Source organism: Vitis vinifera, chromosome 17, assembly GCF_030704535.1.
Source record: "Vitis vinifera cultivar Pinot Noir 40024 chromosome 17, ASM3070453v1".
In the NCBI taxonomy this organism is placed as follows: Eukaryota; Viridiplantae; Streptophyta; class Magnoliopsida; order Vitales; family Vitaceae; genus Vitis; species Vitis vinifera.
The window spans coordinates 18,902,878-18,974,966 of NC_081821.1; the positions used below are offsets into that span (position 1 = coordinate 18,902,878).

Sequence of the window (72,089 nt, forward strand, 5' to 3'; positions counted from 1 at the left end):
TCCCACTATCTCGTCAACTCTCTCTCCTAGTCATGCGACTCCACAAGACACTTAGATACCACCACCTCCCATGCTTGGTTAGACAGTTCCATAGCCTACACCATTTACTTTATAGAGTTAGACTGAGGTTGCCCCACCACCTGCCATGGTGGTTGTTCTGACCTTGGAGGATGCCCATGCACACATGGATAGGCTTGAGCAGAGGATGAGACAGTTGAGAGTATTAGATGGAGGAATGGTATAGGATGATTTTGATGGACTACTATGGCCAACCTACCGGCCAAGTTCAGGATGCTAGAGATCAAGGGATACATGGGGATTGGATGCCTCCGCATTCATTTGAGACTATATAGTACTGTGATGATGACCCACGGTTTGGATGAGGCATAGATGATTATGCTTTTCCCCATGTCCTTGAGTGGGGCGGCCCAACGTTGGTTTACTTCTTTAGATGTATCACGTCGTCATACATGGGATGATTTAGCCCATGAGTTTCTACGACAGTTTGCATTTAACACTATCATAGATGTCTCGCGGAGAGAGTTAGAGACCTTGAGGCAAAGGCCTGATGAGACAGTCACATCATTCATTTCCCGTTGGAGGGAGAAGATTTCCCAGATCATTGATAGGCCATCTGAGATGGATCAAATCAACATGATTATGAGGAACTTGTAGCCTCGATTTGCTAGGCATTTGTTGGGATTCCCACACATGGACTTTGGATCTTTAGTGTAGGCATTATATGGTATTGAGAAGGGTATTGCTAGAGGATTGTGGCCTGATTCTTTCCTTTCAGACTCAAAGGGGAAGAAAACAACTATTGGATAGAGATCAGGGGATGTTAGTGCCATCAATGCCACAGGACCGAGGCCCCCTAAATATTATCAAACAGTTGGGTAGACTTCCGGAGTTTATTACACATCATCATCCCATGTGCAATATAGGCCACCTTTTCCTTCTAGACCTATGTCTTCCACATATCTACACTCAGCTCCACAGCAAGTTTATGCTACTTAGGCCACACAGAGGCCACCTGCTCATTATCCCCAACCTAGGGCTCCACCTGCATAAAGGCAGATACAGTAGTTTTCCCAATTGGGAATGCCTTTAAGTTGAGCTTTCCAGAAGCTCGTAAATGGAGGATTGTTGATTGCATTAGCACTGAGACCACCACCTCAGCCTATGCCACCTCAGTTCAGGTTGGACCTTCACTGTGCTTACCATCAGGGTCCAGGACATGACATCGATCGTTGCTCTGCTCTGAGACATGCTATTCAGGACTTGATAAATCAGGGTCTGGTTAACTTGGGGCAACCAAGTGTGACCATGAATCCTTTACCTGCTCACACCACACATTGAGGGTCTCCACCTACTGGTGGTATTCATCACATGGATTTTGTTCAGGATGACGTCATACACATGCTAAGTTGGGATGATGGATTGCTTGAGATGATTGTTCTAGATGATGGCTATGAGATTTTAGGAGTTACATCAGGTTTTTCTATCCCTGCACCATTCAATTTGATCCTAGATAGAGCGCCATTACAGTTGATTTCTTCTACGCCATCAGATGTCGGGCATGGGGATACGTTTGCTCCATTTATTCTATGGCCTGAGGATGTTAATGTACAAGTTATGACTCATAGTGGGAGGATAGCTCAAGCTGCACCTCCAGTTACTAGACCATTTCGTGGTACGGACTCTCGTGAGGAGGTCAGGAGAGAGGGAGGATGATGAAATCTTGAGACAGCTGCAGAGAACCCAGGCTCGGATATCCATTTAGAGTTTATTGGCCCCTTCTAGTACCTATAGAGATGCACTTATTCGAGCCTTGAGTCAAATACGTGTTGAGACCTCTACTACTTCAAAGGGATTGATTCATATGATGACAGCCGATAAGGCCACCTGCTTTGTGTTTTCTACTAATGATCTACCACCAGAGGATTCTGACCATACTCGCCCTCTCTATATTTTAGTTGTTTGTTCAAGCCACAGAGTCACATCCGTCCTATTGGACAATGGCTTTACCCTGAATGCTTGTCCACCATTAGCCACTATTGTAGCCATCAGCTTTGCACCCTCAGATTTTGGTCCTTCCACAGAAAATGAGAGCTTATAACAACACTCAAAGGGAGGTCATGGGCACCTTGACTATAGATTTGCTGATTAACTCGACCATATTCTCTATATTATTCCAGGTTTTGAGGATTCCTGCATCCTTTAACCTGTTTTTGGGCCAACCTTGGATTCACTAGGCTGGAGCAATTCCATCTTCCCTTCATCAGAAAGTGAAGTTTATCCATGATGAGCAGGTTATTACAGTACAGTCTACTAGAGACATGATTTCATCCTCCGAGCTAGTATTACAGATTAGTCATAGAGATGATGATCTTTTCTCACGGGATTCACATTTGATGAGGTACAGACCCTTGAGATTTAGGATTTTTGTAGAGATTTTGTGGCCATGTCATTTGACCAGCATAGTAGTACCCTTGTTCTTAATATGATGAGAGGCATGGCATTTCTACCTGGTTTTGGTTTAGGATGATGCCAGCATAGATCTAGTGAGTTCGTGACTATTATTGATCATGATACTCCTTTTGGACTTAGATTTACCCCTACAGAGGATGATGTTTGTTATATGGCATGACTACATAGGGATAAGGTGAGGGCTCAATTGTTTGGTGTCCCATTTGATTATCTTATTTGCCCTTACACTTTCAGTTTGGCCAATTACTTTGTTAGGGGATTAGAGATTCAGCCTCATGTTGAGGAGATAGGTATTGAGGATAGTATAGTGGATGAGCTTTAGCATATGCTCCATTAGATGCAGATGGGTGATGAGACCCCTGGCGTGTCAGCTTCTATGACGATCACTCCACCATCTCTAGATCGAGCCAGCTTATTCTCCTTCTGTTTCCTAGATGAGACTAATGATTATGGAGTAGTCATTGAGCCTGCAGATATGATTGATGGAGTAGTTCCTCATGATGAGTATCGTGACGAGATGGACATGTTGAGTATTAGTCAGTTCCTTGATGCAGTTTAGCATGAGCCTTTCTAGCCATTAGAGCTTTTTGGAGTATCTGTCATTAAGATTACTGAGGAGGGTCAAACTATTCCTACTCCTAAGCTTCCTTCTTTTATTATTCCTAATATTGATATATATGAGGGCATTGTTGGCCCAATTGAGGAAGCGTCCGACTCTGTGGACCCACCTCTTTCATTTGACATTCTATCGAGATTTATCACCCGCTCTAACTATGTTTCTGATGATTCAGTTATGGATTTGAGCCTTTACGAGTATTCGTCTGTCTCTTATGATGATGTTTCGTTACTTGCACCTTATTCACCCACTTCACAGATATTTGATATAAATGATGAAATTGCACAACCCAATTCAGATAAAAACTCTTTTGATTACGACTCTGATCCCATAGATGAGAGAGTTTCACCTGCTACAGAGGATGTTGAGACTGTTGATCTTGGCACAGATGATTAGCCTAGAGTTTTGAAGATTGGTTTACCCCTATCCACATATGAGAGTGATAGACTTATTCATTTACTCAAGTCATATTTGGGTGTCTTTGCATGGTCATATGCGGACATGCTATACCTTGATCCCTCTATAGTTCAGCATCATCTGCCCATCTTGCTACATGCCAGACCAATTAAGTAGAAATTGAGGCAATTACACCCACATTGGAGTCTGCAGGTGAAAGAGGAGATTCAGAAACAGCTCAGTGTTGGATTTATATCAATGGTTGAGTATCTAGAGTGGTTGGCTAACGTTGTCCCTGTTCCCAAAAAGGACGGCAACGTTAGATTTTGTGTTGACTTCAAAGACCTTAATAAAGTCAGCCCTAAAGATGACTTTCCTCTCTCAAACATTGATCTGTTGGTCAATAGCACCGCAGGCCATTTGATGTTGTCTTTCATGGATGGGTTTTCAGGGTATAATCATATTTTAATGGCTCTAGAGGATATGGAGAAGACAACCTTTATTACTAAGTAGGGTACCTACTGTTATAGGGTTATGCCATTTGGGTTGAAGAACGTAGGAGCCACTTATCAAAGGGATGCTACTACTTTATTTCATGACATGATGCATAGGGATGTTAAAGTTTATGTAGATGATATGATTGTGAAATCCTGAGGCAGATTAGATCACCTAGCGGCTCTAGAGAGATTTTTTGAGAGGATTTGGAAATTTAGATTGAGGGTGAATCCCAAGAAGTGCACTTTTGAAGTGACTTCTAGGAAATTGTTAGGGCATATGGTCTGTGAGTCAAGCATAAAGGTTGACCCAAATAAGATCAAAGCCATACTTTAAATGCCTGTGCCAAGGACTGAGAATGAGATCAAGGGTTTTCTGGGCAAGTTACAATACATCAATCGATTCATAGCTAGATTGATAGACATATGTGAGCCCATTTTTCGTCTATTGAGGAAGAATCAGCCTATAGTTTGGAATGATGATTGTCAGTTTGCATTTGAAAGGATTAAGGAGTACTTGCTTTCTCCTCCTATTTTAGTGCCTCCCATGTCAGGACATCTACTTCTTTTATATCTATCAGTTTCAGACATGGCCTTGGAATGTATGCTAGCTCAGCTTGATGACTTAGAGAATGAGCGAGCTATTTACTATCTGAGTAAGAGGATGTTGGAGTATGAGAAGAGATATGTTATGATTGAGTGCCTTTGTTTAGCACTAGTTTAAGCTACCAGGAGATTGAGGCATTACATGACAAAGTATTCAGTGCACTTAATTTCCTGTCTTGATCCGTTGAGATACTTGTTTTATAGGCCTACTTTGGCTAGTAGACTGATGAGATGGCTAGTGTTTCTTACAGAATTTGATATTAAGTACGTCTCTCAGAAATCCATTAAAGGGAGCATTATTGCAGATCATTTAGTGTACTTACCAACAATCAAGAGTAGGCCAATTGATGATGATTTTCCAGATGAGGAGTTTGTCACTATGACTAGGTTATCAGGTTGGTGCATGTACTTCGATGGAACAGCTAATCATTTGGGATATGGGATAGGTGTTTTGTTGGTATCTCCCTAGGGTGATCACATTTTGAGATATATTCGTTTAACATTTTTTTATTACCATCCCACCACAAATAACATTGTTGAGTATGAAGGATGTATCCTCGGTTTAGAGGTTGCATTAGAGCTTGGCATCACACAGATGGATGTACTTGGTGATTCCATTCTAGTACTCAAACAGGTTCGGGGTGACTGGAAGACCAGAGATGCAAAGCTAAAGCCATACCACGCCTACCTAGAGTTATTGATTGAAAAAATTGAGGAGTTGAAATACATTCATCTCCTTAGAGCACAGAATCAGTTTGTTGATGCTTTAACTACCCTAGCTTCTATAGTTGACATTCCAACTAATGTGATAGTTCATCCCTTGCTGATTGATACTAGATTTGGGCCCGCTTATGGTCACTTGATTGATGAGACAAAGGTCCAGGATGACCTACCATGGTTTGATGACATTCATCAGTTTCTCATATCTAGCACATACCCTAAGGCTACGATAGCCAAGGATCGGAGAGAATTGAGGCAATTAGCCACTAGATTTGTGATATGTGGAGAGACTTTATGCAAACGATCGATCGATGGTATGCTTCTCTTATGTTTGGATCGAGCCTCTGCAGATCGAGTGATGAGAGAGGTTCATGCAAGAGTTTGTGGTCCGCATATGGGTGGGCATATGTTAGCCTGTAAGATCATGAGGACTGGCTATTTTTGGTTGACCATGCAGACAGATTATTGCCAGTTTGTTCAGAGATTCCCAAAGTGTCAGATGCATAGGGATCTTATTTATATACCTCCCTTAGAGTTGCATGTTTTGACATCGTCATGGCCATTCTCAATATGGGTTATTGATATCATTGGAAAGATCTCACCAAAATCTTCCAATGGCCATGAGTTCATCTTAGTAGCCATAGATTATTTCACTAAGTAGGTAGAGGTTGCATCATATGCGAAGTTGACATCTACTAGAGTTGCCAATTTCATGAAGTCACATATTATCTGCCGTTATGGAGTTCCTCATTAGTTGAATTCAGATAGGGGAGCACACTTTATAGCTGAAGTTGAAATTTTGTTGCAAAAATATGGCATTCAACATCATAGATCATCTGCATATAGGTCGCAGACTAATGGAGCGGTAAAGATTGTAAATAAGAACATTAAGAGGATTTTGAGAAAGATGGTTGAGACTTTTCGAGATTGGTTAGAGAAGCTTCCTTTTTCTTTATGAGCATACCGTACTTCTTTTCGCACTTCTACATGAGGTACATCTTACTCCCTCGTGTATGATATGGAGGTTGTTTTGCCTGTTAAGATAGAAATGGGTTCATTGAAAGTGGCCCTTGAGCAGTAAGTTTCTGAGCCAAAGTGGGCTCAAGCTAGATTTGACTAGCTTAACCTTTTAGACGAAAAAAGGTTGAGAGTTGTAGACCATATTCAGGCTTACTAGATGAAGATCGCTCATGCTTTCAAGAAACGAGTCAGGCCTAGGCCATTACAGAAAGAAGATTTGGTTTTGAGGATATGTAGAGTCCTAATAGGAGACCCTAGGGGGAAGTTTAGACCTAGGAGTAAACCTTATGTTATTCGAGAGTTGACTCCAAAAGGGGCTGCATAGTTGACTGACCTAGATGGAAATCAATTTTTAGAGCCAACCAATGTGGATCAACTAAAGAAGTATTACGTTTAAGATTATGGTCGAAGGATTGGTGGCCATCATTTCGATTAGCGTTATATCTTATCGCACCCATTTCACATACAATCCATTGCTAGTCCCTTGAGCCTCACGAGTACATTATAGTCTTTCTTTCTTGTAGCTCTACTTACCTTTCATCACCTGGGTAGGGGCCCTTGGTTGTGTATGCTACTTGGATAGTCTCGTGAGTTTCAACTCTTTGATCTATTTTCTTTTTCTTATTACCATCCTCTTACTATTCCACTTCTATTATGTTTTATTATTGTTCTTTTTCCATCTATTTTTGTGTTTTGTCTTCTCTTGCTTCGTCTCACTCTCGTTATTTCCTTTAATCGATGACTTTTCACATTTTTAGTGCCTCAAGGTAGTCATGTCACACCCTCCATTTCACCCGTTGACTTTGATCTGGATACCTTAGCTTGAGAGGTGACTTCAGGATTGGGGCTTTATATACGTGTTAGTGATTGGAGTCAGAAGACTTCTAGAGTTTGTGTATGATTCATATTTTCATCAATGATTGAGTAGAGTTTATTCATTTTTGTTCTTAGTGGAGTTTCAATTTCTTGATACTAGTGTTCTCATAAATAAATAAATTAAAAAAAAAAAAAGGTGCGACGATAAGTTTGTTTACGGTAGCGTATTCCACTAAGCATTCATTGATATTTGAGGGTTGTTCATTGAGTTATCTATCATTGAGCTCGTATGTGAGCCTTTTAAGAGCATCCCACTTCTTGTGATACTTATGTTTTCAGAGTAACAACAATTTGGTGAGAGTTTTATGAGATCCTTCACTTCATGGATCAGGGTTGATATACATTGGGTGTGAGGACTAAGTAACCCATCACCAGGGTCTCCGGATCACTGTCTTCATTACCATTCCATCTTTGGAGATATGATTTTCTTTTATTGTATTAATATGAGTTGGTCATCATTCTCTACACCTTCTCGCTTCTTTCATTTGTTTCCCATCATCTCTTTTCATGTTGGTCATTCCCTATTTATTCATTTCTTACATTGATACATGTCTTTGATTTATTAGCCTCTCCATATCCATCGCATACTACATTGACAACCTGACCATTTCTTTTTTCTCTTATATTTCGTCATTGACATTTCCATTGTTTGCTATCGAGTTCGTTGGCTCACAAGATTATTCTGCACATTACATCTTATACATGAGGGTATTGGGTTTGATCATTGGGTATTTGAGCTTGGTTTCCCTTCATTTCTTTCACCCTATTACCCTAAGCCTACATTATGGTCCGTGTCGTAAGACCACCCTAAGGCCATGAGATTAGATGTCATCTTTTACAATCTCCAATTGGGCAAGTTTTAGCAATTGGTTGAAATATGAGTGTTGTTGTGCTTTCCCTTATGGAAGATGCTTCAAGTGACATTTGGTTCTTCTTCTGCTTAGTTTGATGATGTTTGGCAGAACCTGAGTATGGAGATAGTATTCAGTCGGTGATATCAGTTCTGTCTTTTTGACACACCAGATGCCTATACTAGGGCATATTTCCCTCATCATGGGATTTTCCTAGTTGTCATTGGTTTGTACGACCCCCACATCCATGATTTGTGGAGATGCTTGATTGGTAATGATAGACCTTTTCATACGTTATGCATCAACTCTGTTACACCTTGGCCTAGTACTTTGGATCATCATTATATAGGAGTGTTATTTTTCCCTTGGAATGCTAAGATTTGTTTGACTGTTGGATGCACAAATGGATAATTGATGTTGTTCATTCCTCCTGAGATTTGCACATCAAGTGCCATACTGGGGCATATCCCTCTCTTGTTGAGGAGATCTGATTGGAGCAATAGTGCATAGGCAGATGGTCTGCATTGATTACTTACTTCATGTGAGAACCATCTGTTACATTGGGGCATATTCCTCACTTTGATGAGGTGGATAGTTTTATGCCTTGTATTTATGATTCCTTATTCTACACAGGGGATTGGTATCTCTATGATCAGTTATTACTTTCATAGCCAGTCTGCCTCCTGATTTGAGCACATTCTTCAGCTTTCTCATGATCTGTGATATTGTGTTTGGCTACATATGACTTTGCTTGAGACTGGGATGGATCACATCAGATTTCACTTAGAGAACATCGATGGACTCCCTAGTCAAGAGTTTATGAGATGATTTGTTTTTGCCATTGTTGTTTTTCAGTTGAACTATGATGTACATTTATTGAGCTTTATGTTTGAGATCAGTTGACAAGGAATTTATTTGAGATATAAAGATATTTATGTTTATACTTCTTGAGACCTTTATCATGATGTGTTGTTTCTTTCTCATTACGATATTTGCAGCTGCTTGTTTCATTCAACATTTTAGCAGCTTGATGCACCTTTGATACTGGGGCATATCCCTAGTGTAGAGATTATCAAATTTTTCTTCACCATTTCCATAGGAGTTTAGAGCCACCATTTCCATAGGCGTTTAGAGCCACCACTTACATAGGCGTTCAAAGCCATCATTTTCCTAAGCGTTCAAAGCCATTACTTGCATAGGCGTTCAGAGCCATCATTTTCCTAGGCGTTCAGAGCCACCACTTGCATAGGCGTTCAGAGCCATCATTCTCATAGGCATTCAGAGCCACCATTTTCCTAGGCGTTCAGAGCCATTACTTGCACAGACGTTCAGAGCCATCATTTTCCATAAGCGTTTAAAGCCACCACTTGCATAGGTGTTAAGAGCCATCATTCCCATAGGCGTTCAAAGCCACCATTTGCATAGGCGTTCAGAGCCACCATTTGCATAGGCGTTCAAAGCCATCATTTCCATAGGCGTTCAAAGCCACCACTTTCATAGTCGTTCAGAGCCACCATTTTCCTAGGTGTTCAGAGTCATTACTTGCATAGGCGTTCAGAGCCATCATTTTCCTAAGCGTTCAAAGCCATCACTCCCATAGGCATTCAGAGCCACCACTTTCATAGGCGTTTAGAGCCATCACCATTTTCATTGGTGTTCAGAGCCATCATTTTTCTAGGCGTTCAGAGCCATCATTTTCCCATAGGCGTTCAGAGCCATCATTTTTCTAGGTGTTCAGAGCCATCATTTTCTCATAGGTGTTTAGAGCCACCACTTGCATAGACTTTTAGAGCCATCCATATCGTAGGTGTTCAGAGTTATCACTCACATGGGCGTTCAAAGCCACTTTCTCTATTAGGCTTTCAGAGTCGTTCCTTTTCCCATTCTTAGCATTCGGAGTCACAGTTTCCTAGTGTTCAAAGATGATAGTCTCCATTCTTTGTCCTCATCTTTCCATTGTATTTGTCATGACAGTCAACCCATTGCTTTGGTTTCCTATAACCTCTTATTTAAGGTATTTCTTCTCTTGTGATTGGTCTATCTTGCGGCTTATCAAGTCATGTGCTAGGACAAAATTTCTAGTCTTTTCTTAATTCTTCGATATAGTTCACTTCATTCCACTCATTACTCATATTTCTACTCATATTCCTTACACTCGTGATCTCTACCGAAGAGGGGCATATTTGTAGACCCTCCATTTTATCCTCTTAGCAGATGTGACACTAGGTGTCTTCCCATACTTCTCTCTTGACTCATTGTCATCCCTTGGTGGTCCATTGACATTTATATAGTTTCATTTTCTAAGCCACCTTCAGGGACCCTTTATTGAGAGACTCATTCGACACTTATATAGTTTCATTTTCTTAGCCACTTTGGTCACCCTTCATCCTTAGGTTAGATCCTACTTTGGTTCACCTTGACCCACTTGAGCCTACTTAGTTTTGCTTGGCCCGCCTAAGTCACCTTTTAAGCATGTCTTGCATGGCTTCCATGACTTGTTTTTGTACAATTGCATCACTTTTATTTTTTATGTTTTATTACTTTTTATTTCTATTTTTTTATTTATTTTATTCATTTATTTATTTTTTATTATTATTATTTTGGAAATTTAATTTTTTGAAAATGTTTCAATATAACTTTTTTTTAATGAATAAATTATTATGTACAATGACCCTCCGACTGTAGCGACTTTGTAGAAAAGGGTTTTCATTTTTTAAGTATTTTATTTACTCTATATCATCTATCTCTTGGGGGTGTTTCTAAAATAAAAAATAAAAATAAAAATAAAAATAAAACAAGCTTGTGCTTGGAAATGGAGGACATAGGGAACTGTTTTGAAAAGAGAGATGAGAAGGCGTTTTAGAAAAAGAAAAATGGGGGAGGTGGAGAGAGGCCTTTTGGAATGAAAGGTTAGCGGATTATGAGAGAAGATTAAAAAAAAATGGAATGGAGTAGAGAGAGATAGGATAGATATAAGGGAAATGAGACATTTAGAAGGAAGAGTAACAGGGAAAAGAGAAAGTGAAGACGTTTGGAAGGGGGAAGAAAGGAGTTTTTCAACAAATTGGGAGCTGAGATATAGAGCGAAAGGGATGAAAACCAGAGTTGAAGAGGGTTCCAGAGGAAGAGATAGAGTTGCAGGAAGGGAGAGCTAGTTTTAGAAATGAGGAAACACATAGGGGAGTCGTCTTGAAGGGGATCAACACAGGTATGATTTCTATAAGTTGTCGATTCCTTTGTTTTCATATCATTTTATTATGTCTTCTGTGTATAATGGGATTTTATTTTGATGTTTGGATGTGAGCATTAGAGGCTTTTGCACATTTTTATAGAATCTGAGTTTGCTTGTACCCCTTTTATGCTTGATTTCTAACCGGTTTTTCTAGGCTCTATTTTGAGATTTTATATGAGATATTGGCATTCATGTCTTGATTTCTCTTTGAAACCCATTTGAGATCCATTTTGGACCATCCCTACATCTAAGCCCGTTGATTGGAATAGGTAATGTGGCTTTGGTTGCTTTATATTTGCTTTATTCGTTTATGCTCTCTTTTTTCTTTTTCTTTTTTTTCTTTTTTTTTTTTTGCTATTCCCCTATTTTTGGGTATCCTGCCTTGTTGCACACCAATTGGCATATCCCTATCGAAGGGAGCTAGGTACTACAAACACCAAACATTGGTTTGTGGATGTAAAGGATGCATATGTAGCTATAACCATCATCTCTCTCCCTTACCTACAACTCCGCCAAGTTGCTAACGTCCACCATGGGTGCATTACACCTCCTCGTCTTCGTTCTCTCCACACTCATTGTTTTCGTCAGAGCTCATAATATTACCAATATGTTCTCACCATTCCCAGAGTACAGCCTCTTCAAGAGCTACCTCAACTGAACTAACCTTGCTGACTAGATCAACAATCGCCAAGCACTCACCTACCTTGTCCTCAACAATGTTGTTATGTTGGTTCCGGTTAGGAAACACCCCCCTCTTCATCATCAAAAAGGCTCTCATGCTCCTCATGGTTTTGACCTACTACTACGAAAAAAAAAAAAAAAAATCTCTTTTTATTCATAAGCCTTAATGAATGTAACCCCTTCAACATGGTCACTCAAAAATCTCCATACAACTCATCCAAAAATCCCTTTACAGCCTCCGTCAAAATTCCAATTACTTACCTGCCCATGAACCCCACGTGCATGTAATCACCATACATAGGTGTGGCTAACCTTTTTTTCCAATTTTTTGTTAAGCCTCTACCATACCCACTACCAGCTGCTCATTCCACCACCATACCCATATTTCCACCTCTCAATACCCACTTCTCTCTCTACATCCTCCACTGTTCATTCTCCACGGAACCCAACTCCCATGCATCCCATGGCTCACCCATGGCCACCATATGGCCATTCTCCAGCTCACATGCAGTCCACGGCTCACCCATGGCCATCCCCCAGCTCCCATGCATCCCACAACTCACCCATGGCCACCATATGGCCATTCCCCAGCTCCCATGCAACCCACGGCTCACCCATGGCCACCATATGGCCATTTCCCAACTCCCATGCATCCCACAGCTCACCCATGGCCACCATATGGCCATTCCCCAGCTCCCATGCAGCCCGCGGCTCACCCATGGTCACCATTTAGCCATTCCCCAGCTCATATGCAGCCCGTAGCTCACCTATGGCCACCATTTGGCCACCCCCCAGCTCTCATGCATCCCACAACTCACCCATGGCCACCATATGGCCATTCCCCAGCTATCATGCATCCCACGACTTACCCATGGGCACCATATGGCCATTCCCGAACTCACATGCAGTCCATGGCTCACCCATGGCCACCATATGGCCATACCTCAGCGCACCATGCAATAGCCACATGCAATCTTCTTGTTTTTTTTTATTCTTTTCTTCTTTTAATGTTAAAAATGTATTTATTTTATTTTTATTCTTTTTTTATTTCCCCATTCTCAAATAACTCTTTAAAATTTCATTTTTTTTAAAAAAAAAATCTAATTTTCAAGATTTCAATCTTCAAATGATTTTCAAACAATTTTCCAAAATTTACAAAATTCCAAAATTTCAAATTTAATTTTTAAACTACCATCCTCAAATAATTTTCCAAAATTTCTAAAATTCCAAATTTTCAAATTTAATTTTAAAATACCATTTTCAAATAATTTTCTAAAATTCTAAATTAAATTTTTAAAAATACCATTCTCAAATAATCTTCCAAAATTCCAATTTTCAAATTTAATTTTTAAAATGCCATCTTCAAATAATTTTTCAAAATTCCCAATTTTCAATATTTTTTTTATATAAAAAATGAATGAATAAGTTTTCATAATTCCAAAATAATGGAATTTGTGAGATGAATTCATGCAAAATAAATTGGGCTTTGGTGGGAGCCTAACATTCATAATATTTCTTTCGAAAGTAACTCAAGTGAATTGTATGGTTGATATTGTTTGATTTTGATCGGTTTTGTGTGAGATATTTTACACTTATCATTGTGTACTAACTTTGTTTCATGATAATGCTTTATTACCTGCTGCCAAGGTACGCTCTCACTCTCACTTTATTTATTTATTCGTCATCATGATTTGTTTTTTATCTGTGATCATTTTACTATCCATTGATTTCCTTATCAATTGTCACACTTGCTTCACCTTATTTAGTAGAGACCCATTTTTAGGGACTTAGAGGGGTGCTACGGCCTTTTTACCGTACCTTCCCAATAAGTAACCTAACTCCCGGACCCGACTTTGGTTTTCCATAGACTGTCTTTTCCAAATAAGGAGTTACACTTAGGGTTTTCTTTTTTATTTTGTTTTCTCTTAAAAATAAAACAAAAATAAGTGACGACTCCAAGTCTTTTCTAAAAATCATATTTTCACTAAATAAATTAAAAGCGAGTTACGCCATCAGGTGGGAACGCATCGAGTTAAAATGTGGGCTCCACAGGCAGTACCCTATGTTTCAACAATGGGTATTCTTATGTATGTAATGCTAAGTACTAGACCGGACATTTGCTTTGCTATAGAGATGGTGAGTAGATATCAGGCTAATTCGAGCATGGAGCATTAGATGAAGGTCAAGCATATACTCAAGTATCTTTAGAAAAAAAGAGATTATATGTTGGTATATCAAAGTGATGATTTGTTACACCTTGAGTACACAGATTTGGACTTTCAAACATCCAATAGAGACTCTTGCAAGTTTACATCCAGTTTTTTGTTTACTCTAATTGGTGAGGTTATTAGTTGGAGAAGTATGAAGCAATCCTCTATTACTAACTCCACCATAGAAGCCAAGTATGTTGTTACTTCTAAAGCAACAAAGGAAACTGTTTGGATTTGGAAATTCTTAATGGGACTTAGGGTAGTGCCCTTGGTTGCATTGCCCCTGGTACTATTTTGTGATAATAGTGAAGCAGTGGCACAATCTAAAAAACCAAAACACCACTAGAAGAGTAGACACATTAAGCAAAAATATCACTTGATACGTGAGATAGTAATGAAAGGAGATGTAGCCATGGAAAATATCACTTCTATGGAGAACCTGACAAATCCTTTAACCAAGATTTTGTCTACTATAGTTTTTTATTGTTATAAGGATAGCTTAAGTGTTAAATGTGTTCCTAACATGATTTAAAGCTAGTGGGAGTTTGTTAGGATTGAACCTTAGAAAGCATGACATGATGTAACAAATTAAGATTCATTTATAAGTTTATTTATTTATGTTTTTTGGTTTCCCTTTATTATGCCTTTTATATTAATTTGTTATTTAAGCACACATGTATACATTTCTTATATTGTACATGACTTGGGTACATTAAGAGTTACATAGAGGATACAAGTCATGGATTTCTTGTAAGTAGATAAGTTATTCACGGTCAATTCATAGATTTGGGTAATCAAGTAGAGACTATAATGCACTGCCTCTTAATTGGAGGGATAACTTTTCTTGGCCATCGAGATTACCTAGGGTGAATCATGATGCAAGGTTATCAATTGTCATGATTTACCAAGCTACTATACTCCATGGACTCTCAACCTTGAGAGGATGATCTTATGCCAAAATCAACAGGAGACTTTGACCCATAGGTGAAACCCCAATGTAGTCATCTATCCCTATTGATTGTGTCATTATTGATAGAGGCTAGTGGCAACAAGTATTCTCAATAGAGGCACCATGATACCTTATGAGAGTTAAACAATTTGTCCCCTAGGGAAATCTAAAGGACACGATTTAGAAGACTATGATCATAGCATTTTCACTTAGTGAAATTTGACATAGGCTTTTTAGAGGTTAATTATGTTAATTGATCACATAATAGGTGAGATCTATAACTCAATGATTGAAAAGATAATCTAAGGAGATAGCACTACTTTGTTAGATTATAAACATTGAATCATAGATAGCCTACATGCAATGGATAGTAGGCCATAGACCCGAGTTTTGTCTTATTATTATTTACATAAAGTACTAAAGTATAGTTGATTTTTTATAATGGAATGTTGAATCAACTTCATAATTGAATTATGAGGGAGTCAGTATTGTCCTAAGGGTCCCAATAGTCCCCATTTGAGCTCATATACCTTGATTACACAATTTACAAGGGTTAGATAAGCTCTAGGTTCACTTAAATGTATAAGGGCATTTTAGTAATTACATAAGGTTGCACAAGGCTTAGTGAATGGTATCTTTAGTTTGGGTTAATTGATTAATTAAACAATCTTGTTGGGTTAATTAATCAATTAAGACCCTTTTAGGTTAAATTAAGTGGCCCAAGCCCTTAATAGGCTCAAGTCACTAAACACAATAGGAAACCCTATAAATACCTCATTAAGGGTTAGGTTTTCCAGTTAGTCATCTTCCACCAACCAAAGAGTAAAGTAGCCTCCATCTTCTCAAACACTTCACCATTTGAGTGCCAAGGATCGAGATTGAGTTATTGGGTGAAAGATCATGGATTTACAAGGCTTTTGACTACTTTGATTTGCATCTTCATCAAAAGGAATTGATTTAGGAATATTCAAAGCAAAGGTAAAGTTTTCTAATACACATATCTAAATCATTTGATTGTCAAAAATGTTAGTTTTGCTATGGTTGCTAAGAATCTAGAAACATTAGGGAGTTTTCATGCACCTAACCTAGTCCTAGAATAAGGAACAAAACAATCTAGGATTCTTTGCAATCCATAAGATTTTGATTTCTTTTTTCTACTACTACATTTTGTTGTAGAGTTCTAAGGACACTCGACTAGGATATAACCATATGCTCCTTCAAGAAAGAATCAAACTCGCCTAATATGTACTCTTTACTCAATTAGATTGAAGTGCTTTAAGGTGATTACCTAACCGGTTCTTCGATTCCTCCTTAAATTCCTTGAATTTATCCAAAAAATCGAATTTCCTATGCATAAGGTAAACATAACCATACCTAGATAAATCATAAGTAAAGGTGATGAAATACTCATGCCCTTCACATGCTTGGACATCAAAAGGTTCATGCACATCAATATGCACTAACTTCAAATATTCTTTGGCTCTAATCCCTTTAGTAGTAAAGGGCTTCTAGGTCATTTAACCTTCTATTAAGGATTTGTAAACTAGAAGGTCTTCTACAACTAATGAGTGTAATGTTCTAAACTTAACTGATCTTTGGACCCTATTTAGATTTAACCTAAGTGTAGAAGCCACAAGTATGCTTCATTAGTGCTAGGTATTTTCCTTATTTTTTAATAATATTTAGACAATATATTCTTGGTTAAGAATGATAAGGGGATAATTATCGTCACAAAGACATGGTTGTCCTTGAACTTTGAGATGAATGACATAGATGAAGCAAACTATGTGCTCGGAATTAAGATCCTTCAAGATCATTTAAGGCAATTTCTCAATTTTTCCTAAGACACTTATTTTAAGAAATCCTCAAGTGATTTCAAATCTAAAGTTGCAAAACCATGGATACCCTTATTAGAAAAGAAGAAGATGGCTCAAGTTCCCTATGCTAGTGTCTTGGATAGCCTAATGTATGTTATGATGTGTACTCAATCTAACATTTGTTATACAATTAGGTTAGTAAGTAGGTTTCAATTAGATCTAGTTGTGCTCATCGAAAAGCAATGTAACAAATTCTTTGATACCTTAGAAGGATAGTTGAGCATATGCTTTACTATCGGGTACTTGATTTATGCTTGGTAGGCTATAGTGATGCTAATTGGGGTTTCAACCTAAATGATTGTAAATAGACGCCTGGTTATGCTTTCATGCTTTTTGATGGCCTCATATCCTAGAGTAGCAAGAATCAATCTTGTATTGCATTACCAAATATGGATTCCAAGAAGGTGTTTTCTTAACAGGTTCATTCGATAACTTAGTTTTATCACACGTGCTTATAGAGCTCATCAATATATATTACAATAGCATGGTCTAGTATCATTACATTTGAGACAATGCTTTGCAACATGGAATGGTCCTAAATTATATTTTTATGATTTGCATGATTGTAGATCTTCTAAGCTAATAGCTCAAGATGTTTATTAGGCTCATTTAGAAGTCTGCATAGATTGTGATTTGTTTTGTTTGATTTTTCCTAGTTGACCATGACATTAGATTTTCAACATTTGAGATATTACTTATGACATAAAATGTTTCATTATCTACTTAAAATTATGACATGGAAGATTTTAGAATTCACATAGTAAGGCACATCAACATATACAGATTAGCTCACTCACATGAGCGATCACCTTTAACACTTGAAGATTGAGTAAAGATGAGACTCATTGAGCTTGCAAAGTTAGGATAGCAGGATAAGCCAAATTTATTTAAATGTCACCTTGAAAGGGACCAACATGAGGTCCCTCATTGTTTAACATTGACTATGGATAAATATTTAGATCTTATTATCCATATATGTAGCTTGTATAATAACTGGATGTGAAACCTTGATATTACGTTGGGATTAGTAAGCATACAAACAACTCAAGTCTGATGCCCTAATGGTGATTGAACTAAGAGATATGTATGGTGTTTAGCAAGATGTATACTTTTCAAAAGAAAGCTCCACCATGACACATTTCATACTACATGTGCTTAGTGTCCAAGATAAGGAAGTAGAAGAAGGAATCTCTACTTCTTCTCTTATAGATCATTATACTTTATATATATTATCTCATATTTTTCTATGCCTTACAAGATTTTTTATAGTGTCATGAAGTGGAGGTATGATATATGCTACTCTAGTATGTTTCCTATGGTCGTGTTTAATTTGTTCTAAATGGGTAACGTTGAGAAATCAATTAAATCAAAATTGTGTTATTAGGGTGATGGAATTTGTTTGATAACACATTTGTGTTTTATATTCATTGTCAACAAATTGTTTTGTGCATGAGCGCTATAAAATAACTATGAGATAAAAATGCTAGATAGGAGGTTTTCTAATGCAGCTCCAAGATATTACTTAATGGGATTGGAGGTGTTAAATACGATGTGACCACATGAGTCTGGGGCATAATGAGACATCAAATGAAATGCTCTATGCTAGTCTAGATAAGATTTGGTATACTACTCCCAATTTCTTTTTGTAGGTGGCTCGATGGTCTCGTAGTTCGTTGACTAAGTATGAATGGAACAATTAATAAGATGGTAAGAGATGCATGTGTTTGTGCCTACTATATATGTGTGAATGGGAGACGTTGGATTGGCCAAAATGGAGTGCCTATAGTTAGCTAGCCCAATTAGGGGATAAGTAGTATATAGGAATTTTGTTAGCAATCGGACCCTTATACTAGGGTTCAAAATCTCAGTCGAGACTAGTACAACTTGGTGGAGTCCATTCTGCCTCAGCCATGCCCAATACTGGACCCATACCCGAGTCAAAATCGGTGAAGAAAATCAAAAACCACAAAAATGAAGAAATTTGAATGGACAATTTGTAGCCTTAGTCTTGATTTGCATTTACTTTTGCATCTCGTATGGCTGATTTATTTCCGATTTAATATGTAAGAAGTTTTTGTTGAGATGTGAAATGGGTATTTTTCATAAAAATAAATAAATAAATGAGTATGTTAATAGGGAAATTGGTGTAATGGGGAGATCTCGTGAAAAGCAAAGAATATGAAAGGGGTATTTTACAGAAATGGGTCTCTTACAAAGAGATGGAAGAGAGTATTTCGCAAAGAAATAGGTTTTTTGCAGTCTTGTGGAGAGATGAGAGTGAGCTTTGTGACCGAAAATGGGGGAGAAATGGGCGTTCCATAGGGTGGGAGAGAGAACCAAAATAGGAGAGAGGTGCTTTTGAATGGATATTATATTTATGATTATAAATATTTAAATTGAATATAAAAATTTAAAATTAATATATAGAATCACTAAATATATTTAAATTTTATTTATTCAAATGAAAATAAAATTAATAAAAAAAAATTTGTTGTTTTTTTATAATAGTTTTATTTAAATTATATTTGATAGGAAAAATGATATTTATATTTCTAAAGGTGATTCATGGTCTTTTTATGGTTGAAAATATTTTTTAAAGTTTTTAAAATATTTCATTCGAACGAATTTATTATAAAATATTTTTATTAGTTTTATCTAATATTTAATACAAGATAATAAATAAATAAATTAAAATCTATTACATAATGTTCTCTATGTATATTTATTAATTTTTTTTAGTCTATTTGATTGTATTTATTTTTTGTGATAATTTTAAAATTTTTGGTAAAAATTTTAGAGTTATCAAGACTGATTTGTCTCATACCCTCCATTACCGCAACTTTGAACAATACCTTATTCTAACCAAAATTGGAGTAAGAGAGATTTTCCAAGGTGAAAATCTCTCGTCCATATAAATATCCCTTTCTCTCCCACCCTCCAAGTTCAAAAATAGAATTCCGGAGAAGTTCTTAGATTATGGGTTTCTTGGGTGACTCCAACTAGTGATCTGCACACACTGTGAGTAAGGATGGCAACGGGGTGAGTTCGGGATGGATCGCCCCCATCCCAACCCCGTCCCGTTTATTCAAAATAATTCTCATTCCCGTCCCATTTAAAAAATTAAACGGGGAAGGGCAGGGTAAGGCGAGTATGATAAATTTTCATACCCGCCCCATCTCGTCTCGTTTAACTTTTTTTTGAATTTTTTTTATTTTTAATTACATTAAAATAAATATGTTTTATAAATAATTAAATTATTATATTTTTTATAACTTATTTTATTAAAAATATTTTATTATTATCTATATATTAAAAATAGTAAAATAAAATGAAATTAAATTAATTTTAAATTTTAAATTAAATTAATTTTATATATAATCAGGGGATTTTTTAAAAAAATTATCAAACCCGTCCTAAACTCATTTATTAAAATTAAACTCCGTCCCATTAAGGGGGGACATGTACCCAAAAAAACCCGCCCCATTGTCATCCCTAACTATGAGCATTCAAATAGCAACGACGTATCATCACACAAATCCTTTTTAGGTATAAACCAAAACGCTTCCAAACATTAATTGAAAGGAGCATGTGAAATTATGATATGCTCTCATCTTCTTTCTGCACCTATACTCCAAAAACAACACCAATCTTAATCGTATGTTCTTCTCCTTTCTCCCCCCACCTTCCTCTTTGCCATTTCATTTTCTTTTCTACTCATTCATTTCATCTTTTTCCCAACTCCAAACTGTAAAATATATTTAAAAAGTTAAAGAAAAAAAAAAGAGCAGCCCTTGCCAACTATCATAGTTGCTCCTCTCTCCCTCTATTTTCTTCTTTTCCTTTTTTCATTGTGAAGAAAGGAAGAAGATGAGATGAATGGGAAGGGACGAAAACGAACTGAGGAAGAAGTTGAAGGAGAGGAAGGGAGTTAAGGTTTGAGTTTCTCGTTGAAGGAAGTAGATAAGGATTAAGGATATTATTCTAAATTTACATGGATTTTCATGATTTAAAAAGAAAAGAATTAAGAAGTTTAATTTGAATTGAAAACAAAAATCGAGTTGAATCAAATAAAATCATCCGAAGAAAGGCTTCAAATGCCCTCCCTTTATTTACCATCATATGCTCAATTAATTTCTTTAAAACCTTCTAAGATTTATTGGATACCAACTATTCATTGCTCAAAGTTTGATTAATATACCCTATAAGATTACAAGTTACCAAGAATATTCACTGCTCCAAGTTTTAGTGGGCTTCAGAAGATGTGCATGCATGCATACCAAGAATAAGCTAAGTCACCCAAAGATTTTGCACTCCACGTGAATCCATATATATATATAACATTTCACTATTTATTTAGAAAAATAGCGTAGTAATAAAGAAAAAACTTTAAATTTAAATTTAAATTCGATGATCACCCGTCACAGTAATTGTTGAAATAACATTATTCAAAGAAATGTATGTTTGAGGAATCCTGACGAAAGGTTTCGTGACGTCGTCGTAGTACTTTTTTTTTTGTTTTTTTGTCTTTTATTGTTTTAAGAATAATAACATGTGTTGTGTGATTGGTAAATAAGATGATAAAAAGAGAAAGGATTATAAAGGAAGAAAAACACATCCCGACCGTGTGATTTACTTTTTAGGGCCACATTTAACTTTTGACTATACCCCAACAACATACACCAGCTTTGATCATCAACCCATATGATTTCTACTCATTGTTCCATGATTTTCACTGAGTGATTGAAGAATAGGAACATGGGTCAGTGGTCATTTTTGTAAAAGAAAAGATGTAACAGCAAGTGTTAGATTTTGGTTGAGGGCTTCAAAGGAACGTTTGTCTGAGAATCTGCAAAAGAGAAAGCGAAAAATGACTCAAAGACAAGGGACTTTGAATCCTTTTATATATGTGTGTGAAGGGACGATGGTACAAGTGTTAAGAGGAAGAGTTTTTAGCCGAGAGGAGAGTAGGGTGGTGGTGGTGGCTGGCGGTGGTGGTGGTGGTGGTTGGTGGCAGGGGCGAAAGGTGAAAAAAAGACAATGGCGCCAGTCGGATTACCTCCAGGTTTTAGGTTTCATCCCACTGATGAAGAGCTTGTGAATTACTATCTCAAGAGGAAGATTCATGGACAAGAGATTGAACTTGATATCATTCCTGAGGTCGATCTCTACAAATGTGAGCCTTGGGAGTTGGCAGGTTCCTCTTCTCCTTCTTATTCTTCTCCCTTTCTACATAATATACAGAGAGAGAGAGAGAGAGAGAGAGAGAGAGAGAGATTTCATCATCATCATCATCATCTTCTTCTTCTTAATTCTTCGTCTTTATATGTATATATAGGGATTTGATTTTAGGTCAAAAAATGCCAGTTATTCTTTTTTCTTTTTATATGGTTGATCTCTCTCTCTCTCATGCCAATCATTCATGTCTTTTTATATCTTCTGTTGTATGCTTAAAATTTTTACCTTGTCAAGTAGAAAACAACATGAACTCTTCCACAAATTCCATGTTTTTATATTCATTCTCCTCCTTTTTCTTCCTTAAAGCTTTTCAGAAACCATTTATGAGTAGGTGAATTGTCTATGATAAGTCATGCTGATTCCAAGTTTTGTTTTGTGGTCTCATACAGAGAAGTCATTTTTGCCTAGTAGAGATCCAGAGTGGTACTTCTTTGGACCACGGGATCGAAAATACCCTAACGGGTTCAGGACTAATAGGGCAACCCGGGCGGGATACTGGAAATCCACAGGAAAAGACCGGAGAGTAACATGCCAAAGTCGCGCCATTGGAATGAAGAAAACACTGGTTTACTACCGTGGCCGTGCTCCTCAGGGGATTAGGACGGATTGGGTGATGCATGAGTACCGCCTTGATGACAAGGAATGTGAAGAAACGTCCGGAATTCAGGTAGTTCGTGTATGATCACATGATTCATTACGATGAAAATTGAACCAAAAACTCGTAATCATTATCATCATCAGCTGCAGCATTATTGGTTTTTTTCTTTTATATGCAATACTCTTATTTGCTCGAGGCTTTTTTTTCCGTGATGATGATTTAAGCTTTACACTACACCCAGATCTTGAATGCATACTTCCTTCTCTTCATCAAATTGGCTGTGAAATTAAGGCATTATCACCATTGAATTTAATTATTTTGTTTCTCTTAGGTATTAACACTATAACAAGAAGGCATAGCTCTACAGAAAAATAGGTAGGCACCAAGTTATAATCTACAAATCACATATTCAAAGTACCCTAGAAGTTTAAGCAATGGCATTCAACTATTCCATGACTTAATCATGGAAACTCAATATTCTGTAGTTAGTGTTCAAAAAATAATGCTAAATCTCATGACCCTTGATGATTAAAACAAGTTTGTTTGAACAAACACAATTGAAAGTACGTTCTTGTTGTAAATCTATCTGTAATGAAGCAAATGAGAGAACTCGACTGCTCCTACACCTACCCAATTGTTATTTCTAAACTTAAAACTAGCAAAAAAAATCATCTCCAATTGACTAAAAAAGCATAAAATTCCATTCCTTGATTTGTGCCTTAACCATTTTCCTGCATTTTTTTCTCACCCACTTTACACCAAAGAGGATGCAAAGCAAGCCAAAGTTTCAACAAGTACATTGTAAATCACTCTTGATGAATTGGAGTCCATGGTGAATGTAGAAAAAAGCTAGCTGAATTGGAATAATGAGATTTTGAGAGGTTGAAATAGAGTAAGAAGTGCATGCTAATGCTAAGACTTGCATGAAAAGTTAGAGCTTTTGTCATTCTCTTCTCTCGCTTTATCTTTCTTTATCATATAGCCTGTGAATAAAAAAAAAACATAAAACAAGGGCATGGGCTGACATATATATTCGTTTCTTGCTCTGGTCTCTCTCAGATCTCTACACAGACAAAGCCTTTGGCTTCTTCACTTTCTCTTCCCTAATGAGACAAAAGCATTATCCCCAATATATACCTTGAGAGAGAGATATGTATTGTTTATTTGTTTTATATATGTTTCGAGTGTGGTAATCTAGTGTAGATTCTATAAGTACTCATCATGAAATCACTTGTTTTATGCAAGCCTAAAAGCAGACTCATCAACTTCACTTTACTTTTTCACTTTATTCCAAACACAAAAATAGGCCAATTAGGTGTCAATCTATTCTCAGATTTTGATTTGATATCAAACTTGTCAAATGCACTTCTGTTTGGATCAAGTTGTGTGCATAAGAGTTCCCCTTTTGTTTCATTTTTTTTTTTTTTTTTACTCTTTTGGTGGGGTGGGGCATTTCACAATGTTTCTTTGATTATCTGATTCTTTTATTTGTGTGGGTCTTTTGGCAATGAATGTGTAGATGGAAAAAGTTGGGAGAAGAAACAGTCAGTATAGTATGTAGCATATTATTTTTAGGCTTTGAAATCATGATAGTTTTTAAAGGACGATGCATGCGGTTTCCTTTTGTAAAGTTATGTAATTTGTAAGCAAAGAAGAAGGGAAAAGAAGCTTCATTGCTGTGTAAAGTCAGTTTTGATACTTAAAGGTGCCAAACGTAGCCTCCCATTAGCTAGAAAGGAAAACAAATGCGAATGTTATATACATAGCCCCCAATTATTGACTAGTGCAGACAAATTGGACCGAGCTTTAATTCGAACTTATTAAATAATCAATAGAATCATGAATGTAAATTTCAGCTCAGAAAATAATAGGATCATGCAAATAAGATTCAGCATAAACTCTCTCTCTCTCTCTCTCTCTCTCTCTCTCTCTCTCTCTCTCTTACATATCACACATAAGTTGTGGCCTATAAATTACATCTATGCTCTCCTCTCTAATTTAAGTTTATGTACCTAAAAATATATATTTATTTACATATATTCCATCCACAGGATTCCTACGCATTGTGTCGGGTGTTCAAGAAAAACGGGATATGCTCGGAGAGTGAAGAGCAAGGACAATGTAGCTCGTCATTGATAGAGAGCTCACAAGGCGTCCTCAATGACTACGAGACCATGTCGCCGGACGTTCCCCTACCATCCTCTTCATGCATGGAGGAGGAAGACAAAGATGACTCATGGATGCAGTTCATAACCGACGATGCATGGTGTTCTTCCAACACGATCATGGGTGGCGCCGATGAAGTCTCGTGCCCGCCTGCATTCACAAACTGAAAGGCCGGGAGAGTTGTCAACAAACCACAAATAATTTAGATATCTATATATATTTCATATAATAAGACATCTGCATGTTCTTGAGGACAAGTTTGTAAAATTTCTTGATTTTTATGTGTAGATTATTGTGCCTAATTGCTTGTAGTTTCTTCATCTTCCATATATCATATCTCTATATGTGGTGGTTTGGCGGGTGGCATATGTCCATGAAGGCCAATATATGAAATGGCTGTCTGGATTTTTAGGGTTTTAACCTCTTGATTGAGGCTTATTTGGGTGTTACTTGTGGAATAAAGGACATGAATAATTAATATTTTTATTTTGTTATATTGTTTCCATGCATTGTAAGACTGTAGTGGTATATATATTTATGTTAGTTGGAGGCTTGGAGCCCACGCCAGCTTTTGGATGGAGTTGGGAATTCGGTCCACGAATTTAACAAATGTAACCATATTTGTTAATAAATAAATATAAAAATAAAAACATGCAGTCAAGGCTTAGTTTAGTGGTGAGATGTGAAGTATATAACTACATAAATAATAAGAATTTGTCATGGTAAAATAATTTTAAAATAAGGAAAATTTTAACCAAAAAATTCACTATCCGAAATTATATTTGTATTTTTATACATTCGTCTAAAAATTAAAATCTTATTTATACATCCACTCTACAATTTAAAAATACCTTAAACACTCTTTTCATAATTCTCTCCCCAAACTCATCTTCTTTTTTCCTTTTTCTTCCCAACTACAAATCACCTTTGTTTAAACCTTATTTGTAGGTATATTCATAACTAATTCAAACAATATATATATATATATATATATTGTTTGAATCCATATAACATACACAACATGGATATCTCTTAGGGATTATTTTTTTAAAACAAATATTGTAAAAATGGTTGAAAAACAATTAAGAAGAATTTATAAGTGATTTAGAAGTGAAAAATGGTGAAAAGTTGCAATGTAAATAAAGAAAAAAAAAATTGTAAACAATGGGGTGCAAACCAAAAAGGCCCAACATCCTAAGAATGTTCAGTTATACAATGTTGGACACTTATAAGAGCGTCTAAATGTATATTTTCGAACATTATTAAATTAAACATCTGAAACTACAATGTCAAACAACTAAAAAAAAAAAAAAAATCGACTTTGGAATTCTAAAAATGTAATAATAATGTAAAAATAATAATAATAATAAAACCCTGTAATATTATTGGATGTGATTATTTGTTTATACATTTGTGAGAAACACAACCCTCTTATCGAGTTTTGTTAGGGTTATAGAGCGATGAAAAGAGAAGTAATGATGAAAGGAGGAGATGAGGCAGAAAAATACTTTAGTAGAGATTTCAGCAATGAACGATTGTGTCTTAAAAAAAAATTAATTATAAAGATGAATGCAAAGAGAATTTTGGTAAATATAAATATAATTTCTCTTTATATTAAATTCATTAAAAATATTATTTTAGAAATGTGACTTCTTATCGAAGTTAAAAAGAAAAACTTTTATTTTAGGTACACTGAAACCAATTTTTTCTCGTGTTGAAGAACCATGAGTTACATATATATCCTACGACGGTCATGTGGAAAAACTTGAGAGAGAGAGAGAGAGAGAGAGAGAGAGAGAATGCAGTATTAGTTTATTAAATAAAATGTTGATGGATACATAGTCAATTGGATTTGAAGGCATTAGTAAAAATGGAGGCGGAGCATCTTTTCAAACCTTCCACTTGTCAAAGTCTGCAGGGCTTAACATGAAGGAACTGGCGTTTCGATGGCCACCACCTCCGTATTCCTGTGAATTGAAAGCAACCGATATATCATTCAAAAAAGACAGAGAGAAAAGGAGTAACAACTAACAAGCTACCTGAGAGATGGTGGTCGTGTCTTCCTTGTCCACACTCCTGAGGCTTATTTTCAAGAATTGGTCATTTTTTAGCTCAGGGACTCTATATACAACAGCTCCAATGCCCCTATGGCCCCAAAAAAGATTCAAAAGAATGAGAATGAAGTCCAAATGGTCCCAGTTGTTCTCAAGGAGGAAAATGAAACGATCATGGAAAATCAGAACAAAATGAATTTCTTCCCAAGTCTGAAATCAAAATCATAATTTTTCACTCAATCTGCCTGGTTTTTTTCTAAATAAATTGCCCCTTAAATCAATAACCATCATGTGCTAAAAGCATTAGACGCTTCTTTTCCAGCATGGACCACATCACACCAGCTTTTAAGCCTTCATGCCTGTCAATCCTACTGTTTGAGAACTGAGCGATTTCTTTTTCCTTTTTCTATAATAACCCACAACTTTCTATGACCAAGCCCTTCAGAATCTATGGCAACTCAAACCTTAGGGTACTGACTACACCTGTTACAACCAACACTCGGTAATCTAGGGCATTCGACCAACAGCAGGAATCCAACTCAGGACCATGTGCCTCTACCACACATCCCGGCTTTCAACCTCACCAGCCGAGCACCCTCACAGGCTGAGAATATTTTAGAAAAAATGTTCCTCAAGTTGAGATATATTTTCATAACCCTAGTTCTTCAAACAAACTTGTAGCTGCTAACCTACAGTAGAATTTCAGTTACCAACAATTTGGTAAATGGTTTTTATTCAATAATCAATATAATAATTCTTCCAACTGTCTTTAACCTCATTCTCAACTTTCATTCATAAACACATTTCAAGTCCTTGCATTTTCTCATCCACGAAAATGTCTACTTCCTTCTTCACATTCTTGTACCTAGCTTTATATGAGGAATCATTAGTCTGAAATTTAACCTCAGTCACTACCATCTTAGCTTTCATTTTAGCCATTTGATGAATTCCAATACCTTTTCCAATCTTTTATATATATATATATAGTTTTATACAGGCTACTTAGTTGGAGAAGAATGAAGTTTGGTATGAACTATAGTTTGATACCAAAACAAACTAAAATAAAATCTGAACTAAGAATCAACAATCAAATCCAAAATCCAATATCATCACCTCAGGTTTGGATCATACTTTAATATCAAAAAACTAAAAAGAAATCTGAACTAAGAATCGATAATCAAACCCAAAATCCAATATCATCACCTCAAATTTGATTAATAACCAGGACCTTAATCCAACTTTGAAAAACCTTATTTTAGTATTCCAATGGGAAATTGATTAATTACACAATCTTGATCAACCAAAAGAAGTTGCAACTTTCACACATGAATCAGCAATTAAAGTCTTGTGTAGGAGAGCTTCTCAAACACTGAAAGCACCATTTGAGGGTCAAATGTTACTTTTAAGAGTGTTTAGATAGAACTCTCAATCATGGGTCTCATACTTCCTAATGTGATTTTTCTACAGTTTGAATGAGTAGGGAAACTCATTATTTTTCTCAAATTTGATGCAAGAAGCATATTTCTATTTAATTAAATTTTTTAAAAATGACATAATTATCCTTATTCTTAATAATAGCATTTGTCAAATATAGTTCCAAAACATAAAATTCAATCATGCTACAATAGCAATTACTTCTACTTCTGACGTTAAATGCAAAAATTAAATGTTATCCTAAACAAGATTTCATTAAAATTTAAGATACTTAATAACATCCAATCACCCAAAACTAAAATTGTCACACTATCAAAATTCTATCACAAATTCGTCATGATGTGTGACACTTAAAAGCCCTCTGAGCCAACTCAATGGCCCACTAGATTAATTAAAAAATGAAGCAAAGCACATACGAAGTTAAGGAAATACCCCAACTTCTATTAACTCTCAAACCAACTACAGAACCTGCCAAACTCTGAAAGCAATTACAGAAACTGCCAAGGCCTCTCTAAGAACTAGACTTCAACACAACTCTTAGGAAGCTCATGCTTAGAATGGCCAAGCAATGCACCATTTACAGACAACTATTTTTTTTTTTTTTTTTTTTTTATCAATAAGCAAAAAATTGTATAGCAAAGAGGTGCTAAAGAAGTGACTCACAGAATTACGGTATAGATAAACTCACCCCCTTACAAAAGGACCCAAACAACAATGAAAACACAAAAAAAACCTTCTCCCTTAACGCAAACACACCCACTCCATAAAATCTATTAAGATCGAAGGACCATCTTTTATCCACAATTTGGTTTCCGACCAAAGTAAATACACAAAAGAAACTTTCAGCTTTTGAATGGACAGCACACCATCCTCAAAAGCAATTATATTCCTTGTCTTCCAAATGACCCAAAACAAGCATAACGGTCCCAATTGCCACGCCACCTTCCTCTTATTGCCCACAAATGAGCCCCTCCATCCTAAAAGGGTTTCCTTAACCGAATAAGGAAAGACCCAAGAAACTCCAAAAAAAGCGAGGAACAACTCCACACCTCCCTTGTTCTTTCACAATGAAGGAGGAGGTGGTCAATCGACTCCCCGCACGTTTGGCACAGAAAGCACCTATTTGTCAACGCCCAACCCCTCTTTTGTAAACGGTCCAAGGTTAGAACTCTTCCCCACGAAGCCTCCCACACAAAGAAACTTAACTTGGGCTGCACACAAGAATTCCAAATAATCTTCAAAGGGAATGAAGCAAGAGACACCGGCTGCAAAGCCCTATACAAAGATTTTACCGAAAAAACCTCATCCTTTGAGTCCATCCACCTCACCCTATCCTCCTCATCCACCCTAACCATCTTCCCATCCAAGCAACAAAGCAATCTTCCCACTTCTTCCATCTCCCAATCATTAAAAGGCCTATTGAAATGAGGAGTCCAACTTCCCCTCCTTTCCCCCTCGGCTATCCAAACTTCATTTACCCAAGCCTCTTTAGACGTTGCTAGAGCAAATAATGAAGGGAAAGCCTCACAAAAAAGGGTGGTTCTACACCACTTATCTTTCCAAAAACTCACATTCTTACCATCCCCCACCACAAAGCCCAAAAAAAGGGGTACTAGTTGTCCCATCTTATTTATAGCTTTCCACAACCCAACTCCATAAGCCTCCCTAGCCTCACAAGATCTCCATCCTCCTCTTCCCTCCCTGTATTTCCTTCTAATCACTTGGTTCCAAAGGGCCTTTTTTTCGTTTGCAAAGCGCCAAACCCACTTGCCAAGGAGAGCCCTATTGAAAGAACCAACACTCTTAACCCCCAACCCTCCTTTACTTTTGTCTACACACACCATCGGCCACCTTACTAAGTGCAGTTTTTGCTCAAGAGTCCCACCACCCCACAGAAAATCTCTTTGTATCTGTTCCAGTCTCATCCTAACCACCTTAGGCAGCTGGAAAATTGACATAAAATAGATCCGTAGATTGGACAAAGTACTTCGAATTAAGGTAATCCTCCCCCCTTTTGAGATGTATTGCCGCTTCCACATAGTCAATCTCTTTCGGAATCTTTCTTCTATTCCATCCCAAGCACCAACAGATTTAAAAGGAGCACCCAAAGGCATTCTTAAGTAGGTGGAGGGAAAAATTCTCACTTTATAACCGAACTCATAAGCCAACTCTACCAACTGGAATCAGTTCACTTTTTTCCAAATTCGCTCTTAATCCTAAAATCCTCAAACCACATTAATAGTCAACACAAGTATGTCAACTACTCCTCTTTAGCCTCTCAGAAAATCAATGTGTCATCAGCAAACAATAAATGTGAGATCTGGACCCCTTCACCCCTTCTTCTCCAAACCGAACAAGGCGTCAAATAACCTCCAACAATTGCTCTTTTCAGCAAACAACTAAAAGCCTCCATCACGACTACGAATAAATAAGGCAAGAGGGGGTCTCTTTGCCTTAAACCCCTTGAGCTCTGGAAAAAACTAGCAAGGCTTCCATTCACCAAGACTGAAAATCTAACAGTGGATAAACACCACTTTATCCAGCTACACCACCTTTCCCCAAACCCCATCTTCTCCAACACCGCTAACAAAAACGACCAGTCCACGTGATCATAGGCTTTCTCAATGTCTAATTTGCAAAGAATTGCCCCTCTATTACTTTTCAAAATGGAATCTATTGCCTCATTAGCAATCAGCACTACATTCATAATCTGCCGCCCCTCCACAAAATCATTTTGAGACATTGAGATCACCTTGGCTAACACTCCTTTCAATCTGTTAGTCAACACCTTAGCTAACCACTTGTACAGCCCTCCCACCAAGCTAATTGACCTAAAATCCTTCAAGTCCTCAGCCCGCCCCCCCCCCCCTTTTCTTGGGAATCAACATTAAAAAGGTTGCATTTAGACTTCTAACAAATCTCCCAGTCTCATGGAACTGTCTCAAAAAATTCATTACCTCCTCCTTCACAAAGTCCCAAGAAAACTGTCAGAATGCCATTGAGAAACCATCAGGGTTTGGCGCTTTCTCTCCGCAACAACCTAACAACGCACCAAAAACGTCCTCCTCTAAGAAAGGCTTCTCCAACCCCTCCACATCCACCTCATCCAGCCTCTCAAAATTTAAACCATCTATACCGAGCTTCCAATCACCAGGATCTGCCAACAACCCTTGGAAAGCTCTGCTCACCTCCTCTTTGATTTCACTTTCCTCAGTTAACCACCTCCCATTCACTTTTACTCTAGTCAGTTGATTCCTTCTTCTGTGAGCATTAGTCATCTGATGAAAAAACCTAGTGTTTCTATCCCCCTCCTTCAGCCACATTTCCCTAGACTTTTGCCTTCAAGACACTTCTTCTAAAAGAACCCACTTCTTATACATCTCTCTTGCCTCCTTCCTAGCCTCTTCTTCTTCCAACGACAAAGAGCGAACCCTCTCTTCCTTATCCCAATAATCCATTAAATTCCACGCATTCTGCTTCTTAGAATCAATCTAACAAAAAACCTCTTTATTCCAACTTCTCAAAATTAGTTTTAAAGCCTTCAATTTTTCAGTCAAAATGAAGCTAGCCGATCCACTAACTTGAATCCCCTCCCACCACTTTCTCAACACCTCTTTAAAGCCCTCCTCCTTCAGCCACATATTCTCAAATCTAAAGGGCGTGGGCCCTCTTCTCATCCCTCCCCCATCAAGAAGAATCGGAGAGTTATCAGAAACCGGCCTAGCTAGTACAACTTGAATGGCCCCTTGAAAATGAGCTTCCCAATCCTCAGAAATGAGGAACCGATCAATTCTCGACTTTAACCGATTATTAATACATCCACTCCACGTGAACAGCCACCCCCCCCCCCCCCCCCCCCTTGAAGAAACAAATCCCTCAGTTCTAACTCCTCAACCACTTCTGAGAATCTCCTCATCGTTGGGGACATACAGCCTCCTCTACTCCGCTCAGAAGGGAATCTTATCATGTTGAAGTCTCCTGCTACACACCACGGCTCATTCCACAAACCTCTAATGGCCCCCAGCTCACTTAAAAAATCTTCTCTCTCCACTTTCATAGTGGGCCCATACACTTCTGAAAAAATCCAGCAGAAACCATCCTCGCAATTTTTAAAGCGACAAGAAACTGAATATTTACCCACCTCCATCTCCACCATTTACAGCACCCTATTATCCCAAAATACCACAACCCCCTGCCCCCCTTGAAATTAAAGCCCCCCACTCCAAACATCTTCCTAACCCGAGGCTTCTTACAATTCCATTAGTCATCTCCTAAGTTTTTGTTTCCTGGAGCCACACTAAGTCCACCTTCTGTGTTTTAATCACATTCTTTATCAAATTTCTCTTGTCTCTGTCATTTACCCGCCTTACATTCCACGAAAGAATTCTAAGCCTCATCTAACACACTGTTGATGACCCCGATCCCCTCCTGACCCACCATAATTTACCGACCATTCAAGTTTCTTCAGCTCACGATCAAATCTCGAAAGTCTCTGTCTTTTCCTCTTTTTTCCGCTTACCCTCTCAGAACGGTCTCTTCTTTCTCTTATTCTGTTAAGGAGTTTCAAAATCTCACTTTCAAAGCCCTCAGAAGGCATTCCCAAACACTGACAGAACCTTGCTAGACAACTGTACCTTCATGACTCCTCATCCTCTCCCTCTTTCTCAACCCTTTCATCCCTCCCCTCTTCTAACAGAACAGAATCACCAACACCCTTCTGACCGCCCCTTCCTTCCACCGGATACACTCTCACAGGACTTACATTTAACTTCCCTCTGCTTTCCTTCAAAAAGGCATCAAAACCACGACTCTCCTCTACCTCAATCAAAGCCCCCTCCACCCCAGAGAAAGGAGAAGAAGAAGAGACCCGTCCCCCCCAAATGCAAACGAAAGAAGGCTCAAAGAGGGAATACCTGGAATCTTCCTCCAAAAGGCACGCATCCGCAAGGGAGCACCTTCCTGACTCCCCTTTCTCCACTTCAGGACCCATCCCACCGAGCAGAAGCTCTTCTTCAAACCACCTCTCTAATCGCGGTTGACAGAAAGAAGCCCTAGCTTCTTTTAAAGGTTCATCCATTGTGGGCCTAAATGAAAAGGAAGCCCAAGTTGCTCCTACAATGGGCTGCCACTCTTTCAAACCCGACTTGGGCCTGCCAACCACACCACTCAGCCCATCCCATTAAGAGCTTGAAGGGCCATCGCAAGAGGCCTACCCCACTCCTCTGCTGGGCTACCCCTCTTCCCAGCACACCCTGGGCTCGCAGATCTCCCTATCTTTTAAAGCCCAATCCATTTAGGCTTGAGCAACTTCACAAACGGGCTTGCAACATTCAAGCCTAGCATACCCCTCACTTAAGCCCACCCCTCCACTCCCTTTTTCTCCAACCTTCTTCCCACAGGCTGAAAATTCTTCAGTTATACTTGTCATCCTGTCTCCATCACACTTTTCTTCCCCCTCTCCAGCCTTTCTGATTAAACCTGCCCCATCAGCCTCTGCTACACGTCACCTCTCCTTCCCCTTGCTACTGCTACTCCCCGCATGTGAGCCCACATCCCACTCTTCCCTAACCTTTTCCCCCTCTCCCCCTTTCAATTTCTTCATCGGCACCACTACAGAGATCCATGGCAGCCTCTCCCACCAAAACGGTAATGCATAACAATAAGAATTGACTACTAAATGCAGAGTTCCCGAAAAAAAATTCCCCCTGTTCTTCACCAAAATTATGGCCCATTGAAACTGAGATAAATTTTTTGTTTCTTCATCCACCTCAACAAAACCTCCACAATAGTCTCCAATTCTTTTAAACATCTCTTCATTCCAACATTGAAGCGGGAGTCCCACCACCCTAACCCAAACTTCTTTTGCTAGGCTTCCTACCTACAAGCACCCCGCTTCCTCACTCCATCTCTCTAATTGCAGCACTTTGTCTTTAAAGCGGCACGTCCCCCTCTTTAGCACTCTCTCTGCCTCCTCTTCATCTTCAAACTCCAACAACATGAAAGGTCCTCCCAGCTTCAACACTTTCATACCTTTTTTTAGATTCCAATCGCACTCCCCCCATTTTCTAACCGAAACCATCTCCATCTCCACCACCGACCCGCCATCCCATCTCCCAACAAGGCACCGGCCCAACCCTTCCTCCCTATTTCTCAACCCTCTCCCTCCAACCTGAAGCCATAATGCATCTCCTTGCCTTCCAGTCGGTTCCTTAGCAACATCCACAAAGGTCTTTTTCTCACCCTCCACCTTCTTTCCAAGGCACCTTTCATCCTTACCTTCTACTGTCACCACTTTCGGCTTTGAATCAACTCGGAGTGCCTCTTCAAACTTTGCTTCCTCTTAAGTAACTACCCTTAAAGCCCGAAGTTTCTCAACGAAAATGGCTCAACCTCCTAGCAAACCTTTTCCTTCAGGGAAAACTAAGCAAAATCTCTTAGTCTCTACATCAACAACAGAACATAAGATGTATCTCCCCGCCCCATTTTCACGTCTTTCCAATTTGAACTTTCTTCCCTCTTCCTTCCAAACTTTAACTAATCTTCCTTTCTTTTCCTCCTTGCAACACTCTTCAAGACCTTCCAAAAGTTTTCTCAAACTTGCCACCCCGAACCTGATCCAGGAGGAGAACCCTCTACTCCTCTCCACAATGGTACCTCTTAGCTTCCCTCTGACTTCCTCTATTGAAACTTCAAACGTCTTCGACTCTATCGCAAACCAACACTTTTCCCCTCTCATCGGGAAACAATACCATTTACAGACAACTATGTAATTAGTTACACAACAAATCCCCACTTTTGGAACCAAGCCACTTTTCTGGCCCACACCCTAGGCAATTTTCCCAACTCATTCACTTAGACACTACCACTTGTCCATGCAGTTGAAGCAATCATTGCATCAGTTCATGCCACTAGCATTATAATTGAAAGACTTTCTTAGCTTAAGTCACCTATCTTGCAGGCCTCTTCAACAAGCCACATATCACATGTTTACTTTGGTTAATGTCTTGCAAACTCACTTTTCATGCCAAGTGTCATGCCCATAGTGCATCAACAACCCTTTAGTCTCCACCAATGCCAAGGTGCCATACCACGTATCTCTAGGTGTAACGTCTACAATGCATAAACAGGTCTTACATGGTCTCCACCAATGCCAAGTGTTGCAACAAATTAAACCCATGTGTATCAAACTCGTTTTCTTGTAAAGCCTTTCATTCAAACCAATTTTTATGTAGTTAACCCAAGCTAACTAATTCCATTTATTTAAGGCATGCCAAATCCATGCCCCAAGCTATCACCACACGTCATAGCATTGCGCCTGTAGGTTGCATCATACTCATAGCATTGTGCCCCGATCTATTTGTGCAAGCAAGGTCAACCAACAACTTGCTCATATTTGTTTAATGTCCATATAGGACCTATGGAGTGGCATAATCAATGCCACTTGGATCTCTCCAAGGATGGTGATTGAACTAAAGTGGCATTTGCTATATCACTTGGAAGGCTCAACATGGATCCACTATAGATATCAAGGTGTTGGTTGGCCTTGCTAGCACTCACACATGGTCGTAATGCCATGTAGCACAATGGCAGCATCCATGGTTGAGCATGCTTTAGAATTAGATGAACAAAAGGAATCAAATATTAACAAACATATGGATCGTGCAGAAGGCTTTGCAAGCAAGAGGGTTTGGCACACATGGTTGCAATTTGGTCTAACACTTACCGTTAGTGGATACAAAGCAAAGGTCATTAGGGCACTATGAACAAATCCTTGGAGACTGAGACAAAGCAAATGTCATTAGCACACTATGAACAAACACTTGGAGACAAGTGATGTGGCATCTTACTATTGGTGGAGACCAAGCAAAGCGTTGCTAGCACATGACACCTGGCATGAAAGTGCTTGCAAGACATCAGCGAAAGCAAACATGCGGCATGTGGTTTGTTGGAGAGGCTAGCAAGACAGATGGCATAAATTGAGCAAGTCTCTCAACTAGAATGACAAATGGGATGAATTGATGCAATGGTTGCTTTGACTGCACGGACACATGGCATTATCACAGTGAATGAGTTAGAAAGTTGCCTAAGGATGAAAACAGAGAAAGTGGGTTGGTTCCAAAAGTGGGTGGGGAGTTACTGTGTAACAACCTAGTTGCCAATAGATAGCGCATTGTCAGGCTATTCTCAGCAAGAGCTTCCAATAGTTCTATTAGAGTCTTGTTATTAGAGAGGCTTTGGCCATTTATTGTAGATGCTTTCAGAGTTAATACAAGTTAAGGGTATTTCCCTGTAACTTTATGTGTGCTAAAGAAACTTAAAAGCTGAAACACCCGTACAATTATTGTTTAATATCCAATACGCATGCACTTTTAAAAAATACAAAGTTTTAGCAGATGATTGTATGGGGAAAATAATTGACACAATTTGACCCATTCATTCATTCAGCCACCAACTTGATTTGATCTTCCAGTTTTCAGTCCCACAACAGCCGGCTCATGCCACTAAGACATCAACTATTCAATATTCAGCTCACCTCAGAGGACTTCCAAATTTCCTTCTTCCCTAAACACATATATTCAGCATTGCAGAGAACTACTAAAAATGTGGGAGAGCATTGATACAACTGTGCAATATTTATGAAAAGAGTAGAACAACAAAACAAAGAAAGAATAAAAAAAATCAACAAATTTAAATACCATAACCAAAAAAGCACCAAAATTGCCACAAACCTCAGCTTTAGATTGCAGCTTTTACTAGCTAGCTGGTGTCCAAGCTCACTCCTCAACTCTGAAATAGAATCTGCATTAACAGCCTACAGGTAAGAAAACATAATCAGAAATCCCTTTTTGTTTCTCTTTTAATTTTTAATCTGGAAGAGAGAGAGAGAGAGAGAAAGAGCACAGGCATGGACAGGACACAACATGATATGGACACAGCACTGCAAATCCTAAAAAGTTAGGACAGGATCCCAGCAAGAACACAAATGCACACACACACACACAAATATACAATCAATGAAGTGAAACAAAGAGGAACAATCATCTCCCACATAAATAAGGAATGAACAAAAACATTTTTCAAAACTTGCACTGAATGCTCCATCCCTCAAAAGTCTTGATGCCTCACTCTAGCCAAGTAGTTCAAAACAAACAAAGAAGGTTCATTCTCCAACAGGCCCAAGAGTCAGTGTGTCAATGTAGTGAAACAAACAGGAATGATAATCTCCCACATGAATAAGGAATGAACAAAAACATTTTCAAAACTTGCACCCAATGCTCCATCCCCTCAAAAATCCTAATGTTTCACTCTAGCCAAGTAGTTCAAAACAAACAAACAAAGTTCATTCTCCAACAGGCCTAAGTGTCAGTGTGTCCAATCCAAGAAAACAATTAAAAGGAGAAACCCTGTTATCTTGGTATTGCAGGGACACTCAAATGATTGATGAAAAACCAGTTATACACCTTGTTGTAAGGAAAAATATACACAGTTGAGAGACAGGACATTTATATATTATGCTAAAATGGTCCGATAATATTTTATCCTAGGGCACACCATTAATTTCAGAATTGGGTAAAAGATAATGATTTATTATATTGATTGGAGAAAGATATCCAAGTAATCAGGATGGCATGAATCAATATGAAATTATTTGTTTTGTTAAGCAACCACCAAGTTCAAAAAACATGATGAAACTTCTGTAACAATTAACTCTAACTTTCAACTTCTGTAACCATTAATTCTAACTTTCAACTGTTCATTGATCAACAAAACCTTAAATTCCAAGCATTTGAGGCTGCCCACAAACATTGAAGCAAAGCAAGATCTCACTAGGAGAAATTCAGTTAAAAGTTTTACCTCAGCAACATAAGTAATCAGTTAATAAGCTCAAAACACACTTAGTAAAATTGCATTTTGTTGTCTTAAAAGTTGCTTATTTATAAATAATTCTCAGTACTAAAACTCTCTCATACTTTTACTCTACTTACGACTCTCTAGCTACAACACTAACTAAAAAAATCCATCATACTTCAATAATAATTTTATAACTCTCATCCTGCTGGGCTTTTAAATTTCATTATATTTGTCTGCGTGTTCAGATTGCTAGAGATTGTAAGATCAACAGAAACAATGTATTGGTAAAATGGTTAGTTTGTTTGAGATTTTGAGTATACTATTTAGAGAATGGCTTGTTTGGGATGTTCTTTCAGGTGTGAGAATTGTCATCAATGATGAACAATAGTAGTTTGTTTCAAATTATTTCTATTAAAATCTGAATTTCGGACATTACACTCAAGACACCCTTAAAAGATTTATTCTATTTCCAAAATTGGCATTTAAGATGCTTCGAGCTCCTAACTAACCAAGGAACTCATAGCAGAATTACCTTTTAAATAGGACAATTCCCCATTTTTTACACAACGGCTGAACAATGTAGTAGTGCTTCCATCGAAATTGGGTTTACAAAACCAAAGCTGTTTGTTCCATGGATAATGTTATTTTTACATCTTGTTCAAAGCATAAAGCTCAAACATTTCTATCTGCCTTCATTAATCACAAGTTTTATTAAGATCCATTTTGTTCTGGATTTATATTGATTCTTAAAACAACACAACTTGAACTATAAAAATCTGTTGCATAGGCACAATGCCTACGACCCTTTGCATGAATTATTCAGTAGAATACTTTTTGGAAAAAGAAAATGTTATAGTTTTCTCAATCTAAATTCTCTAAAAAGTCAAATCAATGAGAAAACATATTTAAAAAGTGAAACTTCATTCGTTGTTCTGTTTTACAGTCAAATTCCAGTAACCTCAGGATTATGTGTTGAGTCTGATATAATTCTCACTTAGAAGTATCTTCAGCATGGAGTCATGTCTATTGTCAGAAAAAGTAAGCCTAAACTTAATTGAGATTGTGTAGACTGAGTTAGGATTGTTGAAGTTACCAAAGGTAAAAAAAAAAAAAAATGCTGGAGCGGAATTATTCCCACAGTGGGGTATGCAATCATGGTGGGTAATGGGTCTGGATTTTAGATTGGAGCACGACCTCGACTATCCAAGGAAGTATGGAAAATCTTTAAGAAGCTTCACCTACCTCCAACCCAATCTTTGAGTTAAATTGAGTTACTCCTCAAAGTCCCTCAAAGATACCCACTTTGGAACTAGCATCCTAATGCTAGTCCAAGAAAAGAATAGAATGGATGTGTGTTACAAATGCTTTGACTAGGGCTCATTGTTGTCCTAGGACATGTTGCCTAATCAACATAACAAGGCATTTCAAGAGCCAACATTTCACCCTTAGAAACATGGGCTTCTGATTCCACCAGGCCTCAGCCTAAAAACCCCACAACTCTTCACCCCCACATTGGTTAGGCCACTACCCACCATGAAGACCATTCCCTCATTCTCCTGCATAAAAGGCCTAAAAGGGCTCATTTTATGATCCAACAACCCTAAACCTCTTATCCAATAAAAGCACTGTCCCACTAGGTCTGCTGCTAGACCCATCAAAACTTATCTAACCTCTCAACCCAATTTAAATCTTCAAACTCTGACATACACTATCTGCATGGCTATACTCCAGTCCCGCTAAGGATCTCACATTAAACGGCTACATACAAATAAGAAAAAATGTGTATATATTTGTGTACAAGACACACACTGGAACCATGCGCGCGCACACACACACAACCTCAGTAGTGGCAAAGGGTAGGGAGATTTCAGGTGCAAGTCCCAATGGGGACAAAAAATTTACCGATCAAAAAAATAAAAAATAAAAGATAAAAACAGCAAAAAGATTTTTTAAAAAAGAAAAAGGAAAAAAGAGGCTGTTAGTTGAAACACATGCAATTGCTGATAAGCAAGAAAACCCAAATCAAATACCAAAGCAATTGACATCATATGTAAGAGGAATGCATTCCATGTACCTTTTTCCTATATCCTTTGTCCTTTTTTTTCCTAATCAGAAAAAGAAGATATTTATGCATTGAATGGTAAAAATAAAAAAAGGACGAGCAATTCTTTAAGATGTACAATTGCCAATCAGAAAGTAAACAAGTATCCTGCTGCACAAAAAAACTAGAACTATCTGCACAAACAAAAGACAGAAAAGCAATGTATACACACTATTGAAACTCTATACACTCGATGGGGAAGAAAGTCTCCAACAACAGAGACCAAGTGCTTTACTCCTTGCTTGGTTAACTAGTCTACAACTTGATTAGCTAAACGAGGAACCCAAGAAAAGGAGCATCCCACCTTGCTAGCAACATCTAGAATTTTGCAAATCCAATTGTCAAACTTCTCTGAGTCTTTCTCCCTATTAGACACCGGGGATATTACAATAGCAGAATCTCATTCTATCATTAAACTATAGGCACAAAGCTTTAGCCTGTAGCAAGCCCTCTAATAATGCTAATATTTCTGCATCAATAGCTAAACCCATGGCTGCAAGTTTAGAGTATACTCTCAGTACTGTAGTTGAATGATCTCTGATCACACTTCCTATACCTAATCTGTCCAAGATTACCCAAAAACACCCCATCAAAGTTTGACTTTATTGAACCTATAAGACGAGGTAACCAATCAAGCAAAACCTACCTATGTGATCTCTTTAAGTATCAAACATTCTACCAATCTAACAATAGAAAATTGAAAGGAATATCAACAAAAGGTTCATTGATTACGGACTAAAGAGAAGAGAAAAAGTAAATCAAATCCCAAATAGCATACACAGGTCTCCTATCCTCAAATATCCTGGCATTTTTCTCCAACCATAAAAACCATATCAAAGATAAGATAGCCACTTGTCAAAGAACTTTCCCTCCTGGTAGACTGCCAATCCCCTTAAAAGAAACTCCCAAAATCTTTGTTACACCTAGAAGACACCTAATCAATCATGGCAATAGGGAACAATATATGTATCTATGCCAAAGTTCCAGTAATATGGGGTAATGAAGAAAAAGATTATCAGTCAATTTACTACTCTCCAAACACATAAAACATTGGTCTGGACTGAGAACTTTGTAGGGTCTCCTGAATTTGAACAAGTTATTGGTATTAACCTTCTTATTAGCCACAAGTCATGCAATAACCTTAAATGGAGCTTTTAAATTCTAAGAGAGGTCAAGATAGGAGAACTGAAAGAGCTTTAAAAAATGAACTCACTGAAAAAAGTCCTGAGGGTATCAATGGTCAAACCCTTTCATCTAGGAAGGAAGGTGAGAGGTACATGTGTAATAAGGAAGAAAGAAGGCAAGTTAGATCCTCAAAAAGGTTTCAACGGAAATCAAAATTCCAAGATGGATAGATAAAGAACAAAAGTAGAACAAAGGAAATAGAAAAGCTTCTACTTGTTACAACCTTGAAAAGATTTGGAAACTAAAGTTTAAGAACTGATCACCTAACCAAATATCCTTCTAAAAGCAGATTTTTATACTATCGGTTTTCTTTTTATCATCAGAAGCAGCATTATATTAAAAGTAAATAAAAGTACATGAGAAGGATGAGGAGTCATCCCCAAAGTTACAAAAGCTGAACAAAAAAAGTTAAAATCACCACAATATGAGGAGACCTAGCTAACCAATAAGGATGACATTTTTTATACTATCCCACACTAAGAAATTGGAAAAATTAGAGAAATCATTGAAAACTTGAGCAATAGCTTTCCAAGAACAACGGTGTGACCACCAAAAAAATGGTGTTGGAATGAGTGCAGCCCATAAATACTTAAAATGACCCTATACTATAAAGCATTGCTCTCCCTCGGAAACCTCCACAACCACTAACCTCAAGGTGATCCTCCTTAACCCCAAACCTCCATCCCCTTTCGATTTGCACACATATTCCCAACCAATGAGGTGGTCTCTCTTCCCTTTACTAAATCCTAACCAAAGAAAGTCTTGTTTCAATTTCTCAATCCTAGCAGCCACTTCAACTAAGATCTTTAAAACAAAAAGGTCTTTTTCAATCCATTTAACCAACAAGAAATCCAATCTAACATTGGGTCCCAAAATGAAACAGCTCTAGGGTTCTCCCCCCAACCGCCCACCCAAAGGGAGACCTAAGTAGGACTTTCCATTCTAAGAGGGAAGCTAAATCATGAATAAAGTCCTCTATGACTTTAATACCTGCCAATGAGCCTTTTTCTACATTGATCTTGAGGCCTAACATGCATTGAAAGACCATTAAGATGAACTTAAGGTTTTGCAATTCACTGGGCTAGCTCCAGCAAAAATATTGTATCATTTGCAAACTAAAGGTGAGACACCTTGTCCTGTCTTTACTCACTAAAAAGCCTTCCAATAAACCATGATCCTTAACTCTCAGTACTATCCCACTCAACACATCAACAACAATGATGAAAGCAAAGGGAAGAGAGAGCTGTCATACCTTAAACCTCTAGATGCTTTAATCCTACACTTAACACACCTATTCACTAAAATAGAAAAACTAGTTGATGTTAAAACCCTTGAATCCACACCCTTCATTTTAGACTAAAACCTTTCCTCCCTAACACATGATCTAAGAAACCCCAATCTGCAGAGTCACAAGTCTTTTCAAAATCTATCTTGAAAACAATTCCCAAATTACCGAAACTACTTTTATCTATCACTTCATTTGCCACTAAGACTCCATCAAGGATGTGCCTACCGTTAACAAAAGAACCTTGAGACAAGTGAATGGTATCATGCAAAGCCCCTCATATGCAATGAGATAACACTTTATCTATGTCCTTATAAAGACTAGTAATCAAACTAAAAGGTCTAAAATCAAAGACTTTAGATGTTTGAGTTCGAAACTAGTGCAATGAAAGTGACATTAGTGCTCTTATTTATGACCTCACTATTGCAAAATTTTGAGAAAACCTTCAACATAACCTCCTTGATTATGTCCCAACATTCTTGAGAAAAAGCTATGTTAAAAGTAAACCATCAAGGCCTAGATTTTTTTCCTTATCCATTTGAAAAACTACTCCTTGAATTTCCTCCCTTATAAAAAGACTCTAGCCATCTACGACTTTCCTCAAAAACTAGGAACCACTCTAACCCATCTATCCTCTAAAAGATTCCTTATATGATTTGTTGTATAGTATCCTAAATAATTCAAGATCTCTTCTATTACACCTTGTTGGACTCTAGTAAAACCTTATCTTTAGGCACCAAAGACTTGATATACTTCTTTTTCCTTCTACCATTTACTACACTATGGAAATACTTGGAATTGTATTCTCCTTCCTTAACCAATTTTTCCCTAGCTCTATATCCCTAATGTACCTCTTCCCTCAACAACAATTCCTTAAGTTCAATCTTTTTTGCACCCCTCAATGCTACTAATTCCCATATCAAAGCATCCTCCCTCTCACAAGAATCTACCATGGCAATGTCTCTTAAAATAGCATCCTTTCTTTATTATCCCCAAAAATGGCCTTATTCCAAGTTTCTAGTTTTTCTTTGATAAATTGCAACTTTGGCATGAATATGACTCGCCTAACATTCAACTAGTGTATCTCTCCACCAAGATCCAACATTATCCTTAAAATCAGCGTGGGACAACCACATATTCTCAAATCTAAAAGGAATCAAGCCTCACTTAAAAGGATTAGTGTCCAAAACAATCAAGCAATAATCAGAAATAGGTTAAGGTAAGGTCACTAGAAGGCTATAGGGTGATTCATTCTTCTTTTTCAAAATTTCATCCAGTGTCATGGCCCATGCTACGACACAAGACACATGCCATGACATGTGTCACAACCCATGCTATAGAAAATAAATATCTTTTTGAAATTTTCATTAGAAATAATTTATCATTAAAAGGTTATTACCATTCAAGACAAACAATAGTTTAGCAAATGTCTAAAGAAAATGCTATTTGGTATAATTAAATCCAATCCTATCCTATCATATTCAAACTGTAAAGCCAATTATGAATTGTTTTACAAAAAACAAGAACAACATCTTATGCAATTGTTTTTATTTTTTTTTACATACCATCCATCACATGTTCCATTGTTTTGATAGGTTTTTTCCTATATTGTATTTCTAACTAGAAATAGTCTAGAATTCTCAATCTAACTCTCATAAATCGTGCCATCAAGGTGAGTGAAATCTGATCTAGAGCAACAACTTTACTGGAGGTAAGATTCCGAAATACCTCTCCATTCCAAGCTTTTAGGTCTCATTTTACGACTTTAAGCTTGGCTACTAGGATATGGCTGAATAAACCCCTGACATTGTAACACTCCCACTATTTGAGCTTGACCATTTTGTAAAAAAACTTAGTGTTCTTATCACCCTCTCTTAGCCATAGCTCTCTTAATTTTTGCCTCCACAAGACTTCTGCCCACTTTTTAAACTCCTCCACTATCTCCCTCCTAGCCTCATTTTCCTCATGTGAAAGAACATCTTCCCTTTCCTTAGAATCCGAGAAACCAATCTAATTTAGAGCAACAACTTCATTGGTGGCAACATTCCCAAATACTTCTCTATTCCAAGCTTTTAGATCCTGTTTAGGACTTTAAGCTTGCCTACTACGATATGGTTGAACGAACCCCTAACACTGTATCACTCCCACCAATTTCTAAACAGGTCTTTGAACCCATCCACTTTCAAACAAGTATTTTACTCTATATGTATATATAGATAGACAGATAAATATATAGACATATATGCAAACAATATATACAAAAATGCCATCAAAAAAAGGGAGGCGCGTCCTATGTACACAAGGGTTATAAAAGAGGAACAACCCAAACAAAAAAGAAGCAACACCTAAAAAAAAAAAAAACCATTATCCACAGTTGAGATGATCAATAAAATCCACCATAGGACTATACTCCCTCCCCAACATGCCTTTAGACCACTCCAAAAGAGACTTAATGGGGATCTCTTTCAGCTTTTGGCCATGGATGTGAAGGTACTCGCCATCAAGGATTCTTCTATTTCTTTCATCCCACACACAACAAAAAAAGCAAAGGGAAGCCATGCTCCAAACCTTCCTCCATCTTTTATCTAAACCCTTCACCTTCCAAACCAAAAGGAGTTCTTTCACAGAATTTGGAAACACCTACCATAGTCTAAAAAGCGTTAATTACATGTCTCACAACTTTCTAGCTCTACCACGAGGAATACGGATGTAATTTGTTGATTCCTCACTGACTTTGTAAAGATTACATCAGTTGGTCATTGACCATCTCTCCTTATAAGGACAACAATGATTAGGATCCATCCCCACAATGCCTCCCAAAAAAGAGGTTAAAAAAAATAAAACCTTTTCAAACGGACACAAGTGTCTCAGATTTCTAGGCAGGGAATAGAACATGATTTTTAGCAAGTAAGGCGTTACAAAAAGATCCCTCTATCTCTATTTATTAGCACACAAGAAATAGTTATCAATCTAGTTTTCATTTCTATCTTACAACCACAAAACTAAGGAACTTTTAAGGTTCAAAACTAATAATATGCTGCTCAGCTTGAACTCCAAGTGCCAGAAGCAAGAATTTTGAACAATTCTCCATATGAAAGGGTAAATTTTATCATAAAATGTCGCTTAAAAAAAGTGAAAACATAGAAAAAGTGTTTATAAATAAACTAGGACCATTCTTCAACACATATTAAACATACAGATAAATGGGGCATTTTTCTGTATGGAAGTTTAGAAAAAGTATATGAAATTTACCAGGCAATGTCCAAATGTCCCACCCCCAAGTGCAATTTCATATGACTGCTCAAGAGCCTCATCTATTAACACTTGCTTTTTTGATAAGCTCACCATGCCTTCATTGATCACAGTCTCAAGATCCAAAGAAAGCAGCTGAAAGAATTTTATAAATTCCTCTTTAATCAAAAGTATAAGAAAACAACCAAAAGCCACACAAAACAAAGCATTGTGCTATAATCATAGTTATTAAAAACTTACAATACACAATACGATACAACGATACAATAATTTTTTTATGAAAATCGATACATATCACAATCTATCTTATTTTAAAGCATATCTTACGATACAAATACGATACATGATACGATACATGATATTATGATACAACAATACATACATCTTCAACAATTTTCCATAATTTTGTGAAAAAATCAATTTTTTTTTTTGTTAAAATAATTTATTATATTAACTATTTAAAATATAGTAAAAGATTAAAAACTGATCATAAAAAGGAGAAATAGGTAAAATAATTTTATATGTGTTGAAATAATGCCAAAGTTAGGACTTTAATTTAGGAATAAAAAAGGAGAGATCATTTAGGATATTTCCTTATGATTTAGTTTCCTAATTTTAGGAGAGAATTAAGCTAGATTGATTGTTTCTTATTCAGTCATTTGTGTATATATATGTGTATGGTGTGTACCGATTCATTATCAATAAAGGAGTTCAGAAATTCTTCATGGTATCAGAGCCAGTTTTCTGAAACCCTAATCCCTTCTGGCCACCTCTTATTCAGGCCATCACTCATTCCGGCCAAATCTTTCTGGCCATATCTCAATCCGATCATCTCTCTCTCTCTCTCTCTCATTCCGGCCATCAGTCCCTGTTCTCAGAGCCAAGGGAGAAAACACTTTCCAGTCAGTCGAATAGTCGTCAGAAAACACTCACCGCCGGCAACTTTTCCGGCGAACTTTCCGGCGACGGTTTTTTTTTCTACACCGCAAGGAGCGCCTGGAGGAGATCTCCAATTTGTCCCAAAGCACCGGAACCAGAAACCCATCCACGCGCCGCCCACGCGCGTTTTTCCGGCCGGCGACTGCATCTCACGCGCCGGCGCGTGAGGGCGCGTGAGCCACTTTCCGGCGACGCGCTTCCTCCTCCAGGCTCGCCTGACGCCGACCAGCCACCCTTCCTACCTGTTTGTGCAATCCGAGCCCTGCACGTGCCTCTTTTGGGGTTCTTTTGCTTCCGCGGGCCCTCTGATCAGATTTTCCGGCGTCCTTCGGCTATTTTTTCTCAACTCCAGTCCCTGCACGTGCCTTGAAAAGTGTTCTTCTACCTTTCCGGTCCATGACAAAATACGGAATGGCATCATCACAAGTATCCAGCGTCACGTCACCAGAATCAGGGGGCAGATCTGAAATTCCAAACCTTGGTGGCAATGATTCCTCTCCTATTCTCATCACAGGACACAAATTAAATGGCCATAACTATTTACAGTGGTCACAATCTGTGTTGCTGTTCATTTGCGGTAAAGGAAAGGATGAGTACCTCACTGGAGAAGCAGTCATGCCAGAAACTACAGAACCGGGTTTCAGGAAGTGGAAGATTGAAAACAGCATGATCATGTCATGGCTTATCAATTCCATGAACAATGACATAGGCGAAAATTTCTTGCTGTTTGGGACTGCAAAGGACATATGGGATGCAGCCAAAGAAACTTACTCAAGTTCTGAAAATACTTCAGAACTGTTTCAGGTTGAATCAGCTCTACATGACTTCCGCCAAGGAGAGCAGTCAGTTACTCAGTATTACAACACACTCACAAGGTATTGGCAGCAACTTGACTTATTTGAGACTCACTCATGGAAATGTTCGGATGATGCAGCAACATACAGGCAAATTGTGGAACAAAAGAGACTGTTCAAGTTCTTCCTAGGACTAAACAGGGAATTGGATGATGTTAGAGGCCGAATCATGGGCATTAAACCCCTGCCAAGTCTCAGGGAGGCTTTTTCAGAGGTTAGACGTGAATAAAGTAGAAAGAAAGTGATGATGGGATCAAAAGAGCAACCTACCCCAACATTGGATGCCTCTGCCCTTGCGGCTCGGTCATTTAATAGTAGTGGTGGAGATCGTCAGAAACGGGATAGGCCTTGGTGTGATTATTGTAAGAAACCAGGCCATTATAAGGAGACTTGCTGGAAGCTTCATGGCAAACCTGCTGATTGGAAACCAAAGCCACGGTTTGACAGAGATGGCAGAGCACACGTGGCTGCCAACTCTGAGAGCACCTCTGTTCCCGAGCCGAGTCCATTCAACAAAGAGCAGATGGAGATGCTACAGAAATTATTAAGCCAAGTTGGCAGTGGCAGTACTACCGGTGTAGCCTTCACTGCTAATCGAGGAGGAATGAGGCCGTGGATAGTAGACACAGGTGCTTCTGATCACATGACAGGAGATGCTGCCATTCTTCAAAATTACAAGCCAAGTAATGGTCATTCATCCGTCCATATTGCTGATGGTTCAAAGTCAAAAATTGCCGGGACAGGTTCTATAAAACTTACTAAAGACTTATATCTTGACTCTGTCCTCCATGTTCCAAACTTGGATTGCAATCTTTTGTCCATTAGCAAATTGGCTCATGATCTCCAATGTGTTACTAAATTCTATCCAAACTTGTGTGTTTTTCAGGACTTGAAATCGGGGAAGATGATTGGCAGTGCTGAACTGTGTTCCGGGCTCTACCTCCTTTCATGTGGCCAATTCTCCAACCAAGTCTCTCAAGCAAGTTGCGTACAGTCTCAGAGTATGTCAGAGTCTTTCAATTCTGTGTCAAATTCTAAGGTCAATAAAGATAGTGAGATTATAATGTTACACTATCACCTTGGTCATCCTAGCTTTGTTTACCTTGCAAAATTGTTTCCCAGATTATTTATCAATAAAAATCCAGCATCTTATCACTGTGAAATTTGTCAGTTTGCAAAGCATACTCGAACAGTATATCCTCAAATCCCATACAAACCTTCGACTGTTTTCTCTCTAGTACATAGTGATGTGTGGGGTCCCTCCCGGATAAAAAATATTTCTGGCACTCGATGGTTTGTGACATTCGTTGATGATCATACTCGGGTAACATGGGTTTTCCTTATGAAAGAAAAGTCAGAGGTCGGGCACATTTTTCAAACCTTCAATCGTATGGTTCAAAATCAATTCAATTCCAAAATACAAGTCCTCAAGTCAGATAATGCAAAGGAATACTTTACTAGTAGTCTCAGTACTTATCTTCAAAATCATGGCATTATCCACATAAGTTCTTGCGTTGACACCCCACAACAAAATGGGGTGGCCGAACGCAAGAATAGACATCTCTTGGAGGTTGCCCGGTGCCTTATGTTTTCCTCTAATGTTCCAAACTATTTCTGGGGGGAAGCTATTCTCACAGCTACCTATTTGATTAACCGTATGCCATCCAGAGTGCTTACCTTTCAATCCCCACGTCAACTTTTCTTAAAACAGTTTCCTCACACCCATGCCGCCTCTTCTGATTTACCACTCAAAGTATTTGGTTGTACGGCATTCGTTCATGTGTATCCTCAAAATCGTAGCAAATTTGCTCCTCGAGCAAATAAGTGCATTTTTCTAGGGTATTCTCCAACCCAAAAAGGGTACAAATGCTATTCTCCAACCAACAAAAGATTTTACACCACCATGGACGTCTCTTTCTTTGAACATGTCTTCTTCTATCCCAAATCTCATGTTCAGGGGGAGAGCATGAATGAACATCAAGTTTGGGAGTCTTTTCTTGATGGTGTACCTTCTTTTCACTCAGAGTCACCAAATCCTTCCCAATTCGCGCCCACTGAGTTGTCCACACCCATGCCGCCATCAGTTCAGCCAGCCCAGCACACAAATGTTCCTTCTCCCGTGACCATCCAGTCTCCCATGCCTATTCAACCTATAGCCCCACAACTTGCTAATGAGAACTTACAAGTTTACATCAGGAGGAGGAAAAGACAGGAATTAGAGCACGGATCACAGTCAACATGTGGCCAATATATTGACTCCAATTCAAGTCTTCCTGAAGAGAACATAGGTGAGGATAGGGCTGGAGAGGTGTTAATTCCCAGCATTGATGATTCTACTTTGCCAATTGCATTGAGGAAGGGTGTTAGGAGATGTACAGATCATCCAATTGGGAATTATGTTACGTATGAAGGGTTATCACCATCTTACAGAGCATTTGCTACTTCTCTTGATGATACTCAGGTTCCCAACACAATACAAGAGGCATTAAAAATTTCAGAATGGAAGAAGGCAGTACAAGATGAGATTGATGCACTTGAGAAGAATGGGACGTGGACTATCACAGATTTGCCGGTTGGGAAGAGGCCTGTGGGGTGCAAGTGGATTTTCACCATAAAATACAAAGCAGATGGATCAGTCGAAAGATTCAAGGCTCGTTTGGTAGCTAGAGGGTTTACACAATCCTATGGGATAGACTATCAGGAGACTTTTGCTCCTGTTGCAAAACTGAACACTATCAGGATCCTTCTCTCATTGGCTGTCAATCAAGATTGGTGCTTGCAACAACTGGACATTAAAAATGCGTTTCTAAATGGGGACCTAGAAGAGGAAGTCTACATGGAAATACCACCTGGTTTCGAAGAAAGTATGGCAAAGAATCAGGTTTGCAAACTCCAAAAATCATTGTACGGCCTTAAACAATCTCCTCGAGCCTGGTTTGATAGATTCACAAAAGCAGTCCTGAAGCTGGGCTACAAACAAGGTCAGGCTGATCATACTCTATTTGTCAAGAAATCTCATGCCGGGAAATTGGCCATATTGATAGTCTATGTCGATGATATTATTCTATCTGGAAATGATATGGGGGAGTTACAGAATTTGAAGAAGTATTTGTCAGAAGAGTTTGAAGTTAAAGACCTTGGAAATTTGAAATATTTCCTTGGTATGGAAGTGGCTAGATCAAGGAAAGGAATCGTAGTCTCTCAAAGAAAATACATACTCGATCTTCTTAAGGAGACCGGTATGCTTGGATGCAAACCAATTGATACTCCTATGGAGAGTCAGAAGAAACTTGGTATCGAGAAAGAAAGTACACCGGTAGACAGGGGGAGATATCAGCAGCTTGTCGGGCGCTTGATTTATCTCTCACACACTCGGCCAGATATTGGCTTTGCAGTGAGTGCTGTAAGTCAATTCATGCACAGCCCCACTGAGGAACACATGGAAGCAGTCTACAGGATTCTTAGATATTTAAAAATGACACCAGGGAAAGGCCTATTCTTCAGAAAGACAGAGAACCGTGACACTGAAGTATACTCAGATGCGGATTGGGCAGGAAACATCATTGACAGGCGGTCCACTTCCGGATATTGTTCTTTTGTCTGGGGAAATCTTGTTACCTGGAGGAGTAAGAAGCAATCAGTTGTAGCCAGAAGTAGTGCAGAAGCTGAGTACAGAGCTCTTGCACAGGGAATCTGTGAAGGGATTTGGATAAAAAGGGTTCTTAGTGAACTGGGACAAACGAGTTCATCTCCAATTCTGATGATGTGTGATAATCAGGCAGCTATAAGCATAGCAAAGAACCCCGTGCATCATGACAGGACCAAGCATGTTGAGATTGACAGACACTTTATCACAAAGAAGGTGACTAGTGAGACGGTCAAATTAAACTATGTTCCTACCAAGCACCAAACCGCAGACATCCTCACCAAAGCTTTACCTAGGCCTAACTTCGAAGACTTAACTTGCAAGCTGGGATTATATGATATATATTCTCCAGCTTGAGGGGGAGTGTTGAAATAATGCCAAAGTTAGGACTTTAATTTAGGAATAAAAAAGGAGAGATCATTTAGGATATTTCCTTATGATTTAGTTTCCTAATTTTAGGAGAGAATTAAGCTAGATTGATTGTTTCTTATTCAGTCATTTGTGTATATATATGTGTATGGTGTGTACCGATTCATTATCAATAAAGGAGTTCAGAAATTCTTCAATATGAAAAGTTGCATTCTTATTGTCATATGTTATATTAGAAGTTAAGTTTATTTTTACAATGAATATTGGAAAATTTTCATTTGAATGGTTTGAATGTTGACCATGAAAATGATGGTGATTAGTGAATAAAAATTTTTACTTAATGAATTAGTTTTTTTTTTAATTTCTTTTTTGGTGGAAAAGGAATGATGACAAACAGGAAAAGCTAAAACTTTGAAAATGACACATAAAGGCACATGCACATACACACACACGCATATATCAATTAGCAACACAATAAATGCATATACCTAGTTAGAATTTGGAACTAACAATCATAGCCAAAAATTGAAAAAGTTTATTTTTGTGGATTATGTGATGAATCTATATGTTAAAGTTATATTTTGTTAATTTGAACTTGTCAAAACATTAACATTCAATGTTTTCATATTATATGATATAGATTAACTCTTTAGATCCTACTATCTTCCATAAAATTGGATATATATTACTCTATACTTCATACTTTTACTAGATATTCACATGTACATATTTTTCTATTTATTTTTCTCTATACAAAAAAGCTTATTATACACGATACAATACGCAATATGGAAAAATAGGAAAATGATACATGATACGTTTTACGAGTTAACAACTATGGCTATAATTGGAATTAATATCTGTTTAGTACAACATCAATGCAATCTAGCAGTATGTGATTAGATACTGCTAAGGGCTAGGAAATAATCCAATATCTGGAAAATATATATATATATATATATATATATAGAGAGAGAGAGAGAGAGAGAGATCAAATTCACTTAGTTTTCATCTCTATTTAAAATGGGAACAAAATAAGAGAAGCATTGAAGCTTGGAAGGATTTCTTATCCAAAAAAAAAGGTTATTCAGATGATTACAGATTTAATTTCATGAAGATAAGTTAGTCAAAAATACAAACATTCTAACCATCACAAAAAAAATATGTAAAATTTTGGACAAAGTTTAGAGCGCTTCAAAAAGTGAAACAAAACTTGCTTAGAATATAAAGTAGATCCAATGAATTAATCACACTAGAAATGAATCCACTCTTATGGCTTTATGGATTTCCAAATACCAAGCAAGTCAATTGGAAACTATATCTAAACCAACGGCAAAATTCTTACTTGTATGGATTTTTGGACAAATTTGAATATTTGATTCCATAATTCTCATGATGCTATTCTTGTTAAACTACCAAGTACCACAAAATCTAAACTTTTCAGTATTATCAGCCACCAATCTATGTCAAGCTAACTAACAATTAGCACCCCATTTGACATGCACTGACAAATGGAGAAATACCATATTGAACTACCTATTTAAACCAAAAGCTTAAACTTTTAGGTAACAAGTCAACTCTATATATCAAACCAGATAACACTTAAACAATTACAACTAACTAATAAAATAAAAAACAACCAATTCCTTCCTCAAAATCTAACCAGAAACATTTGAAAATATAACTTAACTGATAGCACAATCTTGAGATGCATTGAATTTATGTCATAATAAAAATTTTGTGCCGTATTTCTCATGATATTATTGTTTAATTACCAACTAATCCCCAAAGCTTAAACTTTTACATAATGGCAAAGAAACATGTCTCATGGAAGTTAACACTCAATATCCCACTTCACATTTGGCAACAAATAGAGGAACGTCATATTAAACTAACAATTAACCCAAAACCCTAACCTTTTAAGTAATGAGCCAACACCCTATATCAAGCCAAATAATGCAACAACTCCTACTAATAAGTCAAAAACAAAACCGAAATACCCCAAAAAAATAAAAAATACCCGTTCAAACAGGAAGGAATTTAATCTGACATCATACTCAATATTCAGAATTTCAAACCCTTCAACCCGCTACTAAAAGTCTTAGAGTTCTCAATGCCCACTGATTCCCCATCTTCTACATACCCTAAATTCTTGTTCATATTGAGTTTTTACCATATCCAAATCATCAATGTCATAATTCTCACAATTGGGTTACTATTAAACCACCACCTAATCCAAAAGTTTAAGCTTTAGGTAATGGTCACAAACAATTAAGTTTAACAAACGGAGTCACATTTGGCAACAAATGGAGGAATCAGTGGAAGAATATCATATTAAACAACCAATTAATTCAAAAGTCTATGGACTTTTTAAGTAATGGACAGTCATACACATCAAGCCTGCCAACACTTAACAATTTTAACTAAAAATATAACCACAAAAGAAACCAAAACATTTGAAATTACCTGCTCAAACAACGATGGATTCAACCCAACATTATACTATATATTCAAATCCTTGAACATCATACTTAAATTCATGTTAACTTACTCATTACTAAGACAAGCAAGGATTTAGGTAATGAGGCAATATTGTATATCAAGCCAAATAACCACAAAACAACCAATTCCATGCTCAAACTGTAAACCAAACCGTTTGAAATTTACCTGGTCAAACAAGGAGGGATTCAACCCAACATCAAACTCAAGATTCATGTCGTTCAACCCACTGCTAAAAGCCTTACTATTCTCAAGACCCCACCTCCACAAATCCCCATCCTCAACATATTCAAACACCCTCCTGACCCTCTCAAACTCCCCGGCAACGTCCAGGAGCCCCTCCTCCACCGCCCTCTGCTTGAAATAATCAAAAGCAATGGTGGCCCCACTTCTCCCGACATCAATGACTTTGAGGGCATTGGAGGGATTCCAACTCTGGAGCAGTTGCAGAGCAGTCTTGTGGTGGTCAAGGACAGTGACTTGGGGGACGTTGGGGGAGACTTGGGGCAGGAAATCGGGAGGACCCGCAAAGTCAAGAAGGTAGAGGTGGGAGATTTGGGGGAGAGGGAGATGGTGGGTGGAGACGGGGGAGTAGACTCTGTTGGGGAAGAAGAGGGTGGGGGTGGAGGTGGCTCTCAGGTAGAGGTGGGCGGCCAGGGCTGCGAATGCGCCGTCTGGACACGGGTAGTGGTAGAGCACCGCCGCTGCATTTGGGAGGTGGGACATGGCTGGGAAACCAACACCAACAAAGTGTGATGTAACTCTGGGACAAAGAGTCCGTGGACTCGACCGTACTTTCGCATCCTGTTACATGGTGATGAAAAAACATACAACTGCCTGGATTTTATGAAAGGAAAATATATTTGATAAAAAGAAAAAAAATTATATATATATATATATATATATTAATAAGATAGAAATTAATTATAATCCTTGAAAATACTTATATTTAAAAAAAAAAGTGTAATATAATATATATATATAATGGGTATGGAAGACATTATATATGAAAAATAAAGAATAAATCATCGATCAAAAATTTATTAAAGTGACTCCTTACAAGAAGGAAATGGAATCATAATCAATATTGTGGGGAGCTTCCCTCCATGTGTTCTTCCTAAACTAAAGACCCTTTGGCCGATTAGGGCAAACATATAACCCGTATGGAATCACTCCATTTGGATCAAGATAAGCATCGTCTAGCACTAGAAGTGAGAAGTTTTCCTCTTCCACAATGTCAGATGGATTGGACAGACCAAGTCGGCTGACCTTTCAGACGAGCTCACAAATGCCAGATGGAATGGATATACCAAGTTGGTTGGACTTTTCAAACGAGCTCATAATGCCAGACGGTATGGATAGACCAAGCCGATTGGACCTTTCAAACGGGCAAATCAATCTAATCAAGTCCTCAAGATTTTTTACATGCGTGGTTAACCACACCTAATGTCTGAGTGACAAGTTAGACATCCGATGTCTAAGCGACAGACTAGACGTCATTTACACCCAAAAGTCAATGTCAATCAATTGTTACACACAATCCCAGACATTGGCAACTAAATGGACAGTCAGCTACATGGTTCGAGATTTTGGCACAATAGTCAGCAAATGGCACCAATCAGCAATCCTTACTTGATGTGATTGCTCAATCCACACAGTAGTGACAACATTGACTCTCCTATTAAGGCTTGATTTCCGCCTTAAGGGCAATTGCTATAATGACAGTGTCATCAACTCTATATAAACCCCTCAAGAAGTACAAAAAGGTACACACTCATTCTCTCCCATAAAAATAGTTAGAGTTATCCTCAGTGATTTCTAACTTAAGCTTTAGAGGGATGTGCTTGAACCACCTGTCCGGACATCCTTCTGTGTAGGAAAGAAGTTCGCTTGATGCCAGTGAAGTTGGACAGACCTGAATCCAGTTGACTCGACACCAACATTAGTGTCGTTTGTGAGAACAACTAAGGATGTTAACACCTTCCAGAAGCCAATCATCAGCTATGGGTAGCGAAGACTACTTTGTCTGGCGTGAAAGGATGGAGAGACACCAACGAGGGAATGATCGGAAGATGTAGTCTCTATTCCGCCAAATGAAGCAACTCAAACAAGAGAATGAAGATTTGCGGGAATAAATGTCAACATCAAGCCCCTCTCAAAGTCAACACCCTCAAAGCCAACAAACAACCTCAAAACGAACTAATGAGGTATCTTTCCTCGGGAACACAGAGTTCTCCTTTGGCAGCTACACGAGACGATCTGAGGAGGAGGTTTTGCCAGCTCACTAAACATAGTTGGACGAAGGCGTCAACTCTACCCGGACATTAATGAAGAGGAGACACGACAGAAGGTCGCGTTTGTCAAATGCGATGTGAGCTCGATTGAGACCTCAAGCACCAAGCGTGGATGGGCAACCATGCATATCAAAAACCTTGAAGGTTCGTCATGGTCCCCTAGCTACAGTAGTTATGTCGAGATGACCCTCTCAACCTCCAAAGCAATAGCAAGTTGGGCCCCTGGTGATTCGAGTTCCTCTCGACTTTGTCTACCGATGGTTGGATAACATGCTCTCCACACCATTCGACCCTCATATTATTAGCTATGAGCCATCTAGGGGATTCATAATGCCAAAATTCACCATGTACAATGGAACAAGCGATCTGTTTGATCACATCATGCACTTCAGGCGGCTCATGACCCTCGATATAGGGAATGATGCACTATTGTGCAAGGTCTTTCCTGTCAACCTACACGACCAAGCTCTTTCTTGGTTCCATTATCTCCCGTAGAATTCCGTGAACACTTTCTAAGATATATTGGAAGCCTTATGGGCCACTACTTATATTTCACTCACCATAAGCAGAACATAAGCACCTTGTAGAACATTAAGTTGTAGGAAAACAAGTCACTCAGAGACTTCATGAAGCGGTTAGAGTAAGTTGTACTCCAAGTGGAGTCCTGCAGTATGGATGTCATCTTGCAGATCTTCAAGTGAAGCATCGACCTAGACACGACATTTTTTTAGTCTCTCGCAAATAAGCTACCTACAATGATGGATGACCTATTCAAGCGAGTAGACAAATACTCCATGCTCGAAGACGATGTTCGGGCAACTGCTTAGCAAGTCTTAGTCACCAATTGTCAAACCAAGGACAATGAGGCAGGAAGTTCTAAGCCCTCAAACCAATCGAGGCAAGCTAGCAAGAGGCAATAGTAGAATCATACGAGACTGACCATCCTCAATATCCCAAATGAGATACTCATCCCGATGATCCGCGATCTGTTAGACTTCAAATGGCCAGAGTCGATCAAGATAGATCCAGCTAGATGGGAGCGGAACAAAAGGTGCTCCTATCATAAGGATCACAACCATACCACCGAGCAATGCAAGAGTCCCCATTACTTGGTGGAGAAACTAATCAAAGCTGGGCACCTAAAACATTATGTCCGCATAACTAGCAGGCAAAAAGAGACATCACAAGAGCTAGCCGTCCAAGCCCCTACTTCTCTAGTAGTTCCTAGAGTTGTCATCAACTACATACATGGAGACCCCGTAAACGATAGACACAATTCTAAGAGGCAAAGGTGAAGGTTGCTCCATGCAACCTCTGTAAAAGAGTGGGTTAACTCCATTCAACACAACTTTTCGGAAGAGAGTGTACGCCCCATTGATGGCACAATTACCTTCCCTTCAGTAGGTGCTAACCGAGTATTACAACTGCATGAAGATGCCTTAGTCCCAACACTAAGGGTAGGCGGATTCAACGTGAGAAGGGTTCTAGTTGATCCGGGTAGCTCAGCTAACCTCTTGCAAATGTCAGCCTACAAGTAGATAGGTTACTCACCATCAGCCCTAGAGAACCTAGGGTGTTTGTTGTTCAGGTTTAATGAAGCTACGACGACTTCTCTAGGTGACATTGTGTTGCTCGTCTAAGTTGGCCTAGTCACCCTAAATGTACAATTCTCAGTGGTCGACGATTTGTTCCCATATAATGCTATTATGGGACGTGCATGGCTTCATAAAATGAAAGTCATTCCCTTTACCTACCATCAGATGGTGAGCTACCTCATGGAGGAGGGACAAGTCGATCTCCTTGGCAGTCAGCTAGTCGCGTGCCAATGTTATCAGGTGGCACTAGATTTCGGACATCCTGCTAGCAAGGAGGTAAGTTCTGAATCATCAAATACAATGGAGCAATAATAGTTACTGAGCTCTGCGGAGAAAGATCTATCTATAGTTGATCCACTCCAGCCACTATGTCTCTCACATAGCACAAATCAAATCACTTATACTAGCTCCCTGCTTACACAGGACGAAATGAAACTACTAGGAAGTGTGCTTTAGCGAAACAAGGACATCTTCACCAGGACTCACTCAAATATGCCACATCTATCTATGACCTCTCTTAAACTTAATGTCATGCCCTCATCGCATCCTGTCCGGAAAGAGGTCAGACGTTTTCATCCAAACAGGCAGAAAATCATCCAAGTAGAAATTAACAAACTATTGGCAGTCGGATTTATCAAAGAAGTTAAATGTCTGGACTGGTTGACAAATGTGGTGGTCATTCCAAAGAAGGATGGGAAGTGGCGAGTTTGTGTTGATTATACTAACTTGAAGGATGCCTACCCAAATGATAGCTTTCCCTTACCTCGGATAGATCTGATAGTTGATTCCACCACTAGCCATGGGATGCTCTCTTTCCTAGATGCCTTCTCCAGATATCATCAAATCCCTATGTTCCAACCGGATGAGGATAAGACAACCTTTGTTACACCACATGGGTTGTATTGCTACAAAGTCATGTCATTCGGGCTTAAGAATGTTGGTGCTACTTATAAGAGACTAATGACGAAAATCTTCAAGCCATTGATTGGCCGAACTGTGGAAGTCTACATTGACGACATTGTTGTAAAAAATGAAACCCAAGCTGAACACGTCCAACACCTCGAAGAAGCATTTTGTCTAATGCGGGCATACAACATGAAGCTCAATCTAGCTAAGTTGGCCTTTGACATCAATGCAAGAAAGTTTATAGGGTTTATGGTGACCCAAAGAGGAATTGAAGTTAATCCGGCTCAAATAAAAGTTGTCCTCGTAACACCCACCCCAAGCAACAAAAAGAAGTTGCAACGCCTCACAAGTTGTCTCACAGCTTTGGGGTGTTTTCATAGCTCATTTCACAGGCAAGCCGGGACCTTTCTTCCTCATGCTCAAGGGAGCAAACACATTCGATTGAACAGATGAATGCAGGCAAGCATTTGAAGTAGTCAAGCGCTACCTCACTGAACCACTCATTCTAAGCAGTCCTAAGTCCTGTGAACAACTTTATATGTATTTGGCTGTATCGAACTATGTTGTTAGTGTCGTCCTATTTCGACACATACAAGACAAAGAGCAGAGACCTGTCTACTATGTGAGCAAAGCAATGGTAGACATTGAGACTCAATACTCCAGAATGGAGCAGATTGCTCTAACCCTAAAGAATGTCGCTCAAAAGCTCCACCCATATTTCCAAACTCATCAAGTGATCGTACTCACAAACCAGCCACTCCAAGTAACCCTACACAAACCGAATCTATCCAGTCGAATGTTGAAGTGGGTCATTGAGTTGAGTGAGTACGGAATCAAGTATCAGCTAAGGTTATCATTGAAAGGATAAGTTATGGTCAACTTTATAGCTGAACTCCCTAAAAAATAAGCACATCCGGTTGATCGCCTTGGAGAGCAATGGTGGATACTTCATGTAGACAGAGCGTCCAGAGTGTCTGAATTTGAAGTAGGTCTAATCCTACAATCACCAACCAGGGAACTAATGGAGCAAGCTATCCATCTCAGCTTTTCTACCTCCAATAACGAAGCAGAATATGAAGTTGTCTTAGTCGGGCTAGATCTTGCCCTAGTATTAGCAACAACCAAGTTGGAAATCAGGAGTGACTCTCAGCTAATTGTCGAACAAATTCAACAAGAGTATGAAGCAAAAGATGAACACATGGCTCGCTACCTTGCCATGGTGGAAAGCTGCTTGAAAAAGTTGGATGAGTGGGTCATTAGAGGGGTGCCGCATGAGGAGAACGGGAAGGCAGACACACTAGCCGGAATAGCTACCACTCTTCCCATAAAAGAGGCGGTGATGCTACCGGTTTACCTCAAAGCTGCCCCCTCAATCACACTTGAGCCAATGTGCAACACCAGTCAAACGAACTCAGGTTGGATGCTTAATATCGTGAAATACCTTCAGATAGGAGAGGTACTAGGAGATGAGAAATAAGCACACAAACTCCGCATACAAGCAGTACACTTCACTCTAATTAATGATCAACTGTATAGACGGTCATTTGGAGGTCCATACCTAAAGTGTTTGAGCGAGCCAGAGGCTAAATATGTTCTGGTTGAACTCTATGAAGGCATATGTGGCAATCACCCAGGCGGACGAACTTTGGCAAATCGCGCTTACATGCAAGGGTACTACTGACCCACTATAAAGCGAGATGCTAAAAGTTATGTTAAGAGGTGTGATCGGTGTCAAAGACATGCTCCCATTCCCCGTATACCTTTTGAAGCTCTCAACCTCGTCATAAGTCCTTGGGCGTTTGCACAGTGGGGGATGGACATAGTCGGGTCTGTGCCCATTGCAGCAGCAAAAAAGAAGTTTTTGCTCGTTGCAACCGACTATTTCAGCAAGTGGGTAAAGGTAGAAGCCTATGCCAACATCAAAGATAAAGATGTCTCCAAGTTCGTCTGGAAAAACATCATATACCGATTCGGAGTTCCACGAGCGATTGTTATGGATAATGGGTCATAGTTTGACAGTACTGTCTTTCGAACATTTTGCTTGGAGTTAAACATCAAGAATCTATACTCAACACTTCGCTATCCACAAAACAACATACAAGCGGAAACGATAAACAAAACCTTATTGGGGCAAAAGGAACAATGATGAAGAACTCATAAGACAACTGGATTGGGCAAACGAATTGCGAGGACACGCGACTATCCATATAGCTTAAACTTTTACAATTAAAATAATAATTTAAAAAATATAAATAAAATTATATTCTTTTATTAAAATTTATAATTTGTTTATATTTATCTTTTTTTTTTCATGTCTTATTTTTTCTTTAAATTTTTATAAAATCATTATTTGAATTTAAACCTTATTCTTTAAAATTTATAATGGTATTATTACCCTTTAAAATAACATTATTTTTATTTGAATAAAAGAAAATAAGAAATCTTAAGTAATGTAATGGAAGTTTCTTTCACCTTAAGAAGACGAAGACTTAAAATTTGTCTCTAGACAATGGAAGATCAAAAGTTATCTAACCCTAAACTCAAGGGTGTATATAGACCAATAGTGAGCTTAAGTAACTATTTAAGAAACTTATTCCAACCTATTGAGTTCTATTTAATTAATTAACTCGTAGACAAGTTCTAATTAATTAAATAGCTCATTGGAAACCATAAGACAATTATAAAAACTTATGCAACCTTGAGCTTATGTGTAAGCACTCTTACCCCTGTGTATAATCACCCTCGTGCTTATGCTTAAAAGCCCGTATGTAAATATATAATTAATAAAAGTTTTCTCAAATTACACACTATCAAATAATGGAAGCTCGAACAAGGACTACTAGGACCCTATAAGAAAATATTGTCTCCCTTAAAATTAAATTTTAAAATTGGCTCAATATTCCACTAAAAAAATTTAATTGCACTCTAATATCCTAAGAAAATTAAATAAAGATAAAAATAATTAATTACCATTTAATTGATTTTTCAAGTTCATGACCTACTATTCATTTCATACAAGTTTCTTGTAACTTGATGTCTATAATCCAACAAGGTAACAACTATCAACCTTTTAAAATTATGATCTACTAACATATCTTGCCCAAAATGATATATGTCAAATTCCATTTAAGGAATTATTATGGTTATAGATTTCATTATCATATATGCTTAAGACCACTTAAGGAAACATACTATCTCAAACTCATGATATATATCATACCTCTATTGAGAATATCTATTATAGCCTACTTAAACCACTAGTCACTCAATCCATAACGAATGTGTGATTTCATTAGGATCTCACTCATAGGTTGAAGTTATTGATGACCCAAGTACAAGTGTAATACTCTTTCAAGATTGAGACCCATGCAACATAGTGTTCTGAAGAGGTTATGACAATCCGATAGTTATTCAATCATGACTCTTATAAGTTTTGTTTAATGTGTGACTATACATATTAATACAATCACCATGAGAAAATCCTCATGATAACCAAGACAAATCACTTCATCAATTTGGAGTTAGTGTAATATAACTTCAAATGGATTATCAAAGTTCATAAACTAGATATGAACAACTTATCACCTTGTAAGGAATTTATGACTCAAATCTTCCATGCAACTCCTAATGCACTCAAATTATATACAATACAAGTGATATAAACATAAATATACAACCAAATCATATAAATAAAACAAGCAAGATAGAAGATAATTGATATAATATATAATAAATCAAATTGTTACACTATACACTACTTTTAAGGGTTCCATCCTAACAATTAGACCATAGGCTATCTTAGTTTATCCCACATGTCTTGAGTAGTAGGTCATTTATCAAATTTTCTTATTAGGTCATTATGCATGCTACTCAACATGGTGAAGTGTGTATAATAGTCCTTAAACCATTCTGATAAGCTTTCATATCACAATGGTGTTGAGTTGAATTTCCTTCTTCAGGCTCAACCATGTCATTTGTAAGGGTCTTTGAGACCTTTTGTTCATTTAGCATGTGTTGGATTTTTATGAATCATACGCTAAAATTATTGTTGTCTAATTTTTTCTTTTAAGTAAAATCAATAACAATGATTTTGGTAGTCATTTCACTACATTCATTACATAGAGTATGACATTAATATACATTTCTTAATTTCAAATTAGTTTATGGTATTCTTATTGACATAATGAGGTTAAAAACTTTTCTATGTTTATAATTATCTCTAATTGATTGTGAACTACAACATCATATCTAATTATAAAAAATAAAAAATAAAAAATTGTGTCCAACACATTAGGCTACCTGTAAATTCGGAAAACATTAATAGTATCGATAATTCATAGTGAATAGTAGCCTCTAGGTTTATTTTGAGGAAAGATTGGAGATATCATAATAGTCTTGCTTAAAACACAACCTTCTTAGACAAAATTTCTCCAAATTATTCTTCCCACTCTTTCACACCAAAGTACTCCAATACCTAGCCTATGGTTGCAATTTAATTTTTTAATTATTAAATACCTATTAAAAAGGATCTAATGAAATGAATAAATAGGGATGCCACTTGACCAACACAATTTCAAGGATGTTTTTTAGTTCATACAATACAAGGGTCCAACATTTAAATATGCAATAAAAAATTACAATCCAAAAGTAAATATCTTATTAATTAATTTATCAGATCTACTAATTTTAGGTTCACCAAAGTCTTGAAAAAAATTGAATAATAAATAAAATTGGGCCTTTCACCACTACTACAACTAACCCTTACTCTCATTGGATTCCACCTCCAAGCTACGAAGTTTTTATATAGAATATTCGCATAAACAAAAATGTTACATAAAACTTCATGCATACGTATCCAATGAACTTTTTTTTTAGAATTAAATTAATTAAATATTTTAAGTCAATGGTCTTCTAAAGGCAATTATCCATCTTATTTGGTTGTGATACCAATATTAGCATAAAATAAAAATTGAATTACATTAAGATGGGTTGCTTTCCTTTCCGAAAAAACTACCAAGGTTTTTATGACTCCATCCTCTAGATTGTTGATTGGGAGAAAGATGAGAAAGCCCAAATAGCCTAAAGTAGAGATTCTCTTACTACCAATAATTCCAAATTTAGAGTTTTGACCAAAAATAGGACGTTAAAAAAAAATCCATAAAGTAAATTTGATTCCAAAATAATGTCTCATTTAATATGTCTCTACCATGTAGGCCTCCACATTCTAAAACCGTAGTTGGTGACCATGATTTTGGTTTTTTTTAAATGGTCAAAACCGTAATCACCAATCACAACTTTAACTTTAAGCTTAAAACAGTAATTAGTGACAACGACTTTAATCATTTGAAAAAAAAAAAATTTTAACCGTAATCACCAACTACAATTTTAAGCTTAAAGTCGTGGTTGGTGACTATGATTTTCACTTAAATTTTTTTTTATTTTATAAAATCATGTTATTTCATTTGAAATACTTAACTTTAATTTTTTAAATAAAAATATTATATTATTTTATTTTATATTTATTAAAAATATGTGAGTGATTAATAAATTTATATGATTATTTTAAAAAATAATATATGAAATTAAATAATTGGTATTTTTAATTTGATATAAAAATATTTTTACTTAATTTTATTACAACAATTGACATTATATTTAATATAAATTATATTTAAATATAATAAATTATATTTATTTAAACAAATAAATTATGAAAGCCTATTTTAGAAAAAAACAAATAATATAAATTATTATATTAATTAATTATTTTTTATATATTTTAATGTAAGTGATATATAATGTCAGATGTATATAAGTTCAATTTAAGTTTAAAATTTATCATATTATCATTTAAATATATAATAATTTGACTTCATTTTATAAATATTATAAAAATGAAAATATGTACAAACTAAAGTCTCAAATATAGTGAATATACAACAAACATAAAAACACATGGGTAAAAAGAAAAAAAAAAAGAGTGAAAGAGAATATTAATTATCGGACATGACATTGCAATTCATCATACGTTTTCTCATGAAGTTGTTGTTATGAAATAAGTAATATCATTTAAGAAAGTATAGTAAGAGATAATAGAAGATGTACAACCAAATGATGATGAATTTAGTGGGACAAAAAAACTGCTTTGATGTTTGAATTTATTAATATTCATTGGTTATTTTTCATAATTGAAATAAACAACTAATTATTCAAATTACCAATAAGTATTGTGTTTGTATTTAAAAATACAAATAAGAAATATATTACTATTTTCAATTTCAAAAACAAAAAATAAGAAGTATATTATAAATAAGATGTTTTTTTAGAGTAGAAAGAAGAGAATATTAATGAATAGATATATCAAATATATTATTTTATTATGTATAATTATATAAATAGAAAATATAAGATTATTCTTTTTATATTTCTGTGTTTAATTTAGTTTTTATCTTAATTATATTTTTAACAAAACCAATGGGATATAATACAGATATTAAAAAAAAACAAGAATATCTATGGGACTAAAATTTTAGTCCACTTATGTGTGTGTATAGATTCTTAGTTTTGAGTTTGTATCATATCAATTATAAAATATAACTGGAAATGGAAATGGAAAATTAAAGGGATGTTTTTATACCAAATTGAATTGACATAAATAAAATAGGAAATATATAATAAATAAAATTTGTTAGTATACTAGAGTTGGAATAGGAATCACAATAAAAATAAAGCTGAATTACAGAAGAGGAGAAGAATTCAAATTCTAATATACATGAGTTGTGATTTCATTAATAAATTAATATGTAGCAAACTATGAATTCTTGGGCAGTAGGCCATGTATATCAAACTTATGAAAAACCATAATTAAACACTATCTTAAACCATTGTTTCTATAAAAATTTGTGCATGAAAGGTCTTCAATTCTTGGCATTTTTCTAGTCTATATAGTCAAAATGAAACTATTCTTCTTACCCTGCTTTGTTCCAATTGTCTTCGATGATGAAATATACGAATGTTGCCTTGTTCTCCTCGAACATTCAATCGTACATTTTTGCCTTCACCTAATTGAAGAATTCCATCAGTTGAAAACAAGAATAATAATCAAATTAAAAAAGGATCACAAGAAACGTGAGAAATAAATTTTGATTCACTGTTGATCATCTCATTGTTTTCATTCTTTGTTTGTATAATGCTTTCGGATTTCCACACTCTCTTACAACATTTTAAGAGTGAAGAGACTTCATGCTTCACTTGATACCATGGTGTTAGTCCAAGGGTTCTCCTAATAATGTTTTGATGATAATAAACCATGGTTAAATTAATAATTAATTTGAATTATAAAGAATTTCAAGTTTTAATTTGAAAATTCATCAAATGACCTAATGGATGCAAGATCAAGACTTTTGAAAGACCTTTTAATCATAGGAAACATTGTAAGATGAATGCACGGTTGCACTTAGGATTTACATATCATTTCATGCATATTTGAAAAACTCAGTTTATGCTTTAAAGTCACATTTCAATCAAAATCCGAGTTCTATCAAATGAACCTTAGGCAAAACGTTTCGAAACTAACATATTATTTTACCTAAAGACCTTGCTTAAGTGCTAGAAGCAAAAATAGTAGAAAAATATAGGTTTTTGGGCAAAAAATGGTGAATCGGTTGAGGCATTGGCCAACCAGCTCAATCGGCTAGGGTATCGGTCGACCGGTTACTCCTTCCCGATCAAGGTCCAGTCGAGAGATGCAAAAAACACTCTCTCTCTTCTAGTAGCCTTTCTTTTTAGGTTGAAGGATTTGTCTTCCTTATCGAGGTCCAGTTGAGGGTAACGGTCACCTGCCAAGCATTAAATGCTCCAACAACTAGTCAACCGGTTGACCCTTAGCTCGACCGGTCGAGGTTGCTTTTTGGTTTTTTAGCTCCCGATGTTAGAAACTTATAAATTGAGAGCTCCACTTTATTTATGAGTAAGAGAACACCTGCATTTATTTGTTTACCTACTTGTTCTTGCCATAAAAGCTCTCATTCTTTTCTTGGTGCATTAAATCTTCATTTGCATATTCTTTAGTGCATTCTTGTGATTCATCCTAGCCTTGAGTTGTATTTGAGCCATTGTTGAGCTCGGTTGAGAGATTTATACTTTTTAATTGAGTGTTAAAGCCTTCAAGTGAGTAAAAACTTGAAGAGATTGTGTAAGAGCTCATTGGAGCCGAAATCCAAGTGTAAAAAGTGATTAGAAGCTTGGTTGAAGCTTCAAGTATAAGTGGAACCCTCACTCGGTTAGGAGCTTGAGGAAAGTGGATGTAGGCAAAGAAGTGCCGAACCATTATAAATCTGAGTTTGCTTTCTATATCCTTATCTCTTTATATTTGTGCTTCTCGTGCTTAATTTTATTGTGTTTAAAAAGAATTTTTTTAAAACTCCAATTCACCCCCCACCCCCCTCTTAGGTGTTTTTATCCTTTTAGATTAGCTCTTTATTTTCTCAATTGGTATCAAAGCTAGGCCTCTTGTTTAAGACTTAATCGTCTAAGAGGAAATGACTAATCCATCAAGCTCATCTCACATTGAAAGTTTTGCAACCAATAGACCTTATTTTTTTTTTTTTGTGGAAACCAATTGTCCCTATTGGAAAACTAAAATGACTTGGTTTTTACAATCAACCGATTTAAGTGTATGAGACGTTATTGAAGATGACCCAACCTTTCCTTCAAAACTAGTTGAAGGAGTCATGGTTCCAAAACCCAAGCAAGAAAGAGATGAGTGTGATAGAAGAAATTTTCAATTAAATGCTAAAACCATTTATACTTTGCAATGCTCTATGAATAAAAATGAATATAATATAATATGTCAATGCAAATCGGCTAAAGAAATTTGGAGATTACTTGAAATAACTCATGAAGGAACAAATCAAGTTAAAGAGTCAAAAATCAATTTACTTATTCATAGCTATGAATTGTTTTTTTGTGAAAGATAATGAAACTATTGTTGAGTGATCACTAGGTTCACCGACATTGTCAATGGTCTTAAAGCCTTGGGAAAGACCTACAAGAAATCCGAAAAAGTGATGAAGATCTTGATGTCACTTCCATAAAAGTGGCATACAAAGGTCACCGCAATTCAAGAAGCCAAAGACTTGACCAAACTACCTTTGGAGGAGCTCATAGGGTCATTGATGACATATGAGATCAATTTTGCAAAGAAGCAACAAGAAGGGGAAGACAAAAGGAAGAAGAGCATAACTCTCAAAGATACAACTAAGGAAGAAAAAGAAGTTAAATAAGAAAAACAATGTCAAGAAGATGAAGACATAGCCCTCATCACAAGAAAGTTTAAAAAATTCATGAGGGGTGAAAGGTTTAGAGAAAGAAAGTTCACCTTTAGAAGAGACTTTTCTAAAAAGGAATCTTCATCTCATGATGACAAGGAGAGATGGGAAGAGAAAAGAGACTTGGTGTGTTTCAAGTACAAGAAACCGGGACACATTAAATATGATTGTACTCTTTACAAAAGTGAAGCTAAGAATAGAAAGAAGAAGACAATGATGGTCACTTGGAGTGAAAGTGAAGATGAATTCTCCGAAGAAAAAAAGGAGAAAGAAGTGGCAAACATGTGCTTCATGGCAATAAATGAACTTGATGAGGTAAACTCTAACCTTAGTGATGAAAATATACATGATGCTTTTGAAGAATTATATGAGGATTTTGAAAAACTTAGTTTGAAAAATATTTATCTCAAAAAGAAAGTTCAACAACTTGAAAAAGAACTTGGAGAAGTAAAACAAGAATTTTCAAATGTTGAAGTTTCTAAAACTCATATTGAAAAAGAGAATGAGATTCTAAGAAAGAAAAATGAATGGTTGACCTCCTCTCTTTCAATTTTTTCTTGTGACAAAAATATTTTGAAATGATTCTAGCTAACCAAAAATGTGTTTTTGACAAACAAGGGCTAAGATTCAAATCTTCAAAAAATCAAAAGTATTTTAAAAACTATTTTGTAAAGGAATCCACAAGTGCAAGTCCTTTGACTACTTGCAACTTTTGTGAAAGAGGATGACACATTAGTAGTACATGCCCTTTAAGAAATGGTTCTCAAAAGAATTCAAATGTGAAAACTAAAAAGATTTGGATTGAAAAATCTATGGTCACTAACCCTCAAGGACTTAAAAAGATATGGGTATCTAAATCAACTTGAGTTTTATGTTGTAGGGTTCAAAGAAGGATAAGTGGTTCTTGGATATGGGATTCTCAAGACACATGACCGAAGATGAATCCAAGTTTGCTTTTCTTACAAAGAAAAAAGGAGGATATGTTACCTTTGGAGACAATGCAAAAGAAAATATCATTGGTCAAGGCAACATTAGTATGACACATCCCCTCTCATTGAAAGTGTTTTATTAGTAGATGGTTTAAAACATAACCTTTTAAGCATTAGTCAACTTTGTGACAAAGGTTTTAAAGTAATTTTTGAAGCATCTCATTGCATTATCAAGGATATTCAAAATGATAAAACCATCTTCATGGGCCATAGATGTAATAATGTTTATGCTATAAATATTTCAAAATATGATGACCATGATAGATGTTTTTCAAGCATGCATGATTAAAGTTGGTTATGGCATAGGAGGTTGGGACATGCTAACATGGACCTTATTTCCCAACTCAACAAAGATGAATTTGTTAAAGGCCTTCCCAAAATAAATTTTCAAAAAGATAAAATTTGTGAAGCTTGTCAAGTGGGAAAGCAAATAAAAAACACTTTTAAAAACAAAAACTTCATTTCCACATCTAGGCCACTTGAGTTATTGCATATGGATTTATTTGGTCCCTTTAGAACACCAAGTCTTAGAGAAAAGTCTTATGTTTATGTTATTTTAGATGACTTCTCTAGATACAATGAGTCTTGTTTTTAAGTCAAAAGAATGAAGTCTTTATGAGCTTTCAAAGTTTTGTAATAAGGTTCAAAATGAAAAAGGTTTTGCAATTACTTGTATAAGAAGTGATCATGGGAGAGAATTTGAAAATATCAATTTTGAAGATTATTGCAATGAGCATAGAATTGACCACAATTTTCCGGATCCTAAAACTCCTCAACAAAACGATGTAGTTGAAAGGAAAAATAGAACCCTTCAAGAGATGGCAAAAACTATGCTAAATGAAAACAACTTACCAAAATATTTTTGGGCTGAAACAGTTAACACATCATGTTACATTTTAAATAGAGTATTATTGAGGCCCATACTTAAGAAAACTCTTTATGAGCTTTGGAAAAACAAGAAACCCAGCATTAGCTATTTCAAAGTCTTTGGATGCAAATGTCTTATATTAAATACCAAAGACAATCTTGGAAAATTTGATGCAAAATCGGATGTTAGAATTTTTCTTGGTTACTCATCTTCAAGTAAAACCTTTAGAGTTTTCAATAAAAGAACCATGGTTGTGGAGGCGTCCATCCATGTTATTTTTTATGAATTTAACAATTCTCTTCAAGAAAGAGGAAGTGTTGATGATGATTTAGGTTTGGAGACCTACATGAGAAGATTTCAAATTGAAGATAGAAGACAACAAGAAGAAAATGGAAAGGATCCCAAGAAAAAAGGATCACCATTGGCACTACCCCCTCCTCAACAAGAGTAAGGTGAATCAAGCCAAGACCTTCCTAAAGAATGGAAGTTTATCATCAATCACCCACAAGATCAAATCATAGGTAATCCATCTAGTGCAATAAGAACTAGATCCTCTCTTAGAAACATTTGTAAGAGTCTAGCTTTTATTTCTCAAATTGAGCCTAAAAATATAAATGATGCTTTAGATGATGAAAATTGAATGATTACTATGCAATAAGAGTTAAATCAATTTTAAAGAAGTGAAGTATGGGAATTAGTACCTAGACTTTCAAATCAAAGTGTTATCGGAACTAGATGGGTCTTTAGAAATAAAATGGATGAAAATGACATAATTGTTAGAAACAAAGCAATGTTGGTAGCCCAAGGTTTTAATCAAGAAGAAGGGATATATTATGAAAAAAAATTTAGCCTCGTAGCTAGGTTGGAAGCCATTAGGATGCTACTTGCCTTTACATGTTTTAAAGACTTTGTTTTATATCAAATGGATGTGAAAAATGTTTTTTTAAATGATTTTATAAATGAAGAAGTGTATGTTGAACAACTACTCGGCTTTCAAAGTTTCAACTTTCCTAACCATGTTTTTAAACTTAAAAAGGCACTTTATGGTTTGAAACAAGCACCTAGAGCATGGTATGAAAGATTGAGCAAATTTCTTTTGGAAAATGGTTTTAAAATAGGAAAAATTAACATAACTCTTTTCATAAAAACCAAAGAAAAATATATGCTCTTAATTCAAATATATGTTGATGATATCATTTTTGGTGCTACTAATGTCTCTCTTTGTGAAGAATTTGCTAGGTGCATGCATAGTGAGTTTGAAATGAGCATGATGAGAGAACTCAACTTCTTCCTTGGACTTCAAATTAAGCAACTAAAGGAAGGAACCTTCATCAATCAAGCAAAGTATGGAAGAGATCTTCTCAAAAGTTTCAACATGGAGGAAGCCAAAATAATGAAGACTCCAATGAGCTCATCCATCAAGCTTGATAAGGATGATAAAGGTAAATCCATTGACTCTACTATGTATAGAGGCATGATAGGTTCTTTGCTATAGTTGACCGCTAGTAGACCCGACATTATGTATAGTGTGTGCTTGTGTGCTAGATTTCAATCTTGTCCTAAAGAATACCACTTAAGTGCTGTAAAAAGAATCCTCAAATATTTGAAAGGGACAATGGAC

General features: G+C 37.0%; 3 protein-coding genes across 7 annotated transcripts; 2 read left to right on the top strand and 1 right to left on the bottom strand.

The window, feature by feature from the left end:
• Positions 1 to 5,197: 5,197 nt before the first annotated feature.
• LOC109124319 (uncharacterized) lies at positions 5,198 to 5,829 on the top strand. Its single transcript, XM_019226423.1, has 2 exons — positions 5,198 to 5,636; positions 5,780 to 5,829. The coding sequence occupies exons 1-2, from the start codon at positions 5,198 to 5,200 to the stop codon at positions 5,827 to 5,829; spliced, it is 489 nt and encodes a 162-aa protein (XP_019081968.1).
• Positions 5,830 to 21,950: 16,121 nt separating this feature from the next.
• LOC100266514 (NAC domain-containing protein 54) lies at positions 21,951 to 25,503 on the top strand. 2 transcript variants are annotated; one of them, XM_010665629.3, is made up of 3 exons: positions 21,951 to 22,212; positions 22,643 to 22,920; positions 24,903 to 25,503. In XM_010665629.3, the coding sequence occupies exons 1-3, from the start codon at positions 22,056 to 22,058 to the stop codon at positions 25,182 to 25,184; spliced, it is 717 nt and encodes a 238-aa protein (XP_010663931.1). In that variant the 5' UTR covers positions 21,951 to 22,055; the 3' UTR covers positions 25,185 to 25,503. The 2 variants fall into 2 exon arrangements, with proteins under 2 accessions (XP_010663931.1, XP_010663930.1); XM_010665628.3 differs by having other exon boundaries at positions 21,988 to 22,212; positions 22,643 to 22,923.
• A 1,305-nt stretch (positions 25,504 to 26,808) lies between these two features.
• LOC100240946 (uncharacterized) lies at positions 26,809 to 55,324 on the bottom strand. 4 transcript variants are annotated; one of them, XM_002271300.5, is made up of 5 exons: positions 54,656 to 55,324; positions 46,181 to 46,315; positions 37,235 to 37,317; positions 27,057 to 27,162; positions 26,809 to 26,984 (listed from the first exon to the last, which is right to left on the bottom strand). In XM_002271300.5, exons 1-5 carry the CDS (start codon positions 55,211 to 55,213, stop codon positions 26,907 to 26,909), a joined length of 960 nt encoding a protein of 319 aa, XP_002271336.1. In that variant the 5' UTR covers positions 55,214 to 55,324; the 3' UTR covers positions 26,809 to 26,906. The 4 variants fall into 4 exon arrangements, with proteins under 4 accessions (XP_002271336.1, XP_010663932.1, XP_019081860.1 ...); XM_010665630.3 differs by lacking the exon at positions 46,181 to 46,315 and having other exon boundaries at positions 54,656 to 55,311; XM_019226315.2 differs by lacking the exon at positions 27,057 to 27,162 and having other exon boundaries at positions 54,656 to 55,311.
• Positions 55,325 to 72,089: the final 16,765 nt, after the last annotated feature.

Bases quoted from the DNA above. Each gene is read 5' to 3' on its own strand.
- LOC100240946 (XM_002271300.5), bottom strand. From the start codon at position 55,213: ATGTCCCACCTCCCAAATGCAGCGGCGGTGCTCTACCACTACCCGTGT. The intron at 46,316-54,655 runs GTAAATTTCAAA...AAATTCTTTCAG, and splicing joins ATCCCTCCTTGTTTGACCAG to CTGCTTTCTTTGGATCTTGA. The intron at 37,318-46,180 runs GTAAATTTCATA...TCTTACCTGTAG, and splicing joins GGACATTTGGACATTGCCTG to GCTGTTAATGCAGATTCTAT.
- LOC109124319 (XM_019226423.1), top strand. From the start codon at position 5,198: ATGGATGTACTTGGTGATTCCATTCTAGTACTCAAACAGGTTCGGGGT. The intron at 5,637-5,779 runs GTATGCTTCTCT...TTGACCATGCAG, and splicing joins ATGCAAACGATCGATCGATG to ACAGATTATTGCCAGTTTGT.
- LOC100266514 (XM_010665628.3), top strand. From the start codon at position 22,056: ATGGCGCCAGTCGGATTACCTCCAGGTTTTAGGTTTCATCCCACTGAT. The intron at 22,213-22,642 runs GTTCCTCTTCTC...GGTCTCATACAG, and splicing joins TGAGCCTTGGGAGTTGGCAG to AGAAGTCATTTTTGCCTAGT. The intron at 22,924-24,902 runs GTTCGTGTATGA...TTCCATCCACAG, and splicing joins AAACGTCCGGAATTCAGGTA to GATTCCTACGCATTGTGTCG.